The 72,089-nt window shown below is 40.8% G+C and overlaps 1 long non-coding RNA gene and 1 pseudogene across 1 annotated transcript; one reads left to right on the top strand and one right to left on the bottom strand.

Annotated features, from left to right (window-relative positions):
* Positions 1 to 24,846: 24,846 nt before the first annotated feature.
* Gm42101 lies at positions 24,847 to 41,031 on the top strand. Its single transcript, XR_880386.3, has 3 exons — positions 24,847 to 25,026; positions 39,265 to 39,375; positions 39,671 to 41,031. It is a non-coding gene; the product is annotated as a predicted gene, 42101 (long non-coding RNA).
* Positions 41,032 to 68,403: 27,372 nt separating this feature from the next.
* Gm7375 overlaps positions 68,404 to 72,089 on the bottom strand; it is a 21,389-nt pseudogene continuing 17,703 nt past the window's right edge.

Here is a 72,089-nt window from a genome sequence, read left to right as displayed (position 1 = left end):
TATACAAACCATCACAGATGGATCCCCAGGTAAATCAGTCTCTGGATGGTAATTTCTTCAGTCTCCAGTCCACATTTTGTCTCTGTAACTACTTCCATCGCTCTTTTGTTCCCAGCTTCTAAGATGCATTGAAGTATCCAGCAAATAACACCATTAAAAATGGGGCTCAGAGCTAAACAAAGAATTCTCACCCGAGGAATACTGAATGGCTGAGAAGCACCTGAAAAAAATGTTCAGCATCCTTCATCATCAGGGAAATGCAAATCAAAACAACCCTGAGATTCTACCTCACACCAGTCAGAATGGCTAAGATCAAAAATTCAGGTTAAAGCAGATGCTGGTGAGGATGTGGAGAAAGAGGAACAGTCCTCCATTGTTGGTGAGATTGCAAGCTTGTACAACCACTCTGGAAATCAGTCTGGTGGTTCCTCAGAAAATTGGACATAGTACTACCTGAGGATCCCGCAATACCTCTCCTGGGCATATATCCAGAAGATGTCCCAACCGGTAAGAAGGACACATGCTCCACTATGTTCATAGCAGCCTTATTTATAATAGCCAGAAGTTAGAAAGAACCCAGATGCCCCTCAACAGAAATGGGTACAGAAAATGTGGCACATTTACAAAATGGAGTACTACCAAGCTATTCAAAGGAATGAATTTATGAAATTCCTAGGCAAATGGATGGACCTGGTGGGCATCATCCTGAGTGAGGTAACTCAATCACAAAAGAACTCACATGATATGTACTCAGTGATAAGTGGATATTAGCAAAGAAACTTAGGATACACCGGATATAAGATACAATTTGCGAAACACATGAAACGCAAGAAGAACTAAGACCAAAGTGTGGATATTTGCCCCTTCTTAGAATTGGGAAAAAAACACCCATGGAAAGGAGTTACAGAGACAAATTTGGAGCTGAGATGAAAGATGGACCATCTAGAGTCTGCCATACCAGGGGATCCATCCCACAATCAGCTTCCAAACGCTGACACAATTGCATACACTAGCAAGATTTTGCTCACAGGACCCTGATGTAGCTGTCTCTTGTGAGACTATGCCGGGGCCTAACAAACACATAACTGGATACTCACAGTCAGCTATTGGATGGATCACAGGGCCCCCAATGGAGGAGAGGGAGAATGTACCCAAGGAGCTGGGGGATCTACAACCCTATAGGTGGAACAACAATATGAACTAACCAGTACCCCCCACCCCCACCAGAGCTCATGTCACTAGCTTCATATGTATCAGAAGATGGCCTAGTCGATCATCAGTGGAAAGAGAGGCCCATTGGTCTTGCAAACTTTATATGCCTCAGTACAGGGGAACGCCAGGGCCATGAAGTTGGAGTGGGTGGGTGGGGGAGTGGACGGGGGAGGGTGTAGGGGACTTTTGGTATAGCATTGGAAATATAAATGAAATAAATACCTAATAATAAAAAATTAATAAATCTGCTATTCTCAGACCCGCCAAAAGACATATAACAAACCTGTCCTTGGCTAGAATAACACCTGGGGAATTATAATTCCACTGATGATCTGGGACAGGTACTGTCTCTGCTCTCATTGGATATGCTCTATCTTTTGATGAATCTCATTTGCATGTGCTCTCGCTAGTTCCCAAACTCGCCCACGTTCCTTGAGAAGCAAATTGTTAGTAAGTATCATGTGTATACCTTGAAAAGTTAAACTGTACGACTGAGTGATAAACTGAAATTCTTTGATAAACACAGAAGAATTAGAAGTATAGGAGCCCAATCTCTTCTCTATCCAAGAAAGTTTGCTCAGTGAGAAGGGATCATGTACTCTGACCGTCTGGACATTGCATCTACCCCTGCAACCTCCCTTAAGGGAAGGACAGTTGCTGGGTCAGATTCCTCTAGGGTTGGAGAGTTTGGGGTTTTGGTCGTGGACTTAGAGTGAGTGATAGGTGGTGTGAAAGTAGGTGCTAAGGTAGAACATTTGGTGGGACCTGTAGATGGTGTAGAAGGAGGAGAGATGGGGCTGGCAGGCCCCAGGGAGTCTCGGAAGGGGGGAAACCGAGGCAGCAGTTTGGGTTATAAATCTCACAGAAGCTCGCCTACTGCGAAAAGGAGGTGGGTCGTATGTTTGGTCCTGTATCATAATATCATTTAGTGGGAGTTATGCAGGATTTATGGTAATAGAAGTTGAGTGGGAGAGCAAGAAGAAAACATAGCAGGGTGGGAATGGAGATGAATGAAAGATTTTACATAGATAACCTCTTCCCATTTATCAGTTTGCTGGCAGTATGTATAAAGATCCTTTTAATTTTGATGCCTTTAAAGGAGGCGTCAGCTTCAAAGACTTAAGATTTTCTAGGAGACATCCCAGTGGTGTATCTGAGGATACATTTGAAGACACGTTGTTGCCCATATTCTGGAGGTTCCTGGTGTTCGTACCAGCATTCAGAGAAGAGCTCAGAAACCAAAAAGGAAATCAGCCAGGCTAGCGTGCACAAGTCCTCACAAGGACCTCTAGTGGCTACCCAGTAAGCCCTGGACTTACTGTGGAAAGTGTTCCACCCTGGCAAGGGATTTCAGCCAGCAGCTAGAGCCCTGAGGAGAGAGAGCAACTTTCAGGAGAACAGGATCCAGATGGGCAATGTCTGCTTCTATGTCAGCTGGAACGCTAGCCCCTTAGTTCTCAGGCAGAACTGGCCAGGCTCTGTTCAGGGAACTGGAGGCCCTTCCCCACTGATGAGCCCTACTGATGGTATGCTGGTGTCTGCGTGGGAATTTTTAGCGAACCAGTAAAATGGGAGCGTGGAAGCCTGGACTATAAGGCGTGTGGAAGTGGCACAGTTCACTTAGTTTAAATTTTGTGGGTTCCGTGGCAGCTGCGGGTCAGGTGGTAGAAAAGGCAGGCAGAGGCTCTCCTCCCCCGCTGGTCTTTGTGTGAGTGCCAAGCCATTTCTCAGGCAAAGGAGGTCAATTCCCCTTATGACTGGGATTTAAAGACACAGCGGAAGGTGGGGGTCACTAAGAATTCTGGCTTAGAGCAAGGAGGGATAGGGAAGTGCAGACCACTGTGCAAAGTGGGCAGGGCTCAAGACAGTTGGATTCTTACCTTGGATGCTGTGCTCTGTGCCCACCGCTGCGTCCACTGGGGTGCCCCCTCAGGCACACCAGACACTGGTGGCTGGTTGCTCTTTATCTGAGTCTCGGCACCATTTATATGTTAATTAACACCAGATAATATTAATCTATATATTTTGAGCGGATAAACCAAACAGCAGACCAGGCCAAGGTGGTTCCACGTGGGATAGGTTTATTGTGCAGGGATAGGGGCCAGCAAAGCCATTAGAATGGCAGAGAAGAGGAAAAAGAGAAAAAGAGGCTGGAGAGAAGAAAGAGAAGAAAGAGTGAGGAGGGGGTGATCCCCTAATTTATATGAAAAATGTCACACTGGTGAGGGTGGAAACTGAGCCAAGTGGATTGTGGGATTGAGGGTTGTTGTTCTGGCAATGTAAGTCAAGGGTCACATAGTTAGACAGGAGCTTGGAGAGTCCTGGTGCTAACATTTACAGCCTTCAGAATGCTCCAAACTGATTTCTAGAATGACCCCACCAGTTTGAAATCCCAATAAGATGTTGGGATTCCCTTTACTCAGCATCCTCCACCCCAGCCCTCCATTGTTGGTTGTTTTGGTGATCTTTGCTATTTTTACTGTACTCAGGCAGATGGAATCTTTACCCTGTCCAACTAACTACATTAGTGCAGAGGAGGTCTGAGATTGGACAGGGACAAGGGGTCAGAGCTAGGAGTTATGGAGAGGAGGAGAGTCCTAGAGGGTAGGGAGGAGAACCAAGATGGCTTTGTATGTGTACCTGCGTGGCATTTACTAGCCACAAATGGCTATGATTTCACAAGTATAGAAATATTGGGATAAAGGTTTTATCATTATCAATTGTCTCTGAAATTATTGTATTGTACCTTGTAAATTGTGATATTATTGATACATAAATCTGATTGGTTAATTAAGCTTTAAGAGTCGTGATTCTACAAGGCTACTGGGTGTTGTGAGATGCAACCATGATGTTGGCGGTGCCATTTAGTTACTGGAATGTGAGATTGTGACTAGAGGGATTATAGCAGAGAGGGAACTAGTGGCTCAAGGGAAACATGAGCCAGATACTGCAGGGGCAAGCTGCAGAGAGTTGGCAGGCCTGCAGGAGCACAGAAGTGTGGTCCGGCACCAGGGAGATTTGGCAGGTTTATTTTTAAAACATATTTCCCACAACAGTTTTGATATATAATTTCCTAATTACTGGGTACAATCAACAATTTTTGAGTTATTCATAGACATATTTTCATCACTTGATATCTCTGTTCCAGACTCTTTTTTTATATTATTGAGTTTATAATTACTATATTTGTCTCTTACACTTTATGTATTTGAATAGCACGCAGGTCTCATTTCAACAACAAACTAGGCCAAGACAATCACACATGAAAGAGGATTTTTGTTTCTTTGTTTGTTTTATTTTGTTTTGTTTTTCAAGACAGGGTCTCTCTGTAGAACTTGGCAACTTGGCTGTCCAAGAACTCACTCTGTAGACCAGGCTTGCCTTGAACTCAGAAATCTGCCTGCATCTACCTCCCAAGTGGTGGGATTAAAGTCATGTGCCAGAACCGCTGGCAGTCTGGAAGAGGTTTTATTTAGAGGGAGAGACAAGTTGGTGGTAGACAGAGAAGAGGGGGAAAAGAAAGAGAGGGAGGGGTGTTCCCCTTATTTATATGGAAAATGATGTAATGCAGGTAAAGGTGGGAGGTGAGCCAAGTGTATTCTGGGAACATGGTAGCTTACATCTTGGCAACAGTTCTGTAGGTCGCTCTGTCACCTATGTGATGTCATCGGTTTGGGAGGTCCTGATGCCAACATAACTCCCTTCTTGTTATAAAGAAAAGGAAAGAAAAAGGGAAAGGTAATGATGAAAAGGGAATGAAGGCATCATGTCTTTTAAGCTGCTTCCTGCTGAATTTTACCATCTAGATCCTCTTGGTAAATGTTCACATCAGGTTCCTCTGTGGACAGCAGCTCTTCTGTGGGCAGTGGCTGGTAATCCTCTAACACGAACTGATTAGTAGTTTGGCTAGAAACTTTCTGTATTTGTTGTTGAAGAAATATGGAAACATGATGAATGAGGCAGGGAGAAAATTATAATGCCAAGAACATGACTAGGAACGGTGTTATGAAAGGGAGTATCCACTTCCATATAGGATTTTCGAAAATCGTAGAACTGGAGGTTTCATGGTCTCTGAAGTTCTCAATGTCAACTGTAGCTCCTGGATTTTATCACTATCCAGGACGGGTTGGCATAGAAACAGCAATCTTCTTGGATTGTAGCCACATGCGTCCACACTAACTGGGTTTCTGAGTGGGAGGCCAGAGCTTTATGGGAGAGAATGGTGAGAGAAGTAATGGAGACCAAGACATATTTTCTGATCAAGGCCCAAAGTTTAATATGTGTCTGTGCTTATAAAGGGGGGAGGCGAGGCTATCCTCCACCAATCCATTCTTGATGCCTGTCACCAGCCTGTAGGCAATCTGCTGGACAGAACTGGTTTGGCAAGTAGGAGTAAATTACTGGATTGTTTGCTGTCTCTGGAATATCTCAAGAACCTCTCAGCAGGTAGCAGTGTCTTGGAGAAGAGCAGGCAGGTAACAGAACAATAGAGCCATCTATGTGAGAAGGCTCCACCCAGGTGTTCTTATTCTCAGTGACAGTGACTTCTGAATCAGCCTGCTTCAAGGCTGGGGGAGGCTACAGTGGAGGAACAGGCAAAGACCACCTTCTTTAGCTTCAGAATATCTAGCCCCTGTAAATTCTGAAGCACCACCACTGCCAAAGAATCTATCTGTTTCTGGATACTGAGCATATTTTCAGACATTTTTGGAAGATAGCTTTTTAACTGGGAAGTGAACTTATTATATTGGGTCATGGAAGTCATTATCCCTGCAATTCCAGTACCAGCACCTATGGTTATTCCCATAGCAACCAAGAGTAAAATGACTTGAATTGCCCTCTTATGTTGACCAGCTATCATATTTTCAACTGGGATTGGCAGGGGCTCATTTCCCTGGATAACTCCCTGTTCAGGGAATAGGAGTACCATTGTGCAAAGTCCCGACCAGCTGATGGGTAGGCAATGATATTCCTGAGTGCCACAAAGAATTGACGTGTTCAGGACTACATGGCATTATGGCAGGTATGATATATTGAGGGATATGGTTTTATTGAAGTCTAGGGAACTTAGTGTTCCTACAGGACGTGTCCCAGAGGTCTTAAAACAGTTTGCTATGCCAAAGAGAGGGATAGAGATAAGGTATGTAGTCATGGCAACATTGGAGTCAAGGCAACTGACAAAGGCTGAGGTAAAGTTACTTGGCAGTATCACTGGAGAGGCTGTAAGTGACAATTGTGAGTTAGCTCCAGGGGGTACACATAATCAGCATTCTTTAAATTGTTGAGGCTGGTGACATTAAGGAGTTGGTATGCTGAGGTCAAGTTTGAAGCAAAAGGCAAAATGACAAGTCAGTGCCATTTATGAGGGGTGATATCAAAGAGGTAAGGACCTCAGAGGAGTGTTTGATTATCTCCCCTACTTTTCAGATATCTAGGGGTTGGGCAATTGAGACATATTTTCTTTGGATATGGTTGGTACTTACTAGGGAACTGGGTTGATTTTTACTGTAGAGCTTACCAATAACTCCTACCTCCCACCTGGAATCCCATGAGTCTTATATGTAGAAAAAGATTGTCTTGTGGTGTTGATAGAAGAAATGATTGGTTCATGACCCTAGCATATGTATCTGACAAGACCAATATGGGCAGCCCCCATATTCATCTGACAGTTTTCTACAATAATCTTTTGTCTGGTTAAAGAAAAAGCAAGTATAGAGATCATAATATTTAGATGGGATAACAGATACAGGGATGATATCAATTTGGATCAGTTCCTGGCATCCAGCTATGGAGCAGTTTCCTGACCCTATTTGGAAAGAATGTTTGTTATCTGTGGTGATTTCTTGGACTTTGACCCTCCAGATGTTAGGGCTACCCAGATGGAAATGAACATCAGGGGGGGGGGATAAGAAACCCGTATCTCATCCAGTGAGGTCAAGCTTGACTGCCAGAGTGGAGTCTCATTTTCTGGGACTGGGGACATGATGGGTGGTCTCAATGTCCTCTGGAACTTAATAGATAGAGAATGGTCCTGTTAGGGTGAATGTGTATGAAGAAGTGTCATTTTTAGGTGGAGGAATGAAAGGTTTGAGGTGAGACAGATGGATCCAATGAGAGAGTCCCTTGGGTTTAGCAGCTGTAGGGGTCACAAGGATTACCTTAAAAGGGCCCTGCCATTTAAGAGAGAGATGTGATGCCAATGATCTGTAGGGGATAGAAGGACTTGATAAGAAGTGGACAGGAGACAGTGTATGGCCATAGTAGATGGTGGTCAGCAAAGTGCCATAGGAGAGAATGAAAGAGTGGTAAACTCAGTGCTCCAAGGTATGCTAATCATAAAGCAGATAGCAACATTCCTTCCTCCACCCACCTGCTTCCTGGGTTCAAAGAGTGTTAATTCAAAGAAAGTTACCCTGACCATTACCAGAACCTGCAATGCAAATGTGCTATTGTTAGGGCCTCTTAGAAGCTGTCTTGAGAGTTAACAATTACCAGGTATTTTTTGTGACACCTGTGACTTTGTACTTCCTTGTGACTCTTAACTGGTATTTTTGGTATTTTCCAACAACGCCCTTCCCACCTCCTTGAGTTGTGTTTTTTTTTTTCCTTTAAATACCCCCTTACTCAGCTACTCAGGGCGCCACAGTCCTCTACCCCTACGTGGTGTATGACCCTGGGCCCGAGAGTGCTCTCGAATAAAAATCCTCTTGCAATTTGCAGCAAGAACGTTTCTCGTTGGTGATTTTGGGGTGTCGCCTCTCCTGAGTCAGAACGTGGGGGTGTCCTCACGTTGTGGGTCTTTCATTTGTTGCGTTGGCCAGGAAACCTGACCACCCCTCACACCTGAGAACCGACTTGGAGGTATGGGGATCCCCTCTTGTGTGTGTGCTGGCCAGTGTCTCTGTTTTGAGTGTCTGTTTTCTGAAAGGAACATTGGAACATGTGCTTTTTGTGTTGGGTTGTTTGTGTCTTGTCTTATGTTTCTGAAGCATGGCGAAGTCTGAGTTTGGATCCATCTGAGTTTATTGAATTTGTGTCTTGGTTTCAGGGTTACGAGATCGTGGGTTCGAGTCCCACCTTGTGCCTTGGTTTTACACCTGGCAGAGTGAGGAACAAGTGTGCTTCTCTGTTTTTGGTCGTCTAGGTAGAAGTGGATGATGGTGTTTGTAGACGATGGGGTGATGGGGTTTTCTGAAATGCACACGTCTGCATTTGCAGCTGTCCTTTTGGGCCGTAAGGACCGGAGGACTGTGGTCGGCAGACGTGCTAGGAGGACCACAGGCTGTGGCCCTGGGGGACGCCCTGGGAGGTAAGGAGAGCCAGGGACGCCTGGCCGTCTCCGGATCGGTCAGAGGGACCGAGTTCTGTTGAAGCGGAAGCTTCCCCCTCCAAAATCGTCTAATTCTTTTGCCTGCTTGTAGAGGACAAGAAAGGGTCGAGTGTGTCTAGATCTGTTGGTTTCTGTTTTGTGTGTTTTTGTGTATGTGTTTAGAGCTATGTGAAAATCTAGAAAAACAAAGGTAATTCTCATAGGTGCTTTATACCCTGACTAGAGATAGTTTACACCTGAGATGTGAGAAAATGGGTTTTGAGAAAAGCAGTACTCTCCGACTATCGGGATAATTTGGTAATAAAATAAAATAAACAGTATCAATTGGTCTTTGGAGCCCTGCATCTGTAGTTAGAAATCTAGTGTGGCTGGAGAAGCCCTGCTAGGCGCGGATTATAAATGCTGCTCTTATAGGGACGAGCAGCTTCTCAAGTTCTATGGTAAGAGAACAGATGGCTGCTTTTCCTACAAAAATCTCTGTGCTTGTGATTATTAGATTCATCAGGTGACAAGGTGCTCCTCTCTTGAAATTACAGCTAGAAAAATTAAGAATTTTGTTTGGTTTATATGGACAAATGTATACGGCCATTTCATTTTTGTTTCTAAATAGTTTCAAAAGTATAAATATGTTTTATATGTCTTGGTTATAGATTAGTGGCTCATAAGATATTGGTTATGATTAAAAATTTGTAACATTCGTAAGAAAAAGTGGATTTAAAACTGGTAACTCTGAGTTAGAGTAATTTAGAACTACAACATGCAGCATGAGACAACCCATGGGAACAGGTCTCTAAAGATACGCCTGAATTGGGTAATATTCTGTGTAATTCTTATCCTAGAAACCCGATTTATAATAGATATATTGACGGCTACACCTTCTTGTGTTTGTGTGCAGGAACGGACAGCCAAACTTTGTAGCAAGTAATGTTTTTAGAGTTCATTTTTAAATAAAAAATAGATTGTTTTCACTGTTAAAATTGGGTTTTGCTTCTCAAAATTGTGGTTGTATAAAGCCTCCTGAGTGGCCTAGTCCACTACCTCCCCCTTATCCACAGCCTCAACCCCAGCCGCCGAGGGAACCCTGAACCCCTCAGGGTGGCAGGAGGAGGACCGCTGTGGGTACATGGAGCCACAGGGAGCCGCAGAGTGGAGAGTCCGGGCGGACTCTGGTGGACCCGCCCAAACTTTAAACCCTTCAGTACTGGTCATTTTCCTCTGCTGGTATTTATAACTGGAAAATTAACCACCCCCTTTCTCAGGATCCCCAACGCCTCACAGGGTTGGTAGAGTTCCTTATGTTCTCTCATCAGCCTACTTGGGATGACTGTCAACAGCGGTTGCAGATGCTCTTAACAACCGAAGAGCGAGAAAAAATTCTGTTAGAGGCTAGAAAAATAGCCCGAAAGCCAACGGCGGTCTACACAGCTACAAAATGAGATCAGCATGAGATTCCTTTTGACTCGCCCCAGTTGTGACTACAACATGGCTAAAGGTAAGGAGAGCTTAAAAAAAACTATCGCCAGGCTCCGGTCTCCAAGGTGCCTCAAGATGGGCCCACTAATTTGGCTAAGGTAAGAGGTAATGCAGGGGCCAATTGAACCTCCCTCAATGTTCCTTGAAAGGCTTATAAAAGCCTTCAGGCGGTTCACTCCCTTTGATCTTACATCGGAAGCCCAGAAGGCCTCAGTGGCCATGGCCTTTCATAAGGCAGTCAGCTCCCGATATTAGAAAGAAACTTCAGAGATTGGAAGGTGTATTACAAGAAGGAGACAGTTATGCGATCTAGTAAAAGAGGCAGAGAAAGTGTGTGTGTGAAAGAGAGAGAGGCTGGAGACAAAAAAAAAAAAAAGAGAGAAAACAGGAGGGATCATAGACAAGAAAGAAATCTTGGCCGCAGTGATAAGAGAAAAAAAAAAACAAAACAAAACAAAAGAGAGACAGGATCTAGACAAGAAACCTGGGCAACTGAAGATTGAGCCTCAGTTAAAGAGGCTCAGCTGTGTCAAACAGAAGTTACTTATTTGGGATACACCCTTCAAGGTGGAAAGCAGTGGCTAAAAGAAGCCAGAAAAAGACTGTAACTCAGATCCCCAACCGACTACACCAAGGCAAGTAAGAAAATTCTTGGGCACTGCTGGCTTCTACAGACTCTAGATACCTGGGTTGGCGACCTTAGCTGCCCAGTTGTACCCCCCTAACCAAGGAAGGGGAGGTGTTTGTGTGGACCCCAGGTCACCAGAAAGCCTTTGAAGAAATTACTCCTTACTCAGATTTTGGGACTTTAAAAAAGGCCAGTGGCTTACCTATCCAAGAAGTTACACTCTGTTGCCAGCGGGTGGTTTTCTTGCCTGAAAGCTATTGCTGCCATAACACTGCTTTTCAAAGATGCTGATAAGCTCACTCCGGGACATAGTGGCACCCCACCCCACGCTCTTAAAAACATTATCCAAAAGCCCCCTGACTGATAGATGGTGACCAACGCTCCTGTGACACATCAGAGCTTTTTTGGTGTCTGAACGAGTGACCTTCGCTTCATTCCACCTGCTGTCCCACTGCGTGAGACTGCACCTACTCATCACTGCTCTGACATTCTGGCAGAAGATCAGATCAGCCTTGGCCTGAGGGCAGTAGCCTCGCGGTTGAAGGTAAGCAGAAGGCGGGGACAGCAGTGCGGTGGTGAACAGAAAGCAAGTGATGTAGGCCACCAGCCTCCCTAAAGAGATGTCGGCCCAGAAAGCTGAACTGGTGACTTTAAGACAAGCTCTATAAATAGCAAAAGAAAAGTCTACACTAACAACAGGTATGCTTTTGCCACTGTACGGGGCAATATACAAAGAGGGCTGTTGACATCTGGAAAAAAAGACCTAAGATGCTGTGGCTAAAAAAAAAAAAATCAGGTGGCAGATCTAACCACCAACAGGTGACCCCAAGGAGCAATGATCCTGGCAGTCAAGGAGCCTAAAGATTATTATGACATCAGAGAGATCAGCTTTAGACACACTGCTGAGCACTATCAAGTTATGGACAGTATTTGACTTGGCCTGGGGGCCAAGAAATTCAAAGGTGTGGTTAGGTCCTTTAACTACTATGTTACAGGACTCTCTGACTTGGCAGAAGAAATAGTCAAAAGCTGCAAGGACTGTGCTATGACGAGGTGGAATTTCTAAAAGAAATCTTCCCAAGGTAATGGACCTGCCTTTGTTGCCCAGGTAAACCAGGGACTGGCCAAGATATTAGAGATCGGTTAGAAGTTACATTGTACATGGAGGCCCCATAGCTCAAGACAGGTAGAGAGAATGAATAGAACCATTAAGAGACCCTTACCAAATTCACAGCAGAGACTGGCGCTATGATTAGATAGCTCTCCTACACTTTATGCTCTTCAGGGATAGAAACACCCCTGGACAGTTTAGACTGACTCCCCTCCACCCCTCCAGAGGTAAAAATAGCCACTGTACATAGTGCTGACATGCTGCTTTCCCAGCCTTTGTTCTCTAGGCTCAAGGTGCTCCAGTGAGTGAGACAGTGAGCAAAAAAGCAGCTCCAGAAGGCCTACTCAAGAGAAGAAGGCCTGCTACATTAGACGTCTCCACGCAGAAAACCTTAAGACTCATGTAAAAAGGCCCTTATCTTGTACTCTTAACCACCCTACTTTCTACCTTTATGGGACCCCTTTTGATTTTGCTTCTGCTTTTAATTATAGGTCCATGTGTGTTAAATAGGCAAGTCACCTTTATTAGAACAAGAATTAGTGCAGTGCGGCTTTTAGTTTTGAGACAACAGTACCATGCCCTAAAGTAAAGGATCAAGTATGTCAGGGAAAAGATAGTGTCTAGTTCTAAGATTAGAACTACTAACAAGAAGAAGGGGGGAATGAAAGAGTAGTAAACTCAGTGCTCCAAGGTATGCTAATCATAAAGCAGATAGCAACACTCCTTCCTCCACCCACCCGCTTCCTGGGTTCAAAGAGTGTTAATTCAAAGAAAGTCACCCTGACCATTACCAGAACCTGCAATGCAAATGTGCTATTGTTAGGGACTCTTAGAAACTGTCTTGAGAGTTAACAATTACCAGGTATTCCTTGTGACACCTGTGATTTTGAACTTCCTTGTGACTCTTAACTGGTATTTTTGGTATTTTCCAACAACGCCCTTCTCGCCTCCTTGAGTTGTGGTTTTTTTTCTTTAAATACCCCCTTACTCAGCTACTCGGGGCGCCACAGTCCTCTACCCCTGCGTGGTGTATGACCATGGGCCCGAGAGCGCTCTCGAATAAAAATCCTCTTGCAATTTGCAGCAAGAACGTTTCTCGTTGGTGATTTTGGGGTGTCGCCTCTCCTGAGTCAGAACGTGGGGGAGTCCTCACGTTGTGGGTCTTTCAAGAACAGAGATGGCAAAGTATGGGGTGAATATATGGTCTGGGAGTGGAGAACATTTAGGTGAAAGACCAGGAATTAGGAATGAATGTCCATACATGAGTTCAAAGGGTAAGATGAGGAGAAGTCACTTGTGGAGTGCTCATAGCCTAGAAAGAACCAGTGGTTGGAGTTTTACCCAATAAAGGTGAAGTTCTTGTGACAGCTTAACAAGAGTGTATTTTTTTAAAGAGCAGTTAGTTCTTTATACCTTACCTGAAGATTGAGGGTGGTAGGGAATATGAAAATGCCAGGGGATGTCTAGGGACTTAGATACGATTTGAGAAACTTGGCAAGTAAATTCAGGATTATTGTCTGATTAGAGAGAGGCTGGGACATCAAACTGGGGGATGGTCTCTCAAAGGAAGAGGAGATCAGAGCACTTTTGTCATAGAAGTAGAAAATTAAACCTCCGACTCAGTACAGCCCTTATCAGCCTGTTCTAATTTTTGATATTGTTGGAGCAACATAAGAACCTGTACAGCACTGACCCACTGTCTGTTGAAAGCCACTAGCTTGTGAATTATGCAGGGGCCTATGGTAAATAAAAGAAGCAAGATTAATAAGGGGCCCATGAGGGCAGATAGTAAAGTACTCATCCATGGGATTTGGTGAACCAACCTTCAAACCATCCTTCATTAGCTTCTCACTCTCATTTTCATTTTTCTAACCTTTCTCTGAGTTTGGCCATAGAGTCTCTCTAATTGCCCCTGAATGGTCAATATAGAAGCAACACTCTTCCTTTAGGGCTGGTACTGTTGTCTCAAAACTAAAAGCTGCAATGTACTAAGTCTTGCTCTAATAAAGGCTACTAGCCTATCTAACACACATGGACCTATAATTAAAAAGCAGAAGCAAAATCAAAAGGAGTCCCATAAGGGTAGAAAGTAGGGTGGTCAAGAATACAAAATAAGGTCCTTTCCACCGATTATCAAAGTTTTCTGCATGGAGATATCTAACGTAGACAGAATCTCTAACTTGGAAGAGATATGGGGCTTGCAGGTCTCCTTCTCATGAGTAGGCCTCGTGGAGCTACTTCTATGCTCGCTGTCTCAGCCACTTGAGTGCCTTGAGCCTAAAGGACAAAGCCTGGGGATGCAGCACATCAGCACTATGTACAGAGGCTATTTTTACCAGTGGAGGGGATTCCCCATAGAGTGATCCATAGGGGGTCAGTCCAAACTGTCCAGGAGTGTTTCTAACCTTGAAGAGCACAAAGGGTATGAGAGCTATCCAATTATTAGCACCAGTCTCCGCTGTCAATTTGGTAAGTGTCTCTTTAATTGTTTTATTCATCCTCTCTACCTGTCCTGAGCTTTGGGGCCTGTATGCACAATGTAACTTTTAATCAATCCCCAGTATCTTGGCAAGTCCCTGACTTACCTGGGCAACAAAGGCAGGTCCATTATCAGACCTGATTACCTTGGGTATCCCAAACCTCAGGAAGATTTCTTCTAGGATCTTCTTGGCCATCACTTTGGCCGTCTCAGTCCTGGTAGGAAAAGCTTCTACCCAGCTTGGAAAGGTATCTATAAAAACTAATAAGTACTTCTTGACATTTCTAGCTGGCTTAATTTCTGTAAAATCTCCCTCCCAGTAGGCCTCAGGCCGGTTGCCCCTGAACCTCTTATCAGGAGTATACATAGAGTTCCCTGTATTAGTCATAGCACAGACCTTGGAGCTTTTGACTATTTCTTCTGCCATGTCAGGGAGTCCTATAACATAGTAGTCAGAGGACCTAACCACACCTTTTAATTTCTTGGCCCCCAAGTGTGTCAAGTAATGTAAGTTGGTACCAGTCCTAATTTGTCCATAACTTGATAGTCCTCAAGGGTGTATCTAAAGCTGGTCTCTCTGATATCATAATAATCTTTAGGTTCCTTGACTGCCAGGATCATTGCTCCTTGGGCTGCCTCTTTGGCGGTTAGATCTGCCATCCGATTCCCTTTAGCCACAGCATCTTAGGTCTTTCTCTGCAGATGTCAACATCCGTCTTTGTCTGAATATTGCTCCGCTCAGTGGCAAAAGTATACCTGCTGTCAGTGTACTTTCCCTTTGCCATTCTTGGAGCTTGTATCAAAGCCAAAAGTTCGGCTTTCTGGGCAGATGTCCCTTCAGGGAAACTGCTGGCCTAGATCACTTGCTTTCCATCTACCACTGTTGCTCCTGCCTTCCACTTTCCTTCAACTATGAAGCTACAGCCATCCCTGTATCAGCTCAGACACCCAAGCCAAGGCTGATCCTTCAGATCATTTCGAGTACCAGTTTCTTCTGCCAGAATGTCAGTGCAGTGATGAGTAGGTGAAGAGTCATCAGTCTCTGGCAGTAGGGTAGCCGGATTGAGGACAACAGGGGAAGCGAAAATCACTCGTTTAGTCAACAAAATGCTCTGATAATGTGTCATACGTGTGTTGGTCATCCATCGGTCAGGAGGCTGTTTTATAATGCTTTCAAGTGTGTGGAGTGCCACTACAGTTATTTGCTGTCCCAGAGTGAGCTTATCAGCATCCTTGACAAGCAGAGCAATAGCAGCAATAGCTTTCAGGCAAGAAAACCACCAGCTGGCAACAGGGTCTAACTTCTTGGATAAGTAAGCCACTGGCCTTTTCCAAGGTCCCAAAGTCTGAGTAAGGACTCCTCTGGTGACCCCTGTTCAGTGGGGCCTTTTTAATTTCTTCAAAGGCTTTGATCTGGAGTCCACACAAACATCTCCTCTTCCTTGGTTAGGGGGGTACAACAGGGCAGTTAAGGTCACAAACCCAGGTATCCAGAACCCGCAGAAGCCAGCAGTGTCCAAGAATTCTCTTAATTGCCTTGGTGTAGTTATGGTGGGGATCTGAGTTTCAGTCTGTTTTCTGGCTTCCTTTAGCCACTGCTTACTGTCTCAAAGCGTATATCCCAAATAAATAACTTCAGTCTGACACAGCTGAGCCTTTTTAGCTGAGGCTCGGTACCCCAACTCACTCAATTCTGTTAAGCACACTGTTCTTCAGTTGCCCAGGTTCCCTATCTGACTAGTTCCTTTCTTTTCTTTCTCTCCTAACACTGTGTCCAAAATTCTAGTCAAATTTCTTTCTTGTCTATGATCTCTCCTGTTTTTTCTTTCTTGTGCCTCCCACCTCTCTCTCTCTCTTCCACCTCCCATCTGTCTCTCTCTCTTTCTCGTATAACACCTTCTCTTCCCCTTTCACTAGATCATGTCTCTATCTTGTAATACACCTTCTCTTACCTCAGCCAAATTAGTGGGCCATTTTGAGGCACCTCAGAGACCAAAGCCTGGTGATAGGATTTCAAGCTCTCCATACCTTTAGCCATGTTGTAGTCCCAAACAGGGCAAGTCAAAGGGAATCCCGTGTTAATCTCATTTTGTAGCTGTGTAGGCCACCCGTCGGCTCCTGGGATATTTTTCCTAGTCTCTAACAGAATTCTCTCTTGCTCTTCAGTTAGGGTTAGGCTGCAGCATCTGCTGAAAATCATCCCAAGTAGGCTGATGAGAGAACATAAGGGACTCCACCAACACTGTGAGGCATTGGGGATCCTCTGAGAAGAGGGGGTGGTTAGTTTCCCAGTTATAAAGGTCAACAGAGGAAAATGAACAGTACTGAAGGGGTTTAAGGTTGGGTGGGTCCACTTGAGTCCATTCGGATTCTGCACTTTCCAGCTCAGTGTACTCGGAGCAGGTACGTAGACCTGGACACTTGGGTGTGGGGGGTTGGTGGTGGCGACTCTGGACAGTGGGCCCTTCTTGTGGCACAACTGCTCCTGAGGAGCCCAGCGGGTGCCGCACAGACCCCAAGGCCTCACCCTCTCCCCTCCCCTCTGCCCATCCTGTAGGCACAAGGTTCATGGCATGGGGGTGTTCCAGGACCTCCGTGTCACTGTTCCCCTGCCAGGTCTGCCTCCCCCCGGCCCCCACGCTGTGGTTTTCCATGGGAGCCTCGCCTTGGCCATTACCTTGCAGCAGACTTAGAACTGGTGCTGAATCAGGGAAATCTGACTATTAAATTAAAACAAAGCATTGCAAAGGCCTGCAGCAGGTGTTGAGGCTGTAGATAAGGGGGAGTTAGTGGACTAGGCCACTCTGGAGGCTTCATAGATTTTTGGAGGAGCCAATGGATTAGCTGGTGGCTCTGATTCGGGAGAAGCCTTCACTTTTGATTTCTCTTGTAGCACCAGAACACAACAACAATTTTGGGAAGCAAAACACAATTTTAACAGTGTAAACAATCTATTCTCTTTAAAAATCAACACCAAAGATGCTTAATTTTCTTTTCTTTTATGATGCACTGTGTTTATTCTCTGATAGTGCTATTTAGTTGAATAAACTTCCATAGGTATATATGGAAAAAAAAAAATCAACACCAAAAACATTACTTGCTACAAAGTTTGGCTGCCTGTTCCTGCACACAAACACAAAAATATGCAGCCCCCAATACTTTAAAGAGACACTGCCCTAAATCCTATCTTTTATAAGTCTGGTTTCTAGGATAAGAATTACATAGAGTATTACCCAATTTAGGCATATCTTTTAGAGACCTGTTTCCTTGGGTGTTCTCATGCTGCATATTGTAGTTCTAAATTAATCCAACCCAGAGTTTCCAGTTTTAAGCCAACTTTCTGTTACCAATGGTATAAATTTTTAATAATAACCAATAATGTATGAGCCAATAATCTATAACCAAGATACATAAAACATGTTTATACCTTTTAAAACTATTCAGAAACAAAAATGAAAAGGCTGCATATATTTGCTTATTTAAACCAAACAAAATTCTTAATTTTTCTAGCTTTAAATTCAAGAGAGGAGCACCTTGTCACCTGATGAATCCAATAATGACAAGCACAGAGACTTTTTTTTTAGGAAAAACAGCCATCATTTCCCTTACTATAGACTTGAGAAGCTGCTGGTCCCTTTAAGAGCGTTGTTTACAATCAGCTCCTAGCAGGGCTTCTCCAGACACACTAGACTTCTAACTACAGGTGCAGGGCTCCAAAGACCAATATGTACTTTTTATTTATTTTTTTTCTTTTTCTCTTCTGTGAGTTTTTGGAAGACTAGGACTCGGGAGCCTGGCTTCTGGACCAGGTCTTGCCATTACTGTAATGTACAGCTGTTGGTCAGGGTGCGATTTTGGTCCTTCCTGAAAGATCATGGCTTAGTCAAGACCAAAGTTACCTCCAGTGGCCAGTCAACGTCAAAGGTTGGCCACTCAGATGCACAAAAAGTCTGCCAAGGTCCTTTCTTGATCTCCACAGGGAGGTTATGGGTTCTAGTCCTAACATCAGTCCAATGATTAAGAGTCAAACTAGGGTGGTCATCACAGACTGTCTCATCATCTTAGTGACAAAGAATACAAAGAGCACACAAACTGTCAACAAACACAAAGACCAAAACCAGAGAAATGACCCAGAGGATCGCTGAATCAGATGGCCAGTTCTCAACAAGAGGGTTACAGTATAAACCAGACTCAGGCAGATCAGAATACAAAACTCAGGGTGATCAGAATAAACTCAGACTGATCCAATCTCAGGCTGGACCATGCTTCAGAAACAACAGACAAACAAACCAACACAACAAGTGCACGTTAATTTCAGAAAACAGAAACAGACACTCAGAACAGAGACACTGGCTGGCACGCACACATTCCAGAGGGGATCCCCATACCTCCAAGTTGGTTCTCGGGTGTGAGGGGTGGTCGCGATTTTTGGCCAATGCATCAGTGGTAGAATTCCTTTTTGACATCTACAGATAGATTGTGAGCCCTAGTCTTAATTTCAGTCCAATGGTCAAGAGTCAGTCCAAGGGGAGTACTAATGGTCTATCCCATCGACCAAGTCATGTACAGGGAAACAAACAAAACACACAAAAATACCAAGAAGACCGAAACCAGGACTCGCTTCCTGCGGGACTTCCAATACCAAGAAACATAATCAGACAGCCAAGTGGGCACAAAATCTCTCCTCTCCAGGAGGGATTTAGGTTCCAACTTGGCACCCAGATGGGAAATCTCCAGGCATCCCTGGAGCTCCCTCAGAATTCCTGGGACATCTCCCAGGGTGGCAGCCAGTTATCCCCTGACATGTCTGTCAATAACCCTCCCTTCCATCCTGGTCTAGGAGTTCATTGCTCTCACGAGCTCTGATGACTGCAAACTGAAACCGAAAGTACCAAATTCAAACACAGCCAGCAGAGAAAGACATAGACAAAAACAGAATCTTACCTCCAAGAGGGGTCTTTGAGAAATGGGTTGGCCACAAAATCCCATGATGATCCCCCAACTGAAAGACCCCCATTTCGGGGAGACCCTCGCTCAAGTCCTGGGATGAGCCGGCACCCCAATAACGCAAGAGAAACCATTCTTGATGCAATATTGCATGAGATTTATTCGGGATGCTGAGGCCAAGCTCATAACACACACAGGGGCAGAGGAGATCGACCCTCAGCAGTTGCAGTTGAGGGTTTTAAAGAATAAACCACAAAGTGAGGGGAGGATAAGACCACAAAGAATGGGGAAGCCAAGTAAACATAAGAATGGGGATGGGGAATTAGAGCTCATCGCTCATGGAAAGGTTACAGGCTATCTTTGGCAAACATTCTTGGTCCCTTAAAGAATGGGGAAGCTGAGTAAACATCATAAGAATGGGGATGGTGAATTACAGCTCATCTCTCATGGAAAGGTTACAGGCTATCTTTTTGCAAACATTCTTGGTCCCTTACATTATGGGTCAGGTGCCTGGGTGGGTTACCCAGTGGTCATCTTTCTCTCAGGCTGAAGGCAAAAGAACAAAGAACTCCATGATGGGCTTCCTTTCTAGGGGTCTAAGAAACACATTGAGTTGGGGTCTTACACCTATCCCTGGATGGTTAGATATAGTTGTTTTTACAAGTATACTATCAAGTATGCTATGGGTGCAAAAGAAGGTCCCAGTAGATAACCTAAAACTCCAAGGGCAAACCCCTCTTTTTCAGTAATGTAGAGGAAAAAAGGATGAGTCAGGTCAGTGAGATGAAAAGCTAGAGCCTTAAGGAGATCCTGTTGGAGCCTTTGAAAGGGCTTGGTAATAGGATTGAGGAGAGGATTGTGGGTGGGTTCTAACACTGCTTCATATAAGGGATGAGAAAGAATGGAAAAGGAAGGAACCCACGAATGTAAAAACAAACAAACAAACAAACAAACAAACAAAAAACAAAAAAAACTGGCTATTCCTAAGAGTGATAAAATCTCTTCCTTTGTAGAAAAACATTTAGAGGCTGAATCAGACTCTTTCTATCTAAGGTAATAGCCTTGTGGGTTGGGGTAATTGTTAGTTCCAAATAGGTAACCTGAGGTGTGGACAATTAGACTTCAGAAGGAGAGACCCTGTAGCCTCAACTGGAGAGGAAATTTAGAAGAGCAGAGGTGTCAACTTGGCTAATTTCTAGAGAGAGACTAAATAGTAGGACATCATCTATGTAAAGTATAATTTTAGATTCAGGGACAGACAGAGATAGTCAGTCAGAAACCAGGGCCTGACCAAATATGTGTGGGTTGTCGCAGAATCCCTGAGGTTGAACAGTCCAGTTTAGTTGTGTAGTTAATTGGGTATCAGGATCTGTTCAGGTAAAGGCAAGTATATTCTGTGACTGGGCATCTAGAGGAATAGAGAAAAATGCATTCTTGAGATCTATGACTGAGAAATGAGAAGTCCCCAAGGGGATAGTGGTAAAAAGTGTGCAAATGTTAGCCACAACAGAATTGAGAGGAACCATTGTAGAATTAATGTGCCTGAGGTCTTGAACCAGGTGATCATACCATTAGGTTTCTTAACTGCTAGTGTAGGGGTGTTAAAGAGGGAAGAGGTATGGCAAAGGAGTTTTTCTTTCCTCACGGGGTCAGAAAAGATAAGATTAAGTTCCCTGAGGTTCTGGAGAGAGAGAGATGGTTGAGCTTGGGAAACGTACCTTGTAGAGTGCAGTAATTGGATGAAAACAGGAGAATGATGTTTATCAACAGAGGGTTTCTGTATGTCACAGACTCAGGGAGCTATATGAGAAGCTGGTAAAGGAAATGACATGGTAGTTTTACTAGGTTAGCTGGCTAGAAGGAGGAGAGGAACTGTTGCTGAGCTTGGATTTAAGTGAATGTGAGGAGCAAAGGAAATAGAGTTTCCCAGTCTGGCTAGAAGATCCCTTCCCAATAAGCAGACAGGACATGTTGGCACTATCAAAAATGAATGGGTGAGAGGTACACCCCTAAAAATGCAAATAAGTTGTGAGGTCTGGTGTGGGAAGTAAGGCTGTCCTCCTATCCCTACAATAGGAAAATTAGAAGGAGTAGTGGGTCATCCAAACTCCATCAGAACCTAGTAAGTGTCTTCAGGGTCCAAGAGAAAGGAGATGGGCTGCCCACAAACTACAATGTGTATTCTTTAGTTGAGGTTTTTGTCACAGGGAGCTCTGGGGGTACTAGTTAGTTCATATTGTTGTTCCTACTATGGGTCTGCAAATCCCTTCAGCTCCTTGAATACATTGTCTAGCTCCTTCATTGGGGAACCCGTGCTCTGTCCAATGAATGGCTTTGAGCATCCACTTCTGTATTTGTCAGGCACTGGCAGAGTTTCTCAGGAGACAGCTATATTAGGCTCCTGCCAGCAAGCTCTTGTTGGAATCCACAGTAGTGTCTGTGTTTGGTAGTTGTTTGTGGGATGGATTTCTTAGAGCCGCAGTCTCTGGATGGTCATTCCTTCAGTGCTTCTCAACAATTTGTCTCTGTAACTCCTTCCATGGGTATTTTGTTCCTCCTTCTAAGTGTACACACTTTGGTCTTCCATCTTCTTTAGTTTCATGTGTTTTGTGAATTGTATCTCAGGTATTCCAAGCTTCTGGGCTAATATCCATTTATCAGTGAGTGTGTATCATTTGTGTTCTTTTGTGATTGGGTTATCTCACTCAGGATGATATCTTCCAGATCCATTATTTGCCTAAGTATTTCATAGGTTTATTTCTTCATAGCTGCATAGTACTCCATTGTGTAAATTACCACATTTTCTGTATCCATTCCTCTGTTGAGGAACATCATGTGAGGATGTGGAGAAAGAGGCACATTCCTCCATTGCTGGGTAGATTGCAAGCTGGTACAACAACTCTGGAAATCAGCTTGGCAAATCCTCAGAAAATTTGACATAGTACTACCATAGGATCAAGCAATACCTCTCCTGGGCATATACCCAGAAGATGCTCCAACATATAATAAGGACATATGCTCCATTATGTTCAAAGAAGCCTTATTTATAATAGCCAGAAACTGGAATGTCTGTCTTTGCTTCTGGCAAATACATGGCTGTTCAGGATCCCAGTGTAGCTCTGAGCCTTACTTAGTGAACTTTTAAGCACACAAAATTTGATCTGTGGTATGGGGTGACATACCTTTGTTGTCAAGATCAATTGCTCAGAAGTGGAACGACAGAATCCGAAAAGCAAAGTCAGTTCATTTCGAGAATGTCCCAGAACTATGGACTTTGATGGACCAGGTCTTTGTTTTCATTTTGGCAGGTGGTGCTGTCTATATGCTGACTTTTATGAACTAAATGGTGCTTCCACCGTGGAGCCAATCATGCTGAGGTCTGGGGGCCTAAGATTTAGGGACCTGTTACATTTGCACTGGTCTTAGTGAATGAGACAAATAATAGGCTCAACCTGTTTTAAAAAGATGTGGTTGATCCTAAGGACCATTCCTTTTACTATATATATACTTGATTGCCTATAAGAACAGAGACTAGTACTATTTTTCTAATTAATGTCTTTGTTTCTTTTTCTCGTTTGAGTTATTGTTTGTTTGTTTGTTTTTACTCCTGGTGACTTAGTACAGAAAGAATATGTTCTTTCAAAGCCATATGTAGTCCCCCTTATCTTGTGAGAAGTAAGTCTAAGACTCTCCACTTTTGTGCCATTTCTAGAAGGGAATCTAAGTATAGTTTCAATAGATCTAGGTCCTGATCAACATGTCTACCTAGTTTGTAATGCATCAGAAGAGGCATATTGAGTCAAACCATTGTTACATTTCCACCAATTGGTCTCAGTAATATGGCTGTTGTCCAGAAGATTCAAGCCATAAGGCAGAATAATAGGCATCAGAGTAAGGAGAAGTGCCTAAGTTAAAGGTTTTGGATATTAGACAAGTCTCATCCCATTATAAGTCCTCTAATGTTAATTTGGGCTACCACAGTCACAATGAGTTTTGTAGGTTAGTGGACTGACATACTAGTTAATTAGGGAAGGGCTTGGTATCTAAGCATAGCCAGCATTCTTGGCACATTTCTGGCGGATAGTGATCAATTTCATTCCTCAGATCCCATCCTGTGGAACAGAATCTTGTTTCCCCAGGTTTTTCTTGTTATCCAAATGCAAGATTTTTTTTTTTTTTTACCAAAAATTTTAGATGTTTTCATTTTATGACCATTGAATTATATTTTTCTATGGTGTATTTTTTTGGGGGAAGGGACTTCCTATATATTCATCTGTGTTTTTTTAGGAAGCCTCTATTTTACAACCCGAATTTTTGAAATGGATTCTCTGTTTCTGGGGGCAGCTACAGGGCTTGTATAGAACTGTAAACTCTGTATTCCAATCTCAAAAAATAAATTCCAACATCATTCCTTTTTCTCGTGCAACTAGACATATAAAGTAGATATCAATGACAAAAGTCAAGATAAATATGGGTTTCTGGTCTGTAGTCATGCTAGCTAATACCTTCCCTGTATTTGTCTTCCTTAGTTTCCAAGTCTAGTCCTGAGAGCCATGGGTTTGGATGATTACCCTATCCTCATACCAATAGGGCAAATCATAAGAATAGAAGACCAGGGAGTGGAAGAATCTTGGGACTGATGAAATGGATCCATACTCCAAGATATATTCCATTTGGCAGGAACATCCATGGCTTCAAATTTCTTGATCTGGAAAGGGTGGATCCACGACGTAGTGTCAGCAGTTACCTTCATAATCATAGATGTGGAGAAAATCACCATGTAGCATCCCTTCCAAGCAGGTTCCAGCTGTTTTCAGTGCCCCTATGGCTACCTGTTTGACCCATACTTTATCTCCAGATTTGAACAAGCAGAAACTGGTGATGGCTTTAGATGTAGACTGAATCTCTCAAATATCCTGATAAATACTCTTTATGGGGAACTAGAGATCTTGTAGTAGCTTGATAATGAACATTAGAGAGATCTATCAACTGCTGGCCTCTGAGCTTGGGAAGCAGTGGGGGAAATCTTTCAAATGTAAATTCATAGGGACTAATTTATTATCTATATGGGGTACAGAAGCCCAAAGCAAAGGAAGGTCTATTTAACATTTGCTGGACTCTAATGAGAGCTTTGCTAAAGTTTCTCTTAATGTCCTCTTTTATTTTAACCTGCCCAAATTCTGAGGATTATATGCATAATAATGTTTTCAATATGTGTGCAAATCTTTTGTTAATTGTTAAGTTATGGCTATGAATGCTGGGTCACTGTCAGACGCCATTGCTAGAAGATAATCAGGAGACCAGTTCCTGGAGGAACTTTTAAGCTACTATCTGAGCAGGTTTAGTCCAGATGAATGCTTCAACCCACCTGGAAAAGGTGTAACCTCCCCCCCACAGCCTGAAAACAGGCTGAGCAGGCTTGACTTGTCACTAGGAGATCACCTGGAGTGGAGCCTGCCACCCTATTATTCAACCACTGCTGCTGCTGCTACCTGCTGCCTAGCTGTTCCATTGCCTACATGTGGACACATGCAGCTGGACTCCAAGGATGATTCAGTGGGAGTGGGCCCCCCTCTTTATAAGCACGTGTTCCCCTATATTAAAATTGAACCTTGATCAGACTATTGTCTTGGTTCCATCCTTTCTCTCATAGCCTAGATTCCCTCTTTTCTTCCAGATTCCAAGATGCCTTCCAGGCTCGAACCCGGACATGTGAGCCACTGGCCAGCCTCAACAATTTGGCGAACCAATGCAGGACCTGAGAAAGGCAGAGGACATTTGGAAGAAACACTGCTGATTTGTAGCTCCATGCAAGAAGAAAAGAATTAAAATTTGTACCACAGAAGGTTGGTATGGGATAAGATGGATCAGTGCTATACCAGCACGCTGGATTCACTTAGGTTTAGCAGTGAGCTACCGGGAACTAGGAACTCAACAGGCAGGCCTTTGGCTGCAGCTTCTAGAAGCTGTTTTTTTAGGAGAGAGAAATATTAGGTTTTAATAAAAGGGATTTAATAATCAGGCAGATGGCCGCAGTTGGAAACTGCATTAGGCAGAAAGAAAGTGGATTTTGAAACTCTCCCAGGGACAGAGAGAAAATTGGGGAATCCCCCTCTTGTGTGTGTGCCAGCTGGTGTCTTCATTCTAAGTGTCTGTCTTATGTTTCCGGAATTGAACATGTGCTTGTTGTATTGGTTTGTTGTCTGTGTTTTGTTTCGTGCCTCTGAAACATGGTGCAGTCTGAGTTTAGATCTGCCTGAGTTTGTTTTCTCTGGTGTTTATAGACAATGGGATTTTATGAAATGTGCGCTTGATATTTGCAGCTGTCCCTTCAGGCTGTGGTCAGCAGATGTGCTAGGAAGACTGTCACCTCACCAGGGGACACCCTGGGAAGTGGGAGAGCAAGAGTCACCTGGTGGTCTCCAGAGATTGGTCAAGATGGACCAAGTTTTGTTTATGAAAAGGAAGCTTACCCTTCTAATTCTTTTGCCTGCTCATTGAGGACAAGTAGGGGTTCCACATGTCTGGAGCTGTTGGTTTCTGCTTTGTGTGTTTTGTGCATGTGTTTAGAGCTATGTGAAAATTTAGAAAAGTGCTGGTATAGCTTCTTCTTCTTCTTCTTCTTCTTCTTCTTCTTCTTCTTCTTCTTCTTCTTCTTCTTCTTCTTCTTCTTCTTCTTCTTCTTTTTAACTAGTAATATGCTCAGTGTGTCTTCACAATCAGCTCATAAATTATTGGTTAAGATTAAATAATTGTTATATTGGTAACAGAAGTTTAGCCTTAATTTGGCAACTCAGGAATCTTTTCAAACATGTGGTGGAGCAGGCCAAAAAACTGGGCCTCCTAAGATACTTTTAACTGAGATAATATTTAATGTGATTGTTATCCTAGAAAGTAAGATTAAGATAAAATTTAAAGCAATGTCTCTTTTATGAAGCGTTAAAACTTACATTGTCATGCATTCATAGATATAAATTGGCAGCCAAATTTTGCAATGTAGTAGTGAAGTTTTAATGTTGATTCTTAAAGTGATAAATTGTTTTGAAATTGGGTTTTGCTTTCCCAAAGTTATAGATATAATCTAATGTTGCAAAAGAAACTTAGTAATTCTAATATCATCCTCATGGCAAGAGGAACTAAGCTCAGAGCAGCTTTTGCTTGGTTTGTGTGACTTTCCTTTGTCTTGCAAACAGTGCCTAGGGAAGCTCTGGAGATTTGCCTCCAGGGGAAATTCCCTTTAGCTAAAAGAGCATCTTTGCAGATCTAGCCAGATGCTGTTTTAATAAAGTTCAAATCCATAGTTTATAAAGGATCAATCAGACTGTAAAATTTATAAAGGCATTATAATCTGGCTTGCCTACATTTTATATAGTTATTATAGATATAAAAGTGTGTTTCTTTTTTCTCTCTCTCCTTTGCATCTTAATGATTGTAAAGGTTTTGCTTCAAGTAAGTTTAAAATAACTGGAATATTTTGCCTCTAGATATGGATAAATATTGATCTACATTATGTACGAAATTTTTATCATTTCTGCTTCTATACAACAAGCCAAGAGTTTGAATCTTCCAGTGTACATTGTTTTCTAAGTAGAAATATTTTATTAGCTAATGCCTCTCAAGGGAAGTTTACTTTAAATCCTTGCTCTCACACAAGGAGCTTTTAAGTTTTGGGGAGTAGCTGTTGCTCCTGAAAAGATTCAGAGGCGATATCTTTTTATTACTTAGGGTTTTAGTTTACTACAGAAGGCTTTGCAGAAAATAAAGAAAGCTTTTATAATTGTTATTAATTATTTTTATTAGGTATTGTCCTCATTTATATTTCTAATGCTATCCCAAAAGTTCCCCATACCCTCCCCCCCACTCCCCTACCCACCCACTCCCACTTTTTGGCCCTGGCATTCCCCTGTACTGAGGCATATAAAATTTGCAAGTCCAATGGGCCTCTCCTTCCAGTGATGGCCGACTAGGCCATCTTTTTATATATATGCATCTAGAGTCAAGCGCTTCGGGGTACTGGATAGTTCACCTATATATATAATGTTGTTCCACCTATAGGGTTGCAGATCCCTTTAGATCCTTGGGTATTTTCTCTAGCTCCTCCATTGGGGGCGCTGTGATCCATCCAATAGCTGACTGTGAGCATCCACTTATGTGTTTGCAAGACTCCGGCATAGTCTCAAAAGCGATAGCTATATCAGGGTCCTTTCAGCAAAATCTTGCTAGTGTATGCAATGGTGTCAGCCTTTGGAGGCTGATTATGGGATGGATCCCTGGATATGGGAGTCTCTAGATGGTCCATCCTTTTCTCTCAGATCCAAACTTTGTCTATGTAACTCCTTCCATGGGTATTTTGTTCCCAACTCTAAGAAGGGGCAAAGTGTCCACACTTTGGTCTTCCTTCTCCTTGAGTTTCATGAGTTTTGCAAATTGTAACTTATATCTTGGGTATTCTAAGTTTCTGGGCGAATATCCACTTATCAGAAGTACATATCACTTGAGTTCTTTTGTGATTGGGTTGCCTCACTCGGGATAATGCCCTCCAGGTCCAACCATTTGCCAAGGAATTTCATAAATTCATTCTTTTTAACAGCTGAGTAGCACTCCATTGTGTAAATGTACCACATTATTTGTATCCATTCCTCTGTTGTGGGGCATCTGGGTTCTTTCCAGCTTCTGGCTATTATAAATAAGGCTGCTATGAACATAGTGGAACATGTTTCTTTCTTACTAGTTGGTACATCTTCTGGATATATGCCCAGTAGAGGTATTGCGGGATCCTTCAGTAGTACCATGTCCAATTTTCTGAGAAACAGCCAGACTGATTTCCAGAGTGGTTGTATAAGCTTGCAGTCTCAATTGTTATTAATAATAATCAATGTTAATCAAATATTAGCTGTGCCAACAACAATTCTTTGGCAAGAGAAAACATTATTGTAAAGTCATTTTCTCATCCTCCCAGCCAATTGTTGGCCCACGTGGAGCCAGCTAGCTGCTGGCTGCTGTGGGGCGGGACCTTGGGGCACACAGCTTTCCCTGAGCTGTAGTGGTTCGGGAGGTCTCCAGAAAGTGGGAGGCTTTGTAAGGAACTCAAGAGAGGGCTGCCCTTGCCATTGCCCCATAAGCCTCCACCTGTCCCGACCTGGGTAGCCATAATTTTTGCACTAAGACTCAGGGTGGGCTTTCTGGCCTACAACAGATTGGGCTGCCTTCAGCCTCTTCTGCCTGAGAGGAAGGCCAAGGGTGTGCAAGGCCGAGGTGTCGTTCACCTCAAAACACAGTTTCTACATCCTATTAAAACTACTTTGGTACTAATAAAGGATTGTAAGATATACTTGTGTATTTTAGAAAACCTATAACAAAATTTGTGTCTTAAAAACCTGACTAAGTGTCTGTTCTGTGTTCAAAACAGCAATTAATTTAGTTATTACAAAATATTAATCTATTGCATACCATCATTTTAAATAAGATTGACAATCAATATCCCAAAGATAAGTTAAGAATTGTTTTTATGCATGCTTCTGTAGCTTCTATAAATCCATGCATGCATACATCCCAATTATTGTGTTTAAAAACAACCCCTGTATGGGAAGTAAGTAGATGTAAATTAGATCACATGCTTATTCTTCCCACTGTTTCAGCACAGATAATTACGTTGTGTGCTGTAGATGGTGTTTTAAAATGCTGAACAATCAAACCTTCATTTGTATATTAATAGTAAATATTATGTCAGAGCTCACAATTGCTTAAGATTTTTCGTCCTTCAGATGCTATTAATCTCAAATTTGCAATTGCTTATGCATATACAACTCATAGAAAAAATGCTGTCCTTTTAAGAAGGCTGGTTTTAGACATTTAATAAATTTTTCTCGATTGCCTAGATAACTTAAAGCAATGCCATGTTGGATTTATATCTCAGGCAGTCTATAGGTCCTACATATTCTTTATATATTCAAAACAATTATGGTTTAATATAATATTTTAGTATTCTTGAAAATTGTGCCTATAAAATTCTTTCCTCAGTGTCCTCAGTTACTACTTGTTTCCACATAAGGGTGTGAATTCTTGAGGAATTAGACTTAATAAATTGCTGCAAATAAATGCTCTTATTCCTAAGTTAATAAATAAATTATGCACATGTAACTATTAATAACTTTTCAAGCCTTCTAGTTACAACCACTCATTTTTTTATTTCTACTTCATTCTTTTTTTTAATTAGGTATTTTCCTCATTTTCATTTCCCAATGCTATCCCAAAATTCCCCCATACCCACCCCCCCCCACTGCTCTACCCACCAACTCCCCCTTTTTGGCCCTGGCGTTCCGCTGTACTGGGCATATAAAGTTTGCAAGTCCAATGGGCCTCTCTTTCCAGTAATGGCCAACTAGGCCATCTTTTGATACATAGGCAGCTAGGGACAAGAGCTCCGGGGTACTGGTTAGTTCATATTGTTGTTCCACATATAGGGTTGCAGTTCCCTTTAGCTCCTTGGGTACTTTCTCTAGCTCCTCCATTGGAGGCCCTGTGATCCATCCAATAGCTGACTGTGAGCATCAACTTCTGTGTTTGCTAGGCCATGGCATTGTCTCACAAGAGACAGCTATATCTGGGTCCTTTAGGCAAAATCTTGCTAGTGTATGCAATGGTGTCAGCATTTGGAAGCTGATTATGGGATGGATCCCTGGATATGGCAATCACAAGGTGGTCCATCCTTTCATCACAGCCCCTAATTTTGTCTCTGTAACTCCTTCCATGGGTGTTTTGTTCCCAATTCTAAGACGGGGCAAAGTGTCCACGCTTTGGTCTTTGTTCTTCTTGCGATTCATGCGTTTAGCAAATTGTATCTTATATCTTGGGTATCCTGAGTTTCTGGGCTAATATCCACTTATCAGTGAGTACATGTTCTGTGAGTTCCTTTGTGATTGGTTACCTCACTCAGGATGATGCCCTCCAGGTCCAACCATTTGCCTAGGAATTTCATAAATTCATTCATTTTAATAGCTGAGTAGTACTCCATTGTGTAAATGTACAACATTTTCTGTATTCATTCCTCTGTTGAGGGTCATCTGGGTTCTTTCCAGCTTCTGGCTATTATAAATAAGGCTGCTATGAACATAGTGGAGCATGTGTCCTTCTTACCAGTTGGGACATCTTCTGGATATATGCCCAGGAGAGGTATTGCAGGATCCTACGGTAGTACTATGTCCAATTGTCTGAGGAATCACATTTCCAGAGTGGTTATACAAGCTTGCAATCCCACCAACAATGGAGGAGTGTTCCTCTTTCTCCACATCCTCGCCAGCATCTGATGTAACCTGAATTTTTCATCTTAGCCATTCTGATTGGTGTGATGTGGAATCTCAGGGTTGTTTTGATTTGCATTTCCCTGTTGATTAAGGATGATGAACATTTTTTTTTCAGGTGCTTCTCTGCCATTTGTATTTCTCAGGTGAGAATTCTTTTTTCAGTTCTGAGCCCCATTTTTAATGGGGTTATTTGATTTTATGGAGTCTAACTTCTTGAATTCATAAATATATTAGATATTAATCCCCTATCTGATTTGGGATAGGTAAAGATCCTTTCCCAATCTGTTGGTGGACTTTTTGTCTTATTGACGGTGTCTTTTGCCTTGCAGAAGCTCTGCAATTTTATGAGGTACCATTTATCGATTCTCACTCTTACAGCACAAGCCATTGTTGTTCTATTCAGGAATTTTTCTGCTGTACCCATATTTTTGAGGCTTTTCCCTACATTCTCCTCTGTAAGTTTCAGTGTCTCTGGATTTATGTGGAGTTCCTTAATCCACTTAGATTTGTCCTTAGTGCAAGGAGATAGGAATTGATCAGTTCGCATTCTTCTACATGATAACAGCCAGTTGTGCCAGCACCATTTGTTGAAAATGCTGTCTTTTATCCACTGGATGGTTTTAGCTCTCTTGTCAAAGATCATGTGACCATAGGTGTGTAGGTTCATCTCTGGGTCTTCAATTCTGTTCCATTGCTCTACTTGTCTGTCACTATACCAGTACCATGCAGTTTTTATCACAGTTGCTCTGTAGTACAGCTTTAGGTCGGGCATGGTGATTCCAACACAGGTTCTTTTACCCTTGAGAAGAGTTTTTGCTATCCTAGGTTTTTTGTTATTCCAGATGAATCTGCCGATTGCCCTTTCTAATTCGTTGAAGAATTAAGTTGGAATTTTGATGGGGATTGCATTGAATCTGTAGATTGCTTTTGGCAAGAAAGCCATTTTTACTATATTGATCCTGCCAATCCATGAACATGGGAGATCTTTCTATCTTCTGAGATCTTCTTTAATTTCTTTCTTCAGAGACATGAAGTTCTTATCATATAGATCTTTCACTTCCTTAGTTCGCGTCACACCAAGGTATTTTACATTATTTGTGACTATTGAGAAGGGTGTTGTTTCCCTAATTTCTTTATCAGCCTGTCTATCCTTTGTGTACAGAAATGCCATTGTCTTGTTTGAGTTAATTTTATATCCAGCTACTTTACTGAAGCTGTTTATCAGGCTTAGGAGTTCTCTGGTAAAATTTTTAGGGTCACTTATATATACTATCATATCATCTGCAAAAAGTGATATTTTGACTTCTTCTTTTCCAATTTTTATCCCCGTGATCTCTCTTTGTTGTCTAATTGCTCTGGCTAGGACTTCAAGTACAATGTTGAATAGGTAGGGAGAGAGTGGTCAGCCTTGTCTAGTCCCTGATTTCAGTGGAATTGCTTCCAGCTTCTCACCATTAACTTTGATGTTGATTACTGGTTTGCTGTAGATTGCTTTTATCATGTTTAGGTATTGGCATTGAATTCCTGATCTTTCCAACAATTTTATCATGAATGGGTGTTGGATTTTGTCAAATGCTTTCTCAGCATCTAAGGAGATGATCATGTGGTTTTTGTCTTTGAGATTGTTTATATAATGGATTACCTTGATGGATTTCCGTATATTGAACCAATCCTGCATCCCTGGGATGAAACCTACTTGGTCAGGATGGATGATTGTTTTGATGTGTTCTTGGATTCAGTTACCAAAAACTTAATTGAGTATTTTGCATTAATATTCATAAGGGAAATTGGTCTGAGGTTCTCTATCTTTGTTGTGTCTCTTTGCTGTTTAGGTATCAGAATAATTGTGGCTTCATAGAATGGGTTGGGTAGAGTACCTTCTGTTTATATTTTGTGGAATAGTTTGTGAAGAACTGGAATTAGATCTTCTTTGAAGGTCTGATAGAACTCTGCATTAAACCCATCTGGTCCTGGGTTTTTTTTTTTTTTTTTTTGGTTCAGGGACTATTAATGACTGCTTCTATTTCTTTGGGGGATATAGGGCTGTTTAGATCATTTAACCGGATCTTGATTCAACTTTGGTGCCTAGTGTCTATCTAGAAACTTCTCCATTTCATCCAGGTTCTCCAGTTTTGTTGAGTATAGCCTTTTGTAGAAGGATCTGATGGAGTTTTGGATTTCTTCAGGATCTGTTGTTGTGTCTCACTTTTCATTTCTGATTTTGTTAATTTGAATGCTTTCTCTGTGCCCTCTAGTGAGTCTGGCTAAGGGTTTGTCTATCTTGTTGATTTTCTCAAAGAACCAGCTCCACATTTGGTTGATTCTTTGAATAGTTCTTCTTGTTTCCACTTTGTTGATTTCGCCCCTGAGTTTGATTATTTCCTGTCATGTACTCCTCTTGGGTGAATTTGCTTCATTTTGTTCTAGAGCTTTTAGATGTGTTGTCAAGCTGTTAATGTGTGCTCTCTCCAGTTTCTTTTTGGAGACACTCGGAGCTATGAGATTTCCTCTTAGGAATGCTTTCATTGTGTCCCATAAGTTTGGGTATGTTGTGGCTTCATTTACATTAAACTCCAAAAAGTCCTTAATTTCTTTCTTTATTCCTTCCTTGACCAAGGTATCATTGAGAAGAGTGTTGTTCAGTTTCCATGTGAATGTTGGCTTTCTATTATTTATTTTGTTATTGAAGATCAGCCTTAGACCATGGTGGTCTGATAGGACGCATGGGACAATTTCAATATTTTTGTATATGTTGAGGTTTGTTTTGTGACCAATTATGTGGTCAATTTTAGAGAAGGTACCATGAGGTGCTGAGAAGAAGGTATATCCTTTTGTTTTAGGATAAAATGTTCTGTAGATATCTGTTAAGTCCATTTGTTTCATCACTTCTGTTAGTTTCACTGTGTCCCTGTTTAGTTTTTGTTTCCATGATCTGTCCATTGGTGAAAGTGGTGTGTTGAAGTCTCCCACTATTATTGTGTGAGGTGCAATGTGTGCTTTGAGCTTTACTAAAGTTTCTTTAATGAATGTAGCTGCCCTTGTATTTGGAGCATAGATATTCATAATTGAGAGTTCTTCTTGGAGGATTTTACCGTTGATGTGTATGAAGTGCCCCTCCTTGTCTTTTTTGATGACTTTGGGTTGGAAGTCAATCTTATCAGATATTAGGATGCCTACTCCAGCTTGTTTCTTCATACCATTTGCTTGGAAATTGTTTTCCAGCCTTTAATTCTGAGGTGGTGTCTATCTTTTTCTCTGAGATGAGTTTCCTGTAAGCAGCAAAATGTTGGGTCATGTTTTTGTAGCCAGTTTGTTAGTCTATGTCTTTTTATTGGGGTGTTGAGACTATTGATATTAAGGAAAAGTAATTGTTGCTTCCTGTTATTTTTGTTGTTAAAGTTGGCATTCTGTTCTTGTGGCTGTCTTCTTTTAGTTTTGTTGATGGATTATCTTCTTGGTTTTTTTAGGGCGTGGTTCCCGTCCTTGTATTGGTTTTTTTTCTTTTTTTCTGATATTATCCTTTGAAGGGCTGGATTCGTGGAGAGATAATGGGTGAATTTATTTTTGTCGTGGAATACTTTGGTTTCTCCATCTATGATAATTAAGAGTTTGGCTGGGTATAGTAGCCTGGGCTGGAATTTGTGTTCTCTTAGTGTCTGTATAACATCTTTCCAAGCTCTTCTGGCTTTCATAGCCTCTGATGAAAAATCTGGTGTAATTCTGATAGGCTTGCCTTTATATGTTACTTGACCTTTTTCCCTTACTGCTTTTAGTATTCTATCTTTATTTAGTGCATTTGATGTTCTGATTATTATGTGTCAGGAGGAATTTCTTTTCTGGTCCAGTCTATTTGGAGTTCTGTAGGCTTCTTGTATGTTCATGGGCATCTCTTTCTTTAGATTTGGGAAGTTTTCTTCAATAATTTTGTTGAAGATGTTTGCTGGTTCTTTGAGTTGAAATTCTTCATTCTCATCCACTCCTATTATGCATAGGTTTGGTCTTCTCATTGTGTCCTGGATTTCCTGGATGTTTTGAGTTAGGATCTTTTTGCATTTTCCATTTTCTTTGATTGTTGTGCCGATGTTCTCTATGGAATCTTCTGCACCTGAGATTCTCTCTTCCATCTCTTGTATTCTGTTGCTGATGCTGGCATCTATGGTTCCAGATTTCTTTCCTAGGGTTTCTATCTCCAGTGTTGCCTCACTTTGGGTTTTCTTCATTGTGTCTACTTCCCTTTTTAGGTCTAGTATGGTTTTGTTCATTTCCATCATCAGTTTGGAAGTGTTTTCCTGATTTTCTATAAAGACTTCTACCTGTTTGGTTGTGTTTTCCTGTTTTTCTTTAAGGACTTGTAACTCTTTAGGAGTGTTCTCCTGTATTTCTTTAAGTGAATTATTAAATTCCTTCTTTATGTCCTCTACCATCATCATGAGATATGTTTTTAAATCCAGGTCTACCTTTTCAGTTGTGTTAGGATCCTCTGGACTGGGCAAAGTGGGCGTTCTGGGTTCTGATGATGGTGAGTGGTCCTAGTTTCTGTTAGTAGGATTCTTACTTTTTCCTTTCGCCATCTGGCAATCTCTGGATTTAGTTGTTATAGTTGTCTTTTTTTAGAGATTATTACTCTGTTGATTTTGTTACCCTCTATCAGCAGACGTGGGTGACTAGCTCTCTCCTCTGAGTTTCAGTGGTCAGAGCAGTCTCTGCAGGCAAGCTCTCCTCTTTCAGGGAAGGTGCACAGTTATCTGGTGTTTGGACCTTCTCCTGGCTGAAGATGAAGGCCCAAAACAGGATTTTTCCCAGGAGCTCTGTTGCTTTGGCCAGGAAGGTGGCCGATTGTCTGGAGCCGAAGTTTGTGCCACCTCAGAAGCTCTCTGGCTCTTGCCTGTTCCAGAAATGGCTGGCCTCTGTATTCCACACCCTTACCAGTGCAGCCTGCCCTCCGCGGAGTCCCGGAGCCAAGGAGGCTCCCGCCGCGGGGGCCTGTGGCAGAAAACTCTCAGGCCGGGCGGACCCCTGTGCTCTCACTAGGAAGGTGGTCGGTTGTCTGGAGCTGTAGATGGTACCACCTCAGAAGCTCTCTGGCTCTCGCCTGTCCCAGAAACGGCTGGCCTCTGTATTCCACACCCTCACCCGTGCAGCCTGCCCTCCGCGGAGTCCCGGAGCCAAGGAGGCTCCGGCCGCCAGGGCCTATGGAAGAAACTTCTCGGGTCGGGCGGACCCCTGTGCTCTCACCAGGAAGGTGGCCCCTCCTGTATTTCTTTAAGTGAGTTATTAAAGTCTTTCTCGATGTCCTCTACCATCATCATGAGATATGCTTTTAAATCCGGGTCTAGCTTTTCGGGTGTGTTGGGTTGCCCTGGACTTGGCAAAGTGGGAGTGCTGGGTTCTGATGATGGTGAGTGGTCTTGGTTTCTGTTAGTAAGATTCTTACTTTTACCTTTCGCCATCTGGTAATACCTGGAGTTAGTTGTTATAGTTGTCTCTGTTTAGAGATTGTTCCTCTGGTGATTCTGTTACCCTCTATCAGCAGACCTGGGAGACTAGATCTCTCCTCTGAGTTTCAGTGGTCAGAGCGCTGTCTGCAGGCAAGCTCACCTCTTACAGGGAAGGTGCACACTTATCTGGTGTTTGGACCTTCTCCTGGCCGAAGATGAAGGGCCAAAATAGAACCTTTTCCAGAAGCTGTGTTGCTTTCACCTGTCCCAGAAGCTGTTAATTTCAGTAGTCCACACTCTCATCTGTGCAGACTACTTTCTGTGAAGTCCCGGAACCAAAATGGCTCCCGCGGATCCTGAGGCTAGGGCCTCTCCGTCCGGGCAGACACCTGACCTCTGGCCGGGAAGGTGGCCGGATGTCTGAAGCCCGAATATGGCGCTGCCTCAAAAGCTCTGTCACTCTTGCCTGTCCCAGAAGCTGTTAGCTTCTGTAGTCCACACTCTCACCTGTGCAGGCTGCTTTCTGCTGAGTCCGGGAACCAAGGTGGCTCCCGCCGCTCCTGAGTCAAAATCCTAGCCTCCCAGGCTGGGCAGACCCCTGTCATCTGGCCGGGAAGATGGCCAGATGTCTGGAGCCCGAAAACGGCGCTGCCTCAGAAGCTCTGTGGCTCTCGCCTGTCCCAGAAGCTGTTAGCTTCTGAGGTCCACACTCTGGTCTGTGCAGACAACTTTCTGTGGAGTCCTGGACATCAACCACTCACTCTTTAAGAGAAACAATTCAAAGTGCTATTAATCACTGCCCATGTTACGTGAATACTGACTATAACAGTCAAGTATTTGAGATGTTTTGTCAACAAGTTATTAATTCTAAAGGACAAGATATTGTGGAACTTTAAAACTTTAACTTTAAGAATGAAGACCAAAGTGTGGACACTTTGCCCATTCCTAGAAATGGGAACAAAACACCCATGGAAGGAGTTACAGAGACAAAATTTGGAGCTGTGACGAAAGGATGGACCATCTAGTGATTGCCATATCCAGGGATCCATCCCATAATCAGCTTCCAAACGCTGACACCATTGCATACACTAGCAAGATTTTGCTGTAAGGACCCAGATATAGCTGTCTCTTGTGAGACTATGCCAGGGCCTAGCAAACACAGAAGTGGATGATCACAGTCAGCTATTGGATGGGTCACACGGCCCCCAATGGAGGAGCTAGAGAAAGTACCCAAGGAACTAAAGGGAACTGCAAACCTATATGTGGAACAACAATATGAACTAACGAGTACCCCGGAGCTCTTGACTCTAGCTGCATATGTATCAAAAGATGGTCTAGTTGGCCATCACTGGAAATAGAGGCCCTTTGGACTTGCAAACTTTATATGCCCCAGTACAGAGGAACACCAGGGCCAAAAAGGGGGAGTGGGTGGGTAGGGGAATGGGGGGTGGGGTGGGTATGGGTGACTTTTGGGATAACATTGTAAATGTAAACGAGGAAAATACCTAATTAAAAAAAAGTTTACGATAAAAACAAAACAAAACAAAACAAAAAAAAAAAACAAAAAAACAAAAAAAAACAAACAAACAAAAAAAACTTTAACTTCTTAAAAGACAAAGAAGGGGGAAATTATATCCCTGTGCATATTATTTAGTGTATTTCTGTGCACATTATTTAAATCATACTTTTATTTTAGAATTTTGAAATTTGGATGTCAAAGAACTTAATGCTTTATAGTATCTTAAAAGGATCTACTTATTGGCATATGGTTTGATCCTAAACAGCTACCTTATTAGGGAAAGGAAAAACATAGGTTCTCTCCATGGAACACTGCAGAAGCATGATGGCTAATTCGTTTGACAAGCTGGCAGGTGAGTTGGCTCAGTGCCCTGACTGAAGTGACAAGGAAGCTAAATTGGGTACATGTTTTCGACCCATCCTTGCTTTCCATTTTTCCAGTTTGGACTAGTGAAGCTCTCTTGCTTCAAGCTTTTAAAACTTTATGGCAAAATGAACATCAGAGACTGTATATTCTGACTAGAAATATTAGTCATATAATAGTCATAATGATTTTTCTCTTTTCTTAAAGGTGACCAGTTATTCTAACACAGTCTTGGACTGGTCTTGTAATAAGTCCAATATTAGAGATTCCTATTGAAGATAGCTAAAAATCTTGATTATCTAGCAAAGTTGATTCAGAGCACAGCCTCCACTTCCAGAGAATCTCTGGCCTTTTTACTAATTCTAAAAGCCAGCTCCCACACACCTGGAGGCCAGAGCCTGATCTTGATTGTTGCTAATTTGCAACTGAATAAAGTACCTGTGCTTCCACAAAGAAACTGTGTACTGTTGCCTTTCACTGTCTGGATTTTGTTTTTCAAGCAGGTCAATCAACACCCTTCAGCCTGACTGTACCAGGTGTGCATCCCTGCCCCCAAGAGTGTGCAGATGGCAGCTACTAATTTTCATTCTAAAAGCATTCCAGTACATATTATGGCTTTTGGTCTGATTCATCAGGCCATAGAGACAATAAAGATGAGGAGGATGACCTCTAGCTCCCAATATAGCCTAAGAGTCACAAATTTTGTTGTGACAATTGGCATAATTCTTGTAGAGGCATTGCTGAACCCATACATGTGAGCTGTTGGCCGGCCTCAACAAAAAGGTACCTGCAAACCTAGCAAGTAAAGTTTTCCATCCCCTGGCAGGCTGAAGCTTGCTGAAGTCAGTTTCCCTAAAGTTGCTGAGGTGTTTATTTCATATTTCGAACCCTTCCTAGGTAAGGGCTCCCTGTTTTAGATTAATTTGAATACAAACCTGGCATAATCTTGAACCAGGATGTCCAGTTTAAGTGAAATGTACTTTAATCTGAGTAACTCAGAAAGTTGCATGGACCCCAGATGCCTGGTGAAGATCAATTACCAACAATCTTGCCAGTTGTTTGTGTGAGAATGATCTTTGCCTCTGATGTCCTCCATCAACCTGTGGATGTGAGCTGTATATTTTTTCTTTACAATGGAGTCTCAGGCGGCACCAGGTTGGGTTATGTCATCAGAATATAATATAAATAGATGTTAGGGGTGTTTGTTGGGGAGCCAGGTCAGCAACCTGGCAGTGGAGGACCACAGTTCATAGGAAAAGTCAAATAGCTTCTAGAAAGTTCAATAAATTCTCTTTGTTTTTAATATCCTGTCTTGTAGTGGTAAGATGCCGCCTTTATCGTTCATACATACATGCAGTGGACAGAGTAGTAAAAATCATAGCAAAGTCCATCTATATGGTAATGGTGTTTCCATTTTCCTATCTGAGAGCTTGACTCAGATTAATAATTTTTTGTTCTCAGGGCCGAGATACCTGGCTTATGACTACGTCATTAACAATAAAGTACCTGCTGTACAGCTGCCAAGCTTGTCATGAGTGCGCAAACATTTGGAATTCAGACCACAAGAATGCTGTAAGTTTAAAGATGCTTGTCCCCCAGTCTTCCCAGGAGAACCCTGTGCTGGTAGATGAGAGAGTTGGTTGTAGCTGAGAGATTAGGTTATAAGGGAAGATGAACAAATGCCAAAAGGGTGAATTCCAACAACCTCAGCTGGGCCCCTGGGAGAGTAGACAGCTTCAATCTACCAGAATATAGCTCTGGGGTGGATTCAGGGCAAAGCACAGGCAGCTCTATTCACATTTTCAAGCTGGAGCCAGGAGATAAGAATATTTGCCAATACCTTTGATTCTTTTTTCCATTAACTAAGGTCTGAGTCTTCAGGCACCCAGTCATCAGGGTCCAGGTTGATGCCGCAGCATGTCTTCCAACCCGCCTACCACCAGAGGGCAGCAGCGTACATTCACAACAATTGTTGAGAAGTCAGGAAGCCCAGGAATCTTATGTGTGGATGAGGACATAGCAAAAGGAGAAGCATTCCATACCACCTGCCTTCATGCCTGCCACGCCCTGGGTTTGGGCCCCCATCTGAACCATCTCCTGCACATAGCCATGCAATCATAATAAGGAATCTCGAGATCTGTGACAATCTCTCTCTTCTCCCCAGCCCACAGCTCCATCACACCCTACTCTAATCACTAAGGATCACTCAAAATACTTCACTGTCTTCTGTTTTTCCAAAGTCCCTAAGTCACTTTAAGACTTTCTATGTCCTCTGTAAACAGTCACATACTCATGTCTGGGGCTAGGTACACATGTGGAGATAGAGTGTAAGAGACAAGAATGAAGGAGAGAAAAGTGAGGAAGGAAAAATAAAGAGCTATTTATGTAGTAGGTCTGTGTGCCCCAAACACCATGGGATGATCCAAGGATATCCAGCATTAGGTGTGACTTCTTCAAAATAGTTTTGAGTAAGCAGCTTAGCCCAGAGAAGACCTAAGGATCCAAAGCATTGCTGCATATTACTACTGTGTGCAAAGAAGCCAGGAAGCTATCCCAGGAAATTTCATCACATCCCTCAATGGCAGATGCATTCTACTGAGAAGAGAGCAACGGGTTCACTTGGCAAATATTGCTGTCACATGATGTCGATGTATATGCATCTCCTATGACTTTAACTCCTCTGGAGCACTGCCTGCCTCAGGAGCCAGCACTTGTCCAAGCTGCCACAGGTCAACCTGGTTCTTGGTTCTCCTAAAGACTCCTTAGTCTGAGGGAACTTACATTCCCATACTTCTGAGACCCAAATAACCCATTTCCCAAATCCAGGCAGGAAAACCACACGGAAATATTTGGGGCATCTATGAGAAAATTCTCCTTCAGGTCAAAATCACTCTGTGAAGGCCAAGCTACCTTTACCTCAAGTCTACACCAATGGTAATGAATTTTTAATAAAAATTTCTCAGGAGAAATTTCTTTTACTATGACTGGCCTTTTTGCTTAATCTCAAAACCAGAGTTAATAATATACTCTGAGGTCACTTCAGACGTAGAACAATGCCAACTGTATGCATTTCCTTTGTATAACCTCTCTTTAAGGGACTAATGGAACAACCAACCTTACTTGCCTTGAGTTTTAAGTAACCAATCATTATAATCTGATGTAAGGCATAGCTGTTATTTTAAAATATGTTTTTCAATGCTTCTGACCCAGAGTGTAATGAATGTGTATCTATGTAAGTGTTACAATGATCACATTTGGAAAATGGTAAATAGGATCAAAGCTGTTTTTTAAAAATGAATACCCACCACAAATATTGAATAAAATATATAAATAGTGCATAAAAATGGTATTTGTAATGTTTTTTATCCAGATCAGTTGAAGTCAGTTATTTATTCACTTGAAAAACACTATGAAACATTTCTTTAGGTATCACTAATTTTTCCCCATATGGTGCTTTTTGTGTGGCTCAATGGGGGTAGAGACAGAGAAAGAGAGAGAGGGGAGAGGGAGAGAGAGGGAGAGAGGGAGAGAGACGGAGAGAAAGAGAACGAGAGGGAGCAAGCGAGCGAGCGAGCGAGCGAGAGAGAGAGAGAGAGAGAGAGAGAGAGAAATTGATTCTGTTATTCAAGCTGGTAAAGACACAGATTCATGCAACAGAGAGAAACAGTGGAAGATATTGGAGGGAGAGAAATAATAAATTCAAATCTTAGATCATTCTTCGTTAAATTCACCAAGGAAATGCATTTATATTTATTTTCCATAATTGCCACAGACACTCTGGGCCCCTTTGTCTGCTTGGAACAGGTCTCTAGTTGTGGGTGGGCAAAGCGTAGGATGAATTCACAAACAGACACACACAGGAGAGGTTGTGTGAAATCTGAATGTATTTTTCAAATCAAGCATCAGACTTTTTATGCAGAAGACAATAAGGAAGTTGGGTGACATATTCGTAAGTTACAAATGAGGTGACCAGAATCTTACATAAAACAGAGTAATGCAAACACAAGAGGTCTAAAGGGAACCACCTGGGATAGAATTCATTGATAACAACTAGGATCAACAAGGGCTCCATCTAAGATTCACAAATCTTAGATGCCAGGGTCAAGGACTTTGCGCCCTTGCCATAGTTCCTATTTTAGTCTATTGTATAGTCCATCTTCCACTTACGCCATTGTAAATATGTGTGTGTATAGGTGTAACTTCGCTATAGTTCTAAGTATCTATTCTGGTTACTCTTTTGGTCTGAAACTTCCTTCTTCCTCAGTGATGGTAAATTCCTGTGTAAGGGAGTGACCTAGCCTTTATTCAAAGTGATAGTATAGTACCAGAGGCTATTCTGATTAGCAACATTCTTACTGAATTTCAAGCCCATGGCCTTGCTCAAGGATGTTCTAGGACTGTTGGAACACTGGCAGAAGGCTTTAGCTATGTCAGAATTCAAACATAAAAGGCACTTATAATAGGAAAATACTGAAAGAGAGCACGTGGATCCATACACTAGACTAACTCGGGAATGGAAAATTAATGTATGGGTTAGAGGGAATGCCAGACTCCAGGAGGAGAGCTTCCTTGAAGCTCTTTGCCTCATGAGTGACTTTCAAGCCTCTCAGCTTAAGTTGACTCGACCAGAGCGCATGGCACATAATTTAACACTGATGGTTTTTGGGTGCTCTAAAATCATTTCTACATTCAAACAATTGCATTTTGGTATTCAATGTGGGTGATATTTTTGTATTTTAGGGCACATTGCTGTGTTACCTAGCGATGTCAGAAGGTGGGGACCTTGAATATATTTTGAAAGCCAGATGTCAGCACTTGATTGCTGAGTAGTCCCTGAAAAAGCACAACTTTATCACTAGGATGTAAAAGAATAGTAATGTGGTCCTGTAAATCAATAATAATAATAATAATAATAATAATAAGAAGAAGAAGAAGAAGAAGAAGAAGAAGACAGTTTTGAGTGACCATGTGACCATTGCAGGAGACAAAACTCCAGGCTAAAGAGCATCAAAGTAATGGAGATGGGCATTGACAGAAAGGAGGTCATGTCAACTATTTACCAGACTTTCAGGAATACAGGATATAGGAATATTCCAGGTCTTGAAGTATAACTCTATATGATCTTCCTGAAGTTATTCTTGGATTAGCTGATACAAATGTTTACGTTTGTCCCCTTAATTACACATTAGTGTGCTGAAACAAGAAACCCTTCCATTCAAGAACATTGGATAGGAGTTTTTCAGTAGCTCCTTGAGAAAGAATGTTCTGGGACAGAGTTTTACAACTCCATTGAGACAGAAACTTCTACCCTAAAGAGAGCAAGGAGCCGGGCGTGGTGGCGCACGCCTTTAATCCCAGCATTCGGGAGGCAGAGGCAGGCGGATTTCTGAGTTCGAGGCCAGTCTGGTCTACAGAGTGAGTTTCAGGACAGCCAGGGCTACACAGAGAAACCCTGTCTCGAAAAACCAAAAAAAAAAAAAAAAAAAAAAATGAGAGCAAGGTAAGGGGGAAATATAGAGTTGAAAATGTGAGCTTTGCTTTGAAACCTTGCACACACTTATTCTGTACTTTGATGGGGGAATTACCTTTGCCATGAATCCTTTGACTTTCAAAAGTTGGGGAATTGGTATACCAAATAGAAACATCATCTACTGTGCCTACAGTGTCTTTTTTGAGAACAAGTTTGATGGAAACTCGAATATAAAGTTTATTAAAAAATTCAACTGAGTTCAGTATCTGTCTGTGGAATCAGGTTTTTGATTTTGGCAAGTAAATTAAGGATATGTGGAAGGAGTTAACATAGTTGTCAGAAATCTTTATTATTTCAATTATGTATAATTTTATGATTGAAATTACAGATTCCAGCCTAATCACGAACTTTGTTTAGTGGTAGTAATCGTATTTCTTACTGTTTTAGGATTTAGGGATGGAGTTGAGTGGCAAGGTGCTTATTACACTTGATGCAGTGTCTGCTTCTTTAGCAATATTACCTTCTGCTGAGTCAACCCTAGTATCATAGAACTGGGATGTAAGCAACTGTTTCATAATAATGCATTGCCACACACTACCTGATCCTCTACTGAGCAAAACACACCAACTCATTACCTTCCAAACTCACCGTTGGCTACTCAGTATCTTGGCTACTTCTGGCTAGATATGTGCCTCTAAGAATGAGTCATATGACTCAGCCTGGGAGACAAAGACCCCGTTGTGTCACCATTTCCACTGTACTGTGAGAATTAAATTCTCCCAAGGGACAGGAACCATACGATATAACTATCCTTAAGGAACCTTCTCCCTTTCTGGAAAAGAGATCAGAACCCTCAGATACAAAAGCGTGGACACTGGATCCAGGGGCTGAACACAGGCCCTCTCACTTGGATGTTGGTACAGGATCTTAGTTATCATCTTGACTCCTCAAATGCAGAGTGATGCCCAGGGTGGTCATGCCTGCCAAGGATTTGCTATCGCTGTGGTCCATACCACACCCAAAGTCCTAGAGAACATACAGTATAAAAAGGTGGGTCGCTGCCATGGGGGACACAATCACCTACCTCAACTAGTTACTAGGCTCCTAAATAGCTTCAAACCTGGATGGGAGAGGATATATTTCATCTTACTCTGGAAGGGGGAAATGCTGTGGTTATTCTGTTTCCTTAACAAAAGAAAAATAATGATAGTAATTACTAACCAAACTGTGTGCTCTTCTCTAGGGCATATATTGCTCCCACTCTCAACATTCAACAGTTAGCAGTAGTTTTTGTATAGGGTTGAGGCCTCATGGGCGTTCTATGTCCACTTTGCCACATATCCTGTCCATCTTCATCTCATGTTTAAACTATCATACTGGTGAGTCCTGATTAGTATAGAGAGAGTAAGGAGGGATATATGGGAAGGCCTGAAGGGAGAAAAGATAAGCGATAAACAATGTAATTATAGCATAATCTCAAAAATTGAATGAAATTTCCTTCCTCTGGCTGGACTTCCTGGTTGGTCCTCAGTGGGAGGGGATGTGCTTAGTTTGGCTGGGACTACCTGTTCCAGGGCAGGGTGAGACCTGAGGGGACTTCCTCTACTCTGAGAAAACAGGGAGGGAGTAGTGGGGAAGGGATGTAAATTGAATAAATAAATAAATAAATAAATAAATAAATAAATAAATGGAAGAAACCTTTGAAGTTGGTTGTGCTGGCTCATACCTTTAATCCCAGCATTCAGGAGGCAGAGACATTCACAGATCAGAGTTGGAAGCTAGCCTGTTGTACAGAAAGAGTTCCAGGAAAGCCAAAGCTATAGAGTGAAACCCGTCTTAAAAAAAAAAAAAAAAAAAAAAAAAAAAAGAAGTAAAGAAAAAGAAATAAAGAAAATTAGGAGCTGAAGGGGTTAGCAGCCCCAAAAGAGGAACATTATGAACTAACCAGTACCCCCAGAGTTCCCAGGGACTATATCACCTATCAAAGAGTACACATTGTGAGAATCATGGCTCTATCTGCATATGTAGCAGAAGATGTCCTAGTCATTCCTCAGTGGGAGGAAAGGCTCTATGTCGGCTCTATGCCCTACTGTAGAGGTATGTCAAGGCCAGGAAACAGGCGTGGGTAGGTTGGTGAGCAAGGGGAGGGGGAGGAGATAGGGGGTTTTGGGAGAGGAATATAGGAAAGGGAAAAACATTTGACATGTAAATAAGGTAAATATCTAATAAAATATATTTTGGTCTATAAAAAGTATAAAAAAATAAAATTCAAAAATATTATTAGCTGTGATTCTCCTTCATGGAATGTCACAAGTCCATACATGGGATTCAAGATTGAACATTAGAATGAAAAGAAGAAAAGAAAAGAAAAACCAGCAAAGTAAAGGCAGAACAAAGAAAAAAAAACCTTTAGGGGACCAGAGGCTTTCCCTAAAGTTATATCCTGACAGTTATATCTGTTCCTCAACATAGTTTGACGTGTCTGGCTACAGTGGGAGAAATTCTGCCTAGCCCTACAGAGACTCGATGTACAAGGGTGGGTGGATACCCACAGGAGGCCACTGCCCTCTCAGAGAAAGAGATACAGGATAGTGGTAGGGTCTCTCTAAGGGGGGACAAGCAGTAGGGAACACTTGATATAGATATTTAATTTTAGAAAAGACTTTGATGTCAGTGACAATGATTCTCCCAAAAGTTCTTTTATTGTTTATAATGTTTTGGGTATATTGTTTTTGTTTGTTTGAAATTAAGAATTGCTCTTTCTATTTTTGTGAAGAATTGTCTTGGAATTTTGATGGTATTTGCATTAAATCAGTGGATTACTTTTGGTAAGATGGCCATTTTCACTGTTAATCCTACTGATTCATGAGTAAGGGAGATCTTTCTGTCTTCTGAGGTCTTCCCTTCCTTACTCCAGGGATTTGAAGTTCATTTCATACATGCCTTTCACTTGATTGGTGAGTTACACTGAGGTATTCTATGTTATGTGTGGCTACTTGAATGGTGTTGTTCCCTAATTTCTTTCTCATCTACTTTATCATTTGTATAAAGGAAGGAAACTGATTTGTTTGAGTCAATGTAATATCTAGCCACATTGCTGAAGTTGTTTATCTATCATAGGAGTTCTCTGGTAGAGTTTTGAGGGACATTTATGTATCATATCACCCATGAATAGTCATACCATGACTTCTTCCTTTCCAATTTGTATATCCTAAGATCTCCTTTTGTTGTCTTATTGCTCTAGCTAGAACTTTGCTGGTGGCCAGCCCTGGCAGGTTCTTCTCTTTTGTTTGTTTTGATGAGGCAGCAGAGTGGGGAGAGCATCAGTGGAGTGTAAGACTTCATATTACAAGATACAGGGTAAGACTGTCTTTCAAGATATCTAGAGTTGCTGTATAATAATAAAAAGTTTACTTATCTAAGTCTAAGTTACTTTGCTGCTGTAGCTGACCTGCCTCCTGTGTTTCTCTGAGACCTGAAACTGTGGCCTCTGGCACTTAACACCTCATCCTAAAATAGCATGGGATTAAGTAAAGAATTAATTGCTAGAGACTTTTCTCTTTTGTCCAGATGCCTCTTACTTCTCAGTCTAGGGGGAAGCATGGAACAATAAACTTCTATTGGATGAGAAGAAGAGAATAGTGCTCACAGAAGGAAAAATTTTGCATAAGAAAATATGCATAAACACATAAATTCACATAGAGTTACACAAATGCAAATTCATACATTCCAATTCAAACCAGTTAGGTTCAACTTGCATGAATTGTGTCAATTACATACTTACACGCACATATCCATACAGACCTATGCATATGATGCAAAGATCAAGCACTGGTGCAGGAAACTAACTCATTCTGGATGAAAAATGTGCTCCAACCTTTATTTTATGAAGAAAAAAGTTTCTACCCTTTTAATGCTGAATGAATTTAACACAAGATTATAAGAAAAAAGGTTTGTTCTTTAATAAGGCTAAGCTTGCCTTAGTAAGAAAAGACCTATTCTGTCCATGGTAAGGAGAAACTTGCCTGCTACTTCTGCTATCTCTGCAGGTTCCTTTTCCTCTTTCTCTCCACATTCTGCACATTGCTCTATTAGTTTTTATTTTTTTTAATGTTACATATAGTTTAGAATTTAATCCACTCTGCATTTTTTCTAATCTTGCTCTCTTCTCTTTCCCCCTTTCTCTCAACATCTTCTCTTCCAATGCTATTCCTATACTTCTAAGTTCTTGTTCAGCTCTGTTATGTCCATAAACTGTTCTATCTAAAAATTTCTCAGCTCATTTCTTCTCTCTTCTCTTTATCCTCAGCACTTACACATCTTACAGAATACATGACCACATGTTAAAAAGATCATCAAATGTTCACACATAAAATCATAAATTGAAATAGAAATTTACAACAGAGAATGCTTACATGCATATATACTAGGAGTAATTATCTGGCTAAATATTCATCACCTGTCACAGCTAAGAAGGTTCACTGAAAGGTAAAAACCATAAGTAAGTTATTAGTGAAGTTTTGTATAGTAAACCTAATCAATATTATATTTTCTATACCAGAGCCTTTAATTAATTGTTAGTTATATTTTTACGACCTTTGGTTAATTGTTTTACAACCATTTGGAATGTAGTAGTAGTGCATTGTAGTAGTACAATGTAATAGTAGTAGTAGTAGTAGTAGTAGTAGTAGCAGTAGTAGCAGTAGTAGCAGTAGTAGTAGTAGTAGTAGAAAGTCTGGTTATTATGTAGAGGAATTAACTGGTAACACATGGGAGAATGGCAGAGTTCTCATTGCAGTTTTGACTATCACAAAAGGATCTAGTAGCAGACCCACTATAAAAGAGCTTAATAAACACTGATATAACTTAAGGAAATCTGATAGGATCATTTTCAAGATTTAAGAGATCATGTATTTTCATATATAGCATCACTACAAGCCAGTATATTTTTGTAGATTTGCAGAGATCTGCTCAGAAGTGTGGGCTAATTCCTAGTGTTATGTTCAATTTATATGTTCAATATTAACAAGAAAAGCATTAGCAGGAATCGTTCCTGAAATGATTTTCTCCTGCGACATGCCTATTGGAGCAAATCTCTCGTGGATTATAATCCAAGACAGACCATCTCAGGAAGATCACATATTATTTATTAGCTTGTCATATGATGACTCCTGACAACTTCAAGTACTACATTGAATAAATAGGGAGAGAGTGGGCAGCCTTGTATTGCAACTTATTTTAGGAAGATTGCTTCAACTTTCTCTTCTTTTAATTTGATACTGGGTGCTGGTTTCCTTCATATTTATTTTATTATGTTATATTAGTTGTGTGTCAGGAGTTCCTGATCTCTACAAGACTTTTATCATGAAGGAGCTTTGGCTTTTGGCCTAGGCTTTTTCACGGTCTTGTGAGATGATAATTTTTTTCCTTTGAGTTTGTTTATATAGTGGATTACTTGATGGATTCTAGGGAAAGGGAATGGGGAAGATTTTTCTGTGAGCTGGAACTAGGACACATGGGCTCCAGAAGAATATGCAGTAGAGGATGGTCTTGATGGACATCAATCGGAGGAGAGGCTCTTGGTCCTATGAAGGCTTGATGCCCTACTGTAGGGGAATGCCAGGACAGGGAAGCGAGAGTGGGTGGGTTGGAGATCAAAAGAAGGGGGGTGGGATTGGGGTTTTGGAGGGGAAATGAGAAAAGGGGATAACATTTGAAATGTAAAAAAAAACCTTATAAATAAGAGAAAACTTGAAACACACAAAACAAAACAATCAAACAATCTTGCCAAAAGCAATCTACAGATTCAATGCAATCCCCATCAAAATTCCAACACAATTCTTCAACGAATTAGAAGGAGCAATTTGCAAATTCATCTGGAATAACAAAAAGCCTAGGATAGCAAAAACTCTTCTCAAGGATAAAAGAACCTCTGGTGGAATCACCATGCCTGACCTAAAGCTTTACTACAGAGCAATTGTGATAAAAAACTGCATGGTACTGGTATAGAGACAGACAAGTAGACCAATGGAATAGAATTGAAGACCCAGAAATGAACCCACACACCTATGGTCACGTGATCTTTGACAAGGGAGCTAAAACCATCCAGTGGAAGAAAGACAGCATTTTCAACAATTGGTGCTGGCACAACTGGTTGTTATCGGGTAGAAGAATGCGAATTGATCCATACTTATCTCCTTGTACTAAGGTCAAATCTAAGTGGATCAAGGAACTTCACATAAAACCAGAGACACTGAAACTTATAGAGGAGAAAGTGGGGAAAAGCCTTGAAGATATGGGCACAGGGGAAAAATTCCTGAACAGAACAGCAATGGCTTGTGCTGTAAGATCGAGAATTGACAAATGGGACCTAATGAAACTCCAAAGTTTCTGCAAGGCAAAAGACACCGTCAATAAGACAAAAAGACCACCAACAGATTGGGAAAGGATCTTTACCTATCATAAATCAGATAGGGGACTAATATCCAACATATATAAAGAACTCAAGAAAGTGGACTTCAGAAAATCAAATAACCCCATTAAAAAATGGGGCTCAGAACTGAACAAAGAATTCTCACCTGAGGAATACCGAATGGCAGAGAAGCACCTGAAAAAATGTTCAACATCCTTAATCATCAGGGAAATGCAAATCAAAACAACCCTGAGATTCCACCTCACACCAGTCAGAATGGCTAAGATCAAAAATTCAGGTGACAGCAGATGCTGGCGTGGATGTGGAGAATGATGAACACTCCTCCATTGTTGGTGGGATTGCAGGCTTGTACAACCACTCTGGAAATCAGTCTGGCGATTCCTCAGAAAACTGGATATAGTACTACCGGAGGATCCAGCACTACCTCTCCTGGGCATATATCCAGAAGATGCCCCAACTGGTAAGAAGGACACATGCTCCACTATGTTCGTAGCAGCCTTATTTATAATAGCCAGAAGCTGGAATGAACCCAGATGCCCCTCAACAGAGGAATGGATACAGAAAATGTGGTACATCTACACAATGGAGTACTACTCAGCTATTAAAATGAATGAATTTATGAAATTCCTAGCCAAATGGATGGACCTGGAGGGCATCATCCTGAGTGAGGTAACACATTCACAAAGGAACTCAGACAATATGTACTCACTAATAAGTGGATATTAGCCCAAAACCTAGGATATCCAAAATATAAGATACAGTTTCCTAAACACATGAAACTCAAGAAAAATGAAGACTGAAGTGTGGACACTATGCCCCTCCTTAGAAGTGGGAACAAAACACCCTTGGAAGGAGGTACAGAGACAAAGTTTGGAGCTGAGATAAAAAGATGGACCATGTAGAGACTGCCATATCCGGGGATCCATCCCATAATCAGCTTCCAAATGCTGACACCATTGCATACACTAGCAAGATTATGCTGAAAGGACCCTGATATAGCTGTCTCTTGTCAGAGTATGCCTGGGCCTAGCAAACATAGAAGTGGATCCTCACAGTCGGCTATTGGATGGATCACATGGCCCCCAATGAAGGAGCTAGAGAAAGTACCCAAGAAGGTAAAGGGATCTGCAACCCTATAGGTGGAACAACATTATGAACTAACCAGTACCCCGGAGCTCTTGACTCTAGCTGCATATGTATCAAAAGATGGCCTAGGCGGCCATCACTGGAAAGAGAGGCCCATTGGACACGCAAACTTTATATGTCCCAGTACAGGGGAACGCCAGGGCCAAAAAAGGGGAGTGGGTGGGTAGGGGAGTGGGGGTGGGTGGCTATGGGGGACTTTTGGTAAAGCATTGGAAATGTAAATGAGCTAAATACCTAATAAAAAATGGAAAAAAAAAAAAGAAATGAACTTTGCTGCAAGTAGGGGAAGAGAAAGTAGCTAGGGATCCTGTAGTAAAATGTGTGTGCTTGGGCACTATGTTTTCTATCAGAAAGACTTAGAGGATGCCAGGGCAATATTCCTATATCTCTGAGGATATGTGTAAACTGCTGGGCTGCTATTGTTTGCCATCTCTGATGGACATGGCCTCAAAGGGAAGTGGTATGCTATGCCTTCTGTATCTAGTAGGTCAAGAGATCTGGAGCCCTGTCTGTTTGAGGAGCCTGCACTGACTCTGGCTGCCAGAATCACTAGACCCTTCTTTCTCCCTGGACTTGAAATACTGAAAGAATATTTTGCCCTGCCTCTCTGCCACTCTCAAAACATGCCAAGCAAAGCAAAGCAAAGCACTGGGGGCCTCAGCAAGATAATTAGGTTTCATGATAGTATTTTGTCTAGAATGCTAAACTATCCTTTATCTAGTTACTTGGACCATTGCTCAGAAAAAACACCCTAAAAAGTGAACTGCCACCAGGCATCTAGGTGGCAACCTAGCATCTTAGGCATTTCAGGCTATAGGTGGATTTCCCAGAGTGAGTCATGGAAATGGCCTTTAAGTCGAAGACCACACAGGGCTCTCATTTCCACTGGACTGAGACAATCTAGTCATGGGTATTACACCATCAAGGCGTAGAGATTATACACATATAAGACAAAAGTAACACCACTCTTAGTTTAAATAGAAGACAGAATCCTCAGACACCAAACCATGAATACTGGGCCCAGGTCCTCTCACTGTGCTACAGCAATATCCTGACTTGGTGTAGCATCCTCAGCTGTAATCTTGACAGTAGCAAGGTAGACTCACATATCTCATCAGTGCTGTGCTGACACTGTGGAACTATAACCAAGCTTTTAGAGACCACTGCATATAGATGAAGTTGGGAAGGTGCCACTGCATATATAAGTACCTTCATCAACCAGGGCTTAGGGCAAGAAGTGGCTTCAAAACTTGCTGAAGGCAGGTCTCCTGTGGACACATGGATCATCCTGCACAAAAGCCTCAGAAACAAAACCACGGACACGGAAACCAGGTGTATAGTTCCATTATGCTTTGTTAGGAAATTACAATATCCTGAAATGGACATTGGCCCAGGACCCTCAGCTATCAGGTTGACCCCAGGGTATAAGAAAAACCCCAAGGCAGTCTTACCAGCATTATGGTACACCATGGTTACACTACACAACCAAGGTATTAGAGATCACTGGACAAGGGAAAAGTCATACATGCAGAGACAGACACCTTCATTGTATAAGGGATGGTGTGAGAAAATGCTTCAAACCTTGGTGAAGGCAGGTCTCAGGCAGAGACAGGGGAAAACTTACCCCATTGTCTTTACCTCTGAGGTCTTGTGTTTCTCAGATAGGAGTTCAGATTCTTATGAGAAGGACATTTATTGTCAAATCTCTTTCATCATATTGTCCAAAGACCACAGTCTATTCCATCAGGTACCCTAGGCATGGATTAGTGTCAGTTTAATGCCATCTTTTGCAGCTTGCTCATGGCTCATCAGGGAATACCCCACCCAAAATATATGGTGAAATAAGAGGTTATGCATGATCCCTATCTTGAGAGAAAAATATTTCATAAGAAAAATGCTGCATCTCTGGTTCTTCCTGCCTGTTGGGCTCTGCATACTGACCCATAGGGATCTCCTTGGGATTGCTCATCATCCATTATGATCTCCTGGTCTATTGAAATCTAATACTTCTCCCCACCACATCCCCTCAATGTTACTGAGTATATTTTTATTTTTATATTTTATCTAAGAGTCCCCATGTATCTCTATGGAAGACATAGCCGAATTTAGTATGTAGAATTGTATATCTTAATATATAGAAGGACAATATATTATAAATATAGCAGAAGAATTAATAAATCTTGATGCAAACTGGGTGTGGAGTCAGATAAAAGTTGCTTTTAATGGCAGTTAGACATCACTGGCAATGTGGATAGGATATTGCTATTGGGATAGTGTTTGTCTATTCTCCAAGAAAACATACAAAGATGTGGTAAATTTATTGTGGGGTATGGCCCAGCCAATGAAGCAGGTAAATAACACCATCCACAACAGCCACAAACCACAGAAAACATCTTGGGTAAGTACCCACAAAAATAAAAGTAGAGTATGACAAAACATTTTAAATGTTTATAGAAATAAATCAAAGAGGACACCAGAAGATGATATTTAGATCACTAAATTGCCTAATCATTAGAGAAGCTTCCCATAGCATCTGATGGGTGCAGAGATCCACTGTCAAGCATTAGGTGGAGATCAGGGAATTCCTTGGGATATGTGGAGAAATGATTATAGGAATAAGAGGGGTCAGGATACCAGGAAATCACAGTCTACAGAGTCAACTCATCAAGGCTTTTAGGTGTTCATTAATATAGAAGCAACAACCACAGAGCCCCTGTGGGTCTGTACTAGGCCCTCTACATTCATGATATAGTTGTGAAGCAAGGGGTTTGTGTTGTCTTCCTACCAGTGGGAATGGGGTTGTCTAAAACTCTTTTGACTGTTTGTGGAACCATTTTCCTACTAGTGGATTACTACATACTGTCTTGTTATTAAAGTATATGTTTGGGTTTGTTGCATCTTGTTATGTTCCAGGATTCAGTTTGATTATTTTCCTGAGTAATTTTGCATCAATGTTCATAAGAGAAATAAGTCTGAAGTTCTATTTCTCTGTTGAGTCTTTATATGATTTAGGTGTTGCTATGAACTGTGGTAGAACTATGACACTACAGGGTCGCTGTCGAATCAGAAAATGAGTTTGGCAGTGTTCCTTATCTTTCCATTTTCTGAAAGAATTCAACATACATTGAGTTAGTTCTTTGAAACTCTAGTAGAATTCTGTGTTAAATTGAATTGACCATTGACTTTTTATTTTCTTATTTGTTTGGGAGATTTTTAATGCCTGCTTCTATTTCTTTAGTGTTACTGGGCTGTCTAAAGTGTTTATGTGTAATTGATTTAACATTCATAATTGGTATCTTCTAGAAAACTCTTTTTTCGTTAAGATTTTCCAATTTTGCAGAGTACAGGATTTTTTTTTCTTTTTAGATATTTTCTTTATTTACATTTCAAATGCTATCCTGAAAGTTCCCTATAACCTCCCCTGCCCTGCTCCCCTACCCACCCACTCCCTCTTCTTGGGCCTGGTGTTCCCCTGTACTGGGGCATATAAAGTGTATAAGACCAAGGGGCCTTATGCAATAGTGTCTGAGTTTGGTGGCAGATTATAGGATGGATGCCCAGGTGGGGTAGTCTCTGGATGGTCCATCCTTACATCTTAGCTCCAAACTTTGCCTCTGTAACTCCGTCATTGGGTAACTTGTTCCTTATTCTAAGGAGGAATGAAGTATCCACACTTTGGTCTTCCTTCTTCTTGATTTTCTTGTGTTTTGCAAATTATATCTTGGCTATTCTAAGTTTCTTGGTTAATATCCACTTATCAGTGAGTGCATGTCAAGTGACTTCTATTGTTATTGGGTTACCTAACTCAGGATGATATCCTCCAACTCCATCCATTTGCCTAAGAATTTCATAAATTCATTGTTTTTAATAGCTGAGTAGTACTCCATTTTGTAAATGTGCCACATTTTCTGTATCCATTCCTCTGTTGAGGGACATCTGGGTTCTTTCCAGCTTCTGGCTATTATAAATAAGGCTGCTATGAACATAGTGCAGAATGTGTCCTTATTACAAGTTGGAACATATTCTGGGTATATGCCCAGAAGAGGAATTGCTGGATCTAGTGGTAGTACTAAGTCCAAATATCTGAGGAAATTCCATACTGATTTCCAGAGTGGTTGTACAAGCTTGAAATCCCACCAGCAATGGAAGATTATTCCTCTTTCTCCACATCCTCACCAGCATCTGCTCTCACATGAACTTTTTACCTTAGTCATTCTGTCTGGAGTGAAGTGGAGTCATAGGGTTGTTTTGATTTGCATTTCCCTGATGATCAAGGATGTTGAACATTTTTCCAGGTGCTTCTCAGTCCTTCAGTATTCCTTAGTTGATAATACTTTGTTTAGCTCTGTACCCCATTTTTAATGGGGTTATTTGAATTTCTGGAGTCCAGCTTCTTGAGCTCTTTGTACGTATTGGATATTACTCCCCTATCATATTTAGGATTAGAAAACATCCTTTCCGAATCTGTTGGTGGTCTTTTTGTCTTATTGACAGTGTCTTTTGCCTTAAAGAAGCTTTGCAAATTTACGAGGTCCCATTTGTCAATATTTGATCTTACAGCATAAGCCATTGCTGTTCTATTTAGGAATCCTACCCCCACCACACTCCGTGCCCAAATTTTTAAGGCTTTTTCCTACTTCCTTCTCTATAAATTTCAATGTCTCTGGTTTTATGTCGATCCACTTAGACTTGAGCTTTGTACAATGAGATAAGAATGGATCAATTTGCATTCTTCTACATGATAACCACCAGTTGTGCCAGCACCATTTGTTGAAAATGCTGTCTTTCTTCCACTGGATAGTTTTGGCTCCCTTGTCAAAGATCAAGTGACCATCAGCATGTGGGTTCATTTCTGGGTCTTCAATTCTATGGCATTGGTACACCTGTCTGTCACTGTATCAGTACATGCAGTTTTTAATCACAATTGCTCTGTAGTACAGCTTGATGTCAGGCATGGTGATTTCACCAGAGGTTCTTTTATCATTGAGAATAGTTTTTGCTATCCTAGGTTTTTTGTTATTCCAGATGAATTTGAAAATTGCCCTTTCTAACTCATTGAAGAATTGAGTTGGAATTTTGATGGGGATTGCATTGAATCTGTAGATTGCTTTCGGCAGGATAGCCATTTTTACTATATTAATCGTGACAACCCATGAGCATGGGAGAGCTTTCGATCTTCTGAGATCTTCTTCTATTTCTTTCTTCAAAGACTTCAAGTTCTTACCTACAGATCTTTTACTTCCTTAGTTAAAGTCACACCAAGATATTTTAGATTATTTGTGACTATTGTGAAGTGTATTGTTTACCTAAATTCTTTCTCAGCTTGCTTATCCTTTGAGGAGAGAAAGGCCACTGATTTGTTGGAGTTAATTTTTATCCAGTTACTGCACTGAAACTGTTTATCAGGTTTAGGGGTTCTCTGGTGGGATTTTTAGGGTCACTTATATATACTATCATATCATCTGCAAATAGTGATATTTTGACTTCTTCCTTACCAATTTGTATCCCCTTGATCTCCTTTTGTTGTTGAATTGCTCTGGCTAGGACTTCAAGTACTATATTGATTAGGAAGGGAGAAAGTGGGCAGCTTTGTCTAGTCCCTTATTTTGGTGGGATTGCTTCCAGTTTCTCTCCATTTAGTTTGAGGTTGGCTACTGGTTTGCTGTATATTGCTCTTATTATCTTTGGGTTTGGGCATTGAATTCCTGATCTTTCCATGACTTTTATCATGAATGGATGTTGCATTTTGTCAAATGCTTTCTAAGCCTCTAACGAGATGATAGTGTGCTTTTTTTTCTTTGACTTTGTTTATATAGAGGATAATGTTGATAGATTTCCAGATTCAAACCATCCCTGTGTTCCTTGGAGGAATCCTACTTGGTCATGATGGATGGTCATTTTGATGTGTTCTTGGATTCGGTTTGCCAGGATTTTATAGAGTATTTTTGCATCAATATTCAAAAGGGAAATTGGTCTGGAGTTCTTTTTCTTTGTTGGATCTTTCTGTGGTTTAGGTATCAGAGTAATTGTGGCTTCATAGAATGAATTGGGTAGAGTACCTTCCATTTCTGTTTTGTGGAATAGTTTAAGGAGAGTTGGAATTAGATCTTCTTTGAAGGTGTGATGGAACTCTGCATTAAACCCATTTTGTCATGTGCTTTTTTTGGTTGGGATACTATTGATGGCTACTTCTATTTCTTTGGAGAAATGGGACTGTTTAGATCATTAATCTGATCCTGATTTAACTTTGGCACCAGGTATCTGTCTAGGAAGTTGTCCATTTCATCCAAATTTTTTAGTTTTGTTGAGTAAAGCCTTTTGTCATAGGATCTGATGATGTTTTGGATATCCTTTGGTTCGGTTGTTATGTCTCCGTTTTCATTTCTGGTTTTGTTAATTGGGATACTGTCCCTGTGCCCTCTAGTTAGTCTGGCTAAGGGTTTATATATGTTGTTGATTTTCTCAAAGAGCCAGCTCCTTATTTGGTTGATTCGATGAATAGGTTTTGTTTGTTTCTTTGTTTGTTTGTTTCCCCTTGGATGATTTCAGCCTGGTGTTTGACTATTTCCTCTTGTCTACTCCTCTTGGGTGAATTTACTTCCTTTAGTTCTAGAGTTTCTAGGTGTGCTGTCAGGCTGCTAATATATGCTCTCTCTAGTTTCTTTTTGGAGGCACTCAGCACTATGAGTTTTCCTCTTAGTACTGTCTTCATTGTGTCCCATAATTTTGGGTATGTTATGGATTCATTTTCATTAAACTCTAAAAAGTCTTTAATTTCTTTCTTTATTTCATCATTGGCCAAGGTATCATTGAGTAGAGTGTTGTTCAGTTTCCCTCTGAATATTAGCATTCCATTATTTTTGCTGTTATTGAAGATGACCCTTAGTCCATGGTGATTAGATAGAATTCATGGGATAATTTCAATATCTTTTTTATCTGTTGAGGACTGTTTTGTGACCATTTATATGGTCAATTTTGGAGGAGGTACCATGAGATGCTGAAAATAATGTATATCCTTTTGTTTTAGAATAAAACAATCTGTTGATATATATTAAAACCATTTCTTTCATAGCTTTTGTTAGTTTCTATTGTCTCTGTTTAGTTTCTGTTTTCAGGATCTGTCAATTGGTGAGAGCAGGGTTTTGAAGTCTTCCACTATTATTGTGTGAGGTGCAATGTGTGCTTTGATCTTTACTAAACTTTCTTTAATGAATGTGGCTGCCCTTGCATTTGGAGCATAGATATTCAAAATTGAGAGTTCATCTTCATAGATTTTTACCTTTAATGACTATCAAGTGGTCCTCCTTGTCTTTTTTGATAACTTTGGGTTGGAAGTCAATTTTACTCGATATTAGAATGGCTGCTCCAGCGCTTCCCGTCAGTGCCAGCAATGAGTCACCTTGGCGCAGAGTCAGCAGACACCCCCAAGGTCCCTAGGGGATATTCAATTCGATCTTAGGACCTCTGGTGAGTGAAACACAACTTCTGTTCCAATCCAATCACGTGGGACATAAGACAGCATTATGGAAGCAGAAGGCAGTCACAAGTCCCTTCCAGTTGGTTCCAGTACCTGGTCACCGTGGGCATGAAGTCAGCGGATACTCCCAAGGTCCCAAGCGGACAGCTTCTGAGGCAGACCCCATTTCAGGCTACAGACATCAGGACACCTTCCCTGCTAGAGGAGAGGTGTACCTCCCTCCCGGGAGGGCCTTGCCTGAGGACCTGGAGGAGCCATCTTGGTTCCTGGAAACCTCTAAGACTATTCTGCACAAATGAGAGTGTGGACTACAGAAGCTAATAGCTTCTGGGACAGGCAGAAGCCACATAGCTTCTGAGGAAAACCCCACTTCAGGCTCCAGACATCAGGGTACCTTACCTGACAGACGAGAGGTGTCCCCCCCCTTCTGGCAGGGCTTTGCCAGAGCACCTGGGGGAGTCATATTGGTTCCTGAATCCATCTGAGACTAGTCTGCCCAGATGAGAGTGTGGACTACAGAAGCTAACAGCTTCTGGGAGAGGCCCTGTTTCAGGCCTTCATCTTCTGTCAGGAAGCAGGACTGAATGGCAGATATCTGTGCACCTTCCCTAAAGGAGGAGATCTTGCCTGCAGAGAGGACTCTACACACTGAAAATCAGGAGAGAGCTAATCTCCAGGGTCTGCTGATAGAGGCTAACAGAATCATGAGAGGACCAAGGTCTAACCAGAGATAACTATAACAACTAACTCCAAAGATGATCAGGCAAACGTAAGGACGTTACTAACAGACACCAAGACCACTCACCATTATCAGAATGCAGCACTCCCACCTCACTTAGTTCTGGGCACCCCAACACACCTGAAAACCTAGACCGGGATTTAAAAGCATATCTCATGATGATGGTAGAGGACATCAAGTAGGACTTTAATAACTCACTTAAAGAAATACAGGAGAAAACTGTTAAGGAGTTACAAGTCCTTAAAGAAAAAACAGGAAAACACAAACAGGTAGAAGTCCTTAAAGAAAAACAGGAAGACACATCCAACAGGTGATAGAAATGAACAAAACCATATTAGACCTAAAAAGGGAAGTAGACACAATAAAGAAAACACAAAGTGAGGCAATGGTGGAGATAGAAAACCTTGGAAAGTAATCTGGAACCATAGATGGGAGCATCAGAAACAGAATACAAGAGATGGAAGAGAAAATCTCAAATACAAAAGATTCCATAGAGAACATGGGCACAACAATCAAAGAAAATGCAAAATGCAAAACGATCCTAACTCAAAACATCCAGGAAAAAACGGACTTAATGAGAAGACTAAACCTACTGATAATAGTGGTAGATGAGAAGGAATATTTTCAAATTAAAGGGCCAGCAAATATCTTCAACAAAATAATAGAAGAAAACTTCCCAAACCTAAAGAAAGAGATGCCCATGAACACACAAGAAGCCAACAGAAGTCCAAATAGACTGGACAAGAAAAGAAATTCCTCCAGACACATAATAATCAGAACAACAAATGCACTAAATAAAGATAGAATATTAAAAGCAGTAAGGGAAAAATATCAAGTAACATATAAAGGCAAGCCTATCAGAATTATATCAGACTTTTCACCAGACACTATGAAAGCCTGGACAGTTATTATACAGACTCTAAGAGAACACAAATGCCAGCCCAGGCTACTATACCCAGCCAAACATAAAATTACCATAGATGGAGAAACCAAAGTATTCCATGACAAATCCAAATTCACACAATATCTTTCCACAAATCCAGCCCTTCAAAGTATAATAAAGAAAAAAACACCAACACAAGGAGGGAAACCACGTCCAAGAAAAAGCAAGAAGGTAATCTCTCAACAAACCTAAAAGAAGACAGCCACAAGAACAGAATCCCAACTATAACGACAAAAATAATTGGAAGCAACAATTATTTTTCTTCAATATCTTTTAATATCAATGGACTCAATTCCCCAATAAGAAGAATTAGACTAACAGACAGGCTACCCAAACAGGACGCAACATTTTGCTGCTTACAGAAAACCCATCTTAGGGAAAAAGACAGACACTACCTCAGAATGAAAGGCTGGAAAACAAATTTCCAAGCAAATGGTATGAAGAAACAAGCTGGAGTAGCCATTCTAATATCAAATAAAATCGACTTCCAACCCAAAGTTATCAAAAAAGACAAGGAGGGACACTTCATACTCATAAAAGGTAAATCTTCCAAGAGGAACTTCAAATTTTGAATATGTATGCTACAAATACAAGGGCAGCCACATTCATTAAAGAAACTTTAGTAAAGCTCAAAGCACACATTGCACCTCACACAATAATAGTGGGAGATTTCAACATACCACTTTCATCAATGGACAGATCATGGAAACAGAAACTAAATACGGACACAGTGAAACTAACAGAAGTTATGAAACAAATGAATTTAACAGATCTCTAAAGAACATTTTATCCTAAAACAAAAGGATATATCTTCTTTTCAGATCGTCTGGTACCTTCTCCAAAACTGACCATATAATTGGTCACAAAACAGGCCTCAACAGATACAAAAATATTGAAATTGTCCCATGTATCCTATCAGACCACAATGGACTAAGGCTGATCTTCAATAACAACATAAATAATGGAAAGCCAACATTCACGTGGAAACTGAACAACACTCTTCTCAATGATACCTTGGTCAAGGAAGGAATAAAGAAAGAAATTAAAGACTTTTTAGAGTTTAATGAAAATGAAGGCACAACATACCCAAACCTATGGCACACAATGAAAGCATTTCTAAGAGGGAAACTCATAGCTCTGAGTGCCTCCAAGAACAAACGGGAGAGAGCACATACTAGCAGCTTGACAACACTTCTAAAAGCTCTAGAAAAAAGGACGCAAATTCACCCATGAGGAGTAGACGGCAGAAAATAATCAAACTCAGGGGCGAAATCAACCAAGTGGAAACAAGAAGAACTATTCAAATAATCAACCAAATGAGGAGGTTGTTTTTTGAGAAAATCAACAAGATAGACATACCCTTAGCCAGACTCATGGGACACAATGAAAACATATTTAAGAGGAAAATTCATAGCGCTGAGTGTCTCCAAAAAGAAACTGGGGAGAGCAAACACTAGCAGCTTGACAACATACCTAGCAGCTCTAGAACAAAAGGAAGCAACTTCACTTAAGAGGAATAGACAGCAGGAAACAATCAAACTCAGGGGCAAATAATCAACCAACTAGAAACAAGAACTATTGAAAGAATCAACCAAAGGAGGAGCAGGTTCTTTGAGAAAATCAACAAGATAGATAAACCCTTGTCCAGACTCACTAGTGGGCAAAGGGACAGCATCCTAATTAACAAAATCAGAAATGAAAAGGGAGACATAACAACAGATCCTGAAGTAATCCAAAACACCATCAGATCCTTCTACAAAAGGCTATACTCAACAAAACTTGAAAACCTTGATGAAATGGACAAATTTTTAGACAGGTACCAGGTACCAAACTTAAATCAGGATCAGGTTAATGATCTAAACAGTCCTATATCCCCTAAAGAAATAGAAGCAGTTCTGGAGAGATGGCTCAGTGCTTAAGAGCACTGACTGCTCTTTCGGAGGTCCTGTTTTCAAATCCAGCAACAACATGGTGGCTCACAACCATCTGTAATGAGATGTGGTGCCCTTCTGGAGTGTCTGAAGACAGCTACTTACATAAAATAAATAAATACATCTTTAAAAAAGAAAGAAATAGAAGCAGTCATTAGAAGTCTCCAAACCAAAAAAAAAGCCCAGGACCAGATGGGTTTAGTGCAGAGTTCCATCAGACCTTCAAAGAAGATCTAATTTCAGTTCTTCACAAACTATACCAAAAAATAGAAGCAGAAGGTACTCTACCCAATTCATTCTATGAAGCCACAATTACTCTGATACCTAAATCACAGAAAGACCCAGCAAAGAGACCTTGAGACCAAATTCCGTTATGGATATTGATGCAAATGTACCCAATAAAATTCTCCTAACCAAATATAAGAACACATCAATACAATCATTCATTCATTCCAAGTAGGTTTCATTCCAGTGATGCAGGGATGGTTTAATATACAGAAATCCGTCAATGTAATCCACTATATAAACAAACGGAGAGACAAGAACACATGATCATCTTGTTAGACGTGGAGAAAGCATTTGACAAAATCAAACACCCATTCATGATAAAAGACTTGGAAATATCAGGAATTCGGGCCCATACCTAAACACGATAAAAGCAATCTACAGGAAACCAGTAGCCAACATCAAAGTAAATGGTGAGAAGCTGGAAGCAATCCCAATAAAATCAGGGACTAGACAACGCTGACCACTCTCTCCCTACCTATTCAACATAGTACTTGAAGTCCTAGCCAGAGCAATTAGACAACAAAGGGAGAACAAGGGGATACAAATTGGAAAAGATGAAGTCAAAAATCACTTTTTGCAGATGATATGATAGTATATATAAGTGACCCTAAAAATTTCACCAGAGAACTCCTAAGCCTGATAAACAGCTTCAGTGAAGTAGCTGGATATAAAATTAACTCAAAAAAGTCAATGGCATTTCTGTACACAAAGGATAAACAGGCTAAGAAAGAAATTAGGGAAACAATACCCATCTGAACAGTCACAAATAATATAAAATACCTTGTCGTGACTCTAACTAAGGAAGTGAAAGATCTGTATGATAAGAACTTCATGTCTCTGAAGAAAGAAATTAAAGAAGATCTCAGAAGATGGAAAGATCTCCCATGCTCATGGACTGGCAGGATCAATATAGTAAAAATGGATATCTTGCCAAAAGCAATCTACAGATTCAATGCAATCACCATCAAACTCCCAACTCAATTATTCAACGAATTTGAAAGGGCAATCAGAAGATTCATCTGGAATAACAAAAAACCTAGGATAGCAAAAACTCTTCTCAAGGATAAAAGAACATCTGGTGGAATCACCATGCCCAACCTAAAGCTGTACTACAGAGCAACTGTAATAAACACCTCATTGTACTGGTATAGTGACAGACCAATGGAACAGAATTGAAGACTCAGAGATGAACCCACACACCTATGGGCACTTGATCTTTGAAAAGACAGATAAAACCATCCAGTGGAAAAAAGACAGCATTTTCAACAAATGGTGCTGGCACAACTGGCAGTTATCATGTAGAAGAATGTGAATTGACCCATTTCTATCTCCTTTAACTAAGGTCAAATCTAAGTGGATTAAGGAACTCCACATAAAACCAGAGACACTGAAACTTATAGAGGAGAAAGTAGGGAAAAGCCTCGAAGATATGGGTACAGGGGAAAATTCCTGAATAGAACAACAATGGCTTGTGCTGTAAGATCGAGAATCGATAAATGGGACCTCATAAAATCGCAGAGCTTCTGCAAGGCAAAAGACACCGTCAATAAGACAAAAAGACCACCAACAGATTGGGAAAGGATCTTTACCTATCCCAAATTGGATAGGGGACTAATATCCAATATATATAAAGAACTCAAGAAGGTGGATTCCATAAAATCAAATAACCCCATTTAAAAATGGGGCTCAGAGCTGAACAAAGAATTCTCACCTGAGGAATACCGAATGGCAGAGAAGCACCTGAAAAAATGTTCAACATCCTTAATCATCTGGGAAATGCAAATCAAAACAACACTGAGATTCCACTTCACTCCAGTCAGAATGGCTAAGATCAAAAACTCAGGTGACAGCAGGTGCTGGCGAGAATGTGGAGAAAGGGGAACACTCCTCCATTGCTGGTGGGATTGCAAGCTTGTACAACCACTCTGGAAATCAGTCCGGCGGTTCCTCAGAAAATTGGACATAGTGCTACAGGAGGATCCCGCAATACCTCTCCTGGGCATATGTCCAGAAGATTTCCCAACTGGTAAGGAGAACACATGCTCCACTATGTTGATAGCAGCCTTGTTTATAATAGCCAGAAGCAGGAAAGAACCCAGATGCCCCTCAACAGAGGAATGGATACAGAAAATGTGCTACATTTACACAATGGAATACTACTCAGCTATTAAAAAAATGAATTTATGAAATTCCTAGGCAAATGGATGGACCTGGAGGGTATCATCCTGAGTGAAGTAAGCCAATCACAAAGGAACTAGCACAATATGTACTCACTGATAAGTGGATATTAGCCCAGAAACTTAGGATACCCAAGATATAATATACAACTTGCCAAACGCATGAATTTCAAGAAGAATGAAGACCAAAGTGTGGACTCTTTACCCTTTCTTAGAAATGTGAACAAAACACCCATAGAAGGAGTTACAGAGACAAAATTTGGAGCTGTGACAAAAGGATGGACCATCTAGTGATTACCATATGCAAGGATCCATCCCATAATCAGCTTCCAAATAATGACATCATTGCATACACTAGCAAGATTTCGCTGAAAGGACCCAGGTATAGCTCTCTCTTGTGACATTATGCCAGGGCCTAGCAAACACAGAAGTGGATGATCACAGTCAGCTATTGGATGGGTCACACGGCCCCTAATGGAAGAGCTAGAAAAATTACCCAAGGAGCTAAAGGGAACTGCACCCCTATAGGTGGAACAACAATATGAACTAACCAGTACCCGGGAGCTCTTGTCTTTAGCTGCATATGTATCAAAAGATGGCCTAGTCGGCCATCACTGCAAAGAGAGGCCCATTGGACTTGCAAACTTTATATGCCCCCGTACAGGGGAACACCAGGGCCAAAAAGGGGCAGTGGGTGGGTAGGGGATTGGGGGGGTGGGAATGGGGGACCTTTGGGATAGCATTGAAAATGTAAATGAGGAAAATACCTAATTAAATAAAAAGAATCCTACTAACAGAAATCAAGACCACTCACCATCATCAGAATGCAGCACTCCCACCCCATCTGGTCCTGGGCACCCAAACACAACCGAAAAGCTAGACCGAGATTTAAAAGCATATCTCATGACGATGGTAGAGGACATCAAGAAGGACTTTAATAACTCACTTAAAGAAATACAGGAGAGCACTGCTAAAGAGTTACAAGTCCTCAAAGAAAAACAGGAAAACACAAACAGGTAGAAGTCCTTATAGAAAAACAGGAAAACACATCCAAAAAGGTGATGGAAATGAACAAAACCATACTAGACCTAAAACGGGAGGTAGACACAATAAAGAAAACCCAAAGTGAGGCAACATTGGAGATAGAAACCATAGGAAAGAAATCTAAAACCATAGATGTGAGCATCAGCAACAGAATACAAGAGATGGAAGAGAGAAACTCAGGTGCAGAAGATTCCTTAGAGAACATCGGCACAACAATCAAAGAAAATAAAAAATGCAAAAGATCCTAACTCAAAACATCCAGGAAATACAGGACAAAATGAGAAGACCAAACCTATGGATAATAGGAGTTGATGAGAACGAAGATTTTCAACTGAAAGGGCCAGCAAATATCTTTAACAAAATCATAGAAGAAAACTTCCCAAACCTATAGAAAGAGATGCCCATGATCATACAAGAAGCCTACAGAACTCCAAATAGACAGAAAAGAAATTCTTTCCGACACATAATAATCAGAAATACAAATGCACTAAATAAAGATAGAATATTAAAAGCAGTAACAGAGAAAGGTCAAGTAACACATAAATTCAGGCCTATCAGAATTATTTCTTTTTTAAAATTAGGTATTTTCTTCATTTACATTTCAAATGCTATCCCCCAAACCCCCTAGACCCTCCCCCTACTCCCCTACCCACCTACTCCCACTTCTTGGCCCTGTTGTTCCCCCATACTGAAACATATAAAGTTTGCAAGATGTTGAATCTGCATGAATAAATAAAATACTAATACTAAAAAAAAAATGAATCTAAAAATCAAACTTCTATATGTTTGCTAAACATGAAAATAGAAGGCATTCTTGATTACTTATGTTTGAAGACATATGTGAAGCATTCTTAAGCATTAGGTAAGGTTAGGTGTCATTTATCTGAAGGCCAAGCACAATGAAATGATGTTTTGATGCCTTTATGAGAATAAAAAAATCCATGTCTCAAACTAATATTTATAGATTTTGTCAGTTGCATTTAATGTGTTAGTGTTATGAAATATAACATGGCAAGGGAGTACCTTTGGTGGGCTCATGCAAGGTGTGCCCCTGAGAAATTATACCATGCAACAGACCTGGTATAAAATGGATTTATTGGGGGAGGGGAGAAGAGTGAGGAACTGGGGAAGGGATAGAGGCAGACAGACAGAAGAAGCAAAGTCATTCGGTCAGAAAAAGTAGGGCAGAGAACAGATAGAGGGGAAGCTGAGAACAAAGACAGAGACAGAGAGCTCAGAAACAAGAACAATGGGAACAGAGAGAAGGGGCTGGGCCTGGAACAGTGAGATGGGGCTAATCAGTTCTTTTATCCTGCCTCACAGTTAGCAGTCTAGTTTGTTTCAAGAAACAAATATACTTTCTGTCAATGAATTCTGTAAGTGAACAGGAAATATTTTCATCTCTCAGAGCTGACAGTGTTAATTTTATAGTGTTTATAGGAGATTTTTTGGGACTATTTTCTTAAGAACAGTGTAAGCCAGGTATGTTGTCACATTCCTGTATAGCACCTACATGGAATGCTGAACCAAAACATTCTAGACCTTACTAGACATACAAAAAATACTAAGTGCCTGTCTCAAAAATAAAATAAATGAAATAAAACCAAACCAATGTGCCTTCTATATTTGTAACTTGTACCTTCGGGAACTAATAAGATAATGAATCAAAAATAAATTTCAATTATCCTTATGAATAAAAATAATTAGAAATGTTAAGAAGGTTAAAAAATCACTACAGGGAGGGGGAGGGGTCCTGGGTGGGAAAGCAGACAAGGAGAAGAGGAGAGGAACATGATCAGGTATTGTGGGGGTGGGAAAAAGGACTGAAGCGCTGAGGACTAGCAAAAAGAATGGAAACAGGCATCTTTGATATGTAGGAGGTTAGAAAACCCTCTAGAATATACCACAGACCTGGGAGGTGAGAGACTCTCAGGACTCAAAGGGAGGGACCTTAGATGAAATGCCCTGCAGTGGGGAGAGGGAACTTGTAGAGTCTTCCTCCAGTGGAGAGACAGGACATCAAGTGGAAAGATGGGGTTGCCATCCCACAGTCAAAAGCTCTAACCCAGAATTGTTTCTGTCTGAAAGAACTACTGGAAAAAAAATGGAGAAAAGCCTAAGGAAAAGGAGATCCAATGACAGGCCCAAATTGGGATCCAGCTCAAGGAGAGGCATCAAGGCCTGACACTATTACTGATGCTATGGTGTGCTCACAAAAATGGGCCTATCATGACTGCCCTCTTAAAGACCCAACCATCAGGTGAAAGAGTCAGATGCAGAAATTTACATGCAACCAATGGACAGAAGCTGGGAACCCCTGTGGTTGAATTAGGGAAAAGCTAGAAGAAGCTGAGGAAGAGGAGTTGAAGGAGGAGGACCAACAGTCTCAAATAACCTGGACCTCCCAGGATCTCTCAGACACTGAGCCACCAACCAGGCAGCATACACCAGCTGATATGAAGACCCAACACATATACAGACTTGAGGCCACAGGGAGTAGGGAGGTCTGGTGGGGTGGGGGTAGGATGGTGGGGACATCCTCTTAGAGATGGGGAGTTGGGGTGTGGGAGCATGAGGCCAGGAGGTATGGGATGTGGAACAATCAGAGGGTGGACAAGGAGGGGGATAAAGTCTAGACTTTAAAAAAAGATTAAGGAATAAATTTTAAATAATTCACTACATTAGTGTGTGGAAGTTCGGTACAAAGGACTATTTGCCACTCACTTATTCATTTAGATTTTGTTTGGAAGTTAATATAAAGAGGCTCTTACACTTAAACAAGAAAATGATTAAAGATGTTTAAAAATAAAGGAGTTCTATTTTGACTCTAAAGGTATACCTCCTAGTTAACTTTGTAATCACTTCACGGGGGTTAACTTCCTTCTTAGAATCATCAGAATTACAAGGATTAAAGAGCCTTTCAAACTCTGTTTCATAGGAGACAAAAATGTTAGTGAATTTTTTATTTGGTTACAAATGTACCAGCAAGTGAGAAATATGTATGCTTCATTAGTCTGAAGATGGGAAAGGAGAAGAGTACTTCAGAGTATGCTTCATAATGTCTCTTCACCATCTACATCAAAAAGCATATCGTAGTTGTTGGTCTCCATGTTCATCAAACCCTAAAACAGAAAAGCACTTCTTACTAAAGAAACTCCAAAGGATACAAATATGAAAGATTCTCTGCAAATGATGTATAGATGTGCTATGTTTAGTTAAGCAGGATAATTATAGTGTTAATAAACTATGAGGTACATCTGAGGTCAAATTCCCAATTTATCATTTCATGTCTTGAATAATTCCTACAAAGTCATTAGGATTTTACAGATAATATCAGTCACTTCAGTAAGAAATAATTCAAAATATCAAGTAGTTAAACTTTTTGATTCCTAAAACATATTTCGTTTCCTAAGGACATTTTATGGACCATGTGCAACATACCTCCATGGACTTCTCATGCATGTCTTCAATTGCTTCCAGGGTCAGATTCTGACTACATTCGGACAGTTTTAATGCTTGTTGTTCTTTTTGATAATTGTTCTACAAATGTAAAAGGAAAACATTACTGTAACAATTCTGTTCATTTTTGTTTTTACTGCCATGCAGCATGAATGCTAGGCTAACAACCAACCACTTAATGTATTTCCAATACTAAAATATTTACGTGAGCAAAAATAATTCCATATGAAATGTAAAAGGAATAGTTTTCCAAGTGATTTAACATTTTAACAACTATTATGACTAAATATACTTATATTTTTAAGTAACATGAAATACAATTATACTACCAATTGTGGGTTAATAAAACTTTTTTTTATGAGAAAGTGTTTGCCATGCTGCAGAGACTGGCCTTAGCCTCTCAAGTACTTAAGTTTATAGGCATGCACCATGTAAACATGAACTTGGTAAAATCCTAGCCCTGGAAGCTTAACTCTAGCTAGTGTTAATGCTTTTACCATATGGTGGCCTCCTTTTTCTAACCAGCAGAAGTAATCCCAGGAGGTGGTTCACTACCTCATCTCTGTATCTAGCCCCCACCTAAGGTGTATGTGCCATGTCTTCTACTTTCTTTTCCTTTCTTAAGGATGCCTTATACTTATTCTTTACTAAGTCAAACATCTTCACTTTTCTCAACTATTGTCAAGAGTTTCACCAACTGTAACTGTTATTTTAAATTTATGACTTTAGCTGGTCGTCAGTGTAATGCCTATAAAACTAACTTTTATAAAGTTTGAGTTAGAATGATCACAAGATCATGAATAGTTTTGATCACTTAAAGATACCCTGCCTCAAAATAAAGTGTAAAAAGATGTCTGGGGACAAAGTTTAGTGGTAGATTTGTTTTATCTAGGTTCCAATCTCAAGTAACAATGGAAGTAGTAATATAAATTTCTCTTTGTATTCTTTATGTTGGCAGACAACCATGGTAATTTGCATTTAAAAAATTAAGACAGGCTGTTTACACCTTTTCTCCTTCTGCTACTACATTCCTATTTTGTCCTTTATTCACAGTGATCAGTTTTGTACCTCACATTTCCACTCAAATCATCCTGATTAAGTACAATGACCTCCACTTTGTGAAGTTTCTCTTTAAAAAATGTACACGTGCATACATATGGAGACAAAGGATTAATATTGGGTGTCTTCTTTGGTTGCATCCCACTGTTTGGGAGACAGGGTCTCAATGAACCTAGAATTCATCCATTAGGCTACAACTGGTGGCTAGGAAGCTCTGGGAATCTTCTTATCTCTGAACTAAATCTGAGTTTGGTGGTTCTAAAATGCTCACCACCACACCAACTTTTATTGTTGTGGTGGTTTGTTTTTAGTTTTGCTTGTTTGTTTTGTTGTTGGTGGTGTTGGTGGTAGTGGTGGTGGTGGAGGTGTGTGCGTGCATGCTTACTCAGGGAATATAAACTCGAGTCTCCATGCCTACAGTGAGAAAGATTACCAAATAAACCATCTTCAAGCCCTGCAAATCTATTTTATTTGACCCATTAGCAGCATATGACAAAGTTAGTGAACTTTTCTTCCTTAAATGTTTTCCTTCACTCATGGTAGTTTTATTTGTACCAATTGTTCTCTTCCCTTTCTGGTTCACTCTCACCCCCTCACCCCCACCTCATGCAGAATTACAAATATTGAAGTACTCTGGGAGTCTGTCTTTAGACTCCTCATATACATAGATGATTACTCCCCCTTGAAATTTCATCCAGGGTTCAAGGTTTAAAAATTGCCTTCAATTGGAGTATTTATTTACTTTTTATCTTTAGTCCCTATCTCTTTCCAGAACTGACTCATAATGGCGGCTTCCTCAATGCCTTCCCAGGCAGGAATGGATCTCCTGTTCATTTCAAATTGAATACTTCTCAAACTGTTAACCAATCAAATAAAAAATAGTTAATATGGTCATCATCTCAGATCTTACTTGGAAACTATGTGATGACTACAGTCATTGGTACAGTAATGGAGAGATGATCTAAAATAGTTTGGTGATATTCTTCCACAGGAATATTCTGCCAGGGCTGTTGAGAAAGGTTGTTTCTATCCACTGTTACTAAATTTGTACTAAGTTTAGGATTCTAAGAACTGATTTGCCAGTTTGAGATGGCTTTCGAATATTAACAACAGAGTCCAGATGACACCAGTAAGTAAGCTTTCTCTCTCCTTTCAACTGTACCTGAGGCTGACATAGTGTGCTTACTTTTGTAGAAACTGGTAATCCTCTCTTCATCTTTCAGCAAAAGTCTGCCTCTTGAAAATTTATAATCTGGTCTACAAGAAAATACCTAGTGGTTTTCATTGATATAGTATGTGATCATACTTCTCTGCTTTACAATTCAGTAGGACTAGAACAGAACCAAGGATAGATAGATAATGAAACTTAACTTCGTTTCATGTGCCCAACACAAGGCTAGTTTCTCCATTCCTACTTGATACTTAGTTATTCTAGGTTAATTATGAAGTTAGTTATGATACCAACCACTGATTTATCTTGTTCTTCATTGAATTTCTGTATATCCATATCAAACTTCTGCTCACACAATTTGTTGTTGATCTTCTTTCTGTAAAGCACAGTAATAAAAGCAGTCACATTTCATACCGATATGAAAAAGACCACTCAAAACAAATTAAATTGACCATTTCATACTATAAAAAGAAAAACAGCAGTAAAAAATTATCTAATGGGAAATCATTATAGTTTTTTTTCCCTGAAAGATTATCAGAGAAGTCTTCTTTTATGTTTTAGCTTTTCAAAAATTAAAGAAGTTTTAATACATATATATCTTATTTTAGAATATTAATTGTATTTCAAAGTATTTTTTCATTATTTTCTATCAAATATAATGTCTAATTTATTTTCCTATATTGATTCAGTTAAGACTTAGTGCAAAACATAAGTCAATTAAAATATACAAATTGTCTGCATATGTAATTGATTTTTTTCCATATTGTTAAACATAATAAACAACAAATTACATTTCTAAGATTTTGTGTAAGACTTCTGTGTTTCCACAATTAATGTAAATCAAATTTTAAAATCTCATTAACAGGTACTTAAAGTAGAAAATAAAAATTTTCACAGATTTCTAAGAATTAGATTTAGTTTACTTGAAGGCATGAAGTTATATGGTTAA

Source organism: Mus musculus, chromosome X (assembly GCF_000001635.26).
Source record: "Mus musculus strain C57BL/6J chromosome X, GRCm38.p6 C57BL/6J".
In the NCBI taxonomy this organism is placed as follows: domain Eukaryota; kingdom Metazoa; phylum Chordata; class Mammalia; order Rodentia; family Muridae; genus Mus; species Mus musculus.
Note: the sequence above shows the minus strand (reverse complement) of the source record. Positions and strands in the feature narration are given on the sequence as shown.